The sequence below is a fragment of the Oncorhynchus nerka genome, unplaced genomic scaffold, assembly GCF_034236695.1.
Source record: "Oncorhynchus nerka isolate Pitt River unplaced genomic scaffold, Oner_Uvic_2.0 unplaced_scaffold_853, whole genome shotgun sequence".
Taxonomy (NCBI): Eukaryota; Metazoa; Chordata; class Actinopteri; order Salmoniformes; family Salmonidae; genus Oncorhynchus; species Oncorhynchus nerka.
Window position 1 is genome coordinate 161,089 of NW_027040425.1, and position 71,832 is coordinate 232,920.

Below are 71,832 nucleotides of genomic sequence, written 5' to 3' on the forward strand. Positions count from 1 at the left end.
CATGTCACTGTGGTTTCTATCTCTGTCCTCATGTCACTGTGGTTTCTATCTCTGTCTCTCTGGTCCTCTGTCCTCATGTCCCTGTGGTTTCTATATCTCTGTCTCTCTGTTCCTCTGTCCTCATGTCACTGTGGTTTCTATCTCTGTCTCTCTGGTCCTCTGTCCTCATGTCACTGTGGTTTCTATCTCTGTCTCTCTGGTCCTCTGTCCTCATGTCACTGTGGTTTCTATCTCTGTCTCTCTGGTCCTCTGTCCTCATGTCACTGTGGTTTCTATCTCTGTCTCTCTGGTCCTCTGTCCTCATGTCACTGTGGTTTCTATCTCTGTCTCTCTGGTCCTCTGTCCTCATGTCACTGTGGTTTCTATCTCTGTCTCTCTGGTCCTCTGTCCTCATGTCACTGTGGTTTCTATCTCTGTCTCTCTGGTCCTCTGTCCTCATGTCACTGTGGTTTCTATCTCTGTCTCTCTGGTCCTCTGTCCTCATGTCACTGTGGTTTCTATCTCTGTCTCTCTGGTCCTCTGTCCTCATGTCACTGTGGTTTCTATATCTCTGTCTCTCTTCCCTCCTCTGTCTCTCTGGTCCTCTGTCCTCATGTCACTGTGTCCTCTGTCCTCATGTCACTGTGGTTTCTATCTCTGTCTCTTCTATCTCTGTCTCTCTGTCCTCTCCTCATGGTCCTCTGTCCTCATGTCACTGTGGTTTCTGTCTCTCTGGTCCTCTGTCCTCATGTCACTGTGGTTTCTATCTCTGTCTCTCTGGTCCTCTGTCCTCATGTCTGTGGTTTCTACTGTGGTTTCTATGTCTCTGTCTCTCTGTCCTCTGTCCTCTGTGTCACTGTGGTTTCTATCTCTGTCTCTCTGGTCCTCTGTCCTCATGTCACTGTGGTTTCTATCTCTGTCTCTCTGTCACTGTGGTTTCTATCTCTGTCTCTCTGTCCTCTGTCCTCATGTCACTGTGGTTTCTATCTCTCTCTGGTCCTCTGTCCTCATGTCACTGTGGTTTCTATCTCTGTCTCTCTCATGTCACTGTGGTTTCCTCTGTCCTCTGTCCTCATGTCACTGTGGTTTCTATCTCTGTCTCTCTGGTCCTCTGTCCTCATGTCACTGTGGTTTCTATCTCTGTCTCTCTGGTCCTCTGTCCTCATGTCACTGTGGTTTCTATCTCTGTCTCTCTGGTCCTCTGTCCTCATCTGTCTGTCTCATGTCACTGTGGTTTCTATCTCTGTCTCTCTGGTCCTCTGTCCTCATGTCACTGTGGTTTCTATCTCTGTCTCTCTGGTCCTCTGTCCTCATGTCACTGTGGTTTCTATCTCTGTTTCTGGTCCTCTGTCCTCATGTCACTGTGGTTTCTATCTCTGTCTCTCTGGTCCTCTGTCCTCATGTCACTGTGGTTTCTATCTCTGTCTCTCTGGTCCTCTGTCCTCATGTCACTGTGGTTTCTATCTCTGTCTCTCTGGTCCTCTGTCCTCATGTCACTGTGGTTTCTATCTCTGTCTCTCTGGTCCTCTGTCCTCTGTCCTGTGGTTTCTCATGTCACTGTGGTTTCTATCTCTGTCTCTCTGGTCCTCTGTCCTCATGTCACTGTGGTTTCTATCTCTGTCTCATGTCACTGTGGTTTCTATCTCTGTCTCTCTGGTCCTCTGTCATGTCACTGTGGTTTCTATCTCTGTCTCTCTGGTCCTCTGTCCTCATGTCACTGTGGTTTCTATCTCTGTCTCTCTGGTCCTCTGTCCTCATGTCCCTGTGGTTTCTATCTCTGTCTCTCTGGTCCTCTGTCCTCATGTCACTGTGGTTTCTATCTCTGTCTCTCTGGTCCTCTGTCCTCATGTCACTGTGGTTTCTATCTCTGTCTCTCTGGTCCTCTGTCCTCATGTCACTGTGGTTTCTATCTCTGTCTCTCTGGTCCTCTGTCCTCATGTCACTGTGGTTTCTATCTCTGTCTCTCTGGTCCTCTGTCCTCATGTCACTGTGGTTTCTATCTCTGTCTCTCTGGTCCTCTGTCCTCATGTCACTGTGGTTTCTATCTCTGTCTCTCTGGTCCTCTGTCCTCATGTCACTGTGGTTTCTATCTCTGTCTCTCTGGTCCTCTGTCCTCATGTCACTGGGTTTCTATCTCTGTCTCTCTCATGTCCTCTGTCCTCATGTCCTCATGTCTGTGGTTTCTATCTCTGTCTCTCTGGTTTCCTCTGTCCTCATGTCACTGTGGTTTCTATTTCTATCTCTGTCTCTCTGGTCCTCTGTCCTCATGTCACTGTGGTTTCTATCTCTGTCCTCCTCTGTCATGTCTGTGGTTTCTCTCTGTCTCTCTGGTCCTCTGTCCTCATGTCACTGTGGTTTCTATCTCTGTCTCTCTGGTCCTCTGTCCTCATGTCACTGTGGTTTCTATCTCTGTCCTCTCTCTGGTCCTCTGTCCTCATGTCACTGTGGTTTCTATCTCTGTCTCTCTGGTCCTCTGTCCTCATGTCACTGTGGTTTCTATCTCTCTCTCTGTCTCTCATGTCCTCTGTCCTCATGTCACTGTGGTTTCTATCTCTGTCTCTCTGGTCCTCTGTCCTCATGTCACTGTGGTTTCTATCTCTGTCTCATGTCACTGTGGTTTCCTCTCTGGTCCTCTGTCCTCATGTCACTGTGGTTTCTATCTCTGTCTCTCTGGTCCTCTGTCCTCATGTCACTGTGGTTTCTATCCTCTCTGTGGTCTCTGGTCCTCTGTCCTCATGTCACTGTGGTTTCTATCTCTGTCTCTCTGGTCCTCTGTCCTCATGTCACTGTGGTTTCTATCTCTGTCTCTCTGGTCCTCTGTCCTCATGTCATCTCTGTCTCTCTGGTCCTCTGTCTCATGTCACTGGTTTCTCTCTGTCCTCATCTGTCACTGTGGTTTCTATCTCTGTCTCTCTGGTCCTCTGTCCTCATGTCACTGTGGTTTCTATCTCTGTCTCTCTGGTCCTCTGTCCTCATGTCACTGTGGTTTCTATCTCTGTCTCTCTGGTCCTCTGTCCTCATGTCACTGTGGTTTCTATCTCTGTCTCTCTGGTCCTCTGTCCTCATGTCACTGTGGTTTCTATCTCTGTCTCTCTGGTCCTCTGTCCTCATGTCACTGTGGTTTCTATCTCTGTCTCTGGTCTGGTCCTCATGTCACTGTGGTTTCTGTCTCTCTGGTCCTCTGTCCTCATGTCACTGTGGTTTCTATCTCTGTCTCTCTGGTCCTCTGTCCTCATGTCACTGTGGTTTCTATCTCTGTCTCTCTGTTTGTCCTCATGTCTGTCTATCTCTGTCTCTCTGGTCCTCTGTCCTCATGTCACTGTGGTTTCTATCTCTGTCCTCTGTCCTCATGTCTGGTTTCTATCTCTGTCTCTCTGTCACTGTCCTCATGTCACTGTTTTCTATCTCTGTCTCTCTGGTCCTCTGTCCTCATGTCACTGTGGTTTCTCTGTCTCTCTGGTCTCTCTGGTTTCCTCTGTCCTCATGTCACTGTGGTTTCTATCTCTGTCTCTCTGGTCCTCTGTCCTCATGTCACTGTGGTTTCTATCTCTGTCTCTCTGGTCCTCTGTCCTCATGTCACTGTGGTTTCTATCTCTGTCTCTCTGGTCCTCTGTCCTCTGTCATGTCACTGTGGTTTCTTTCTCATGTCACTGTCTCTCTGTCTCTCTGGTCCTCTGTCCTCATGTCACTGTGGTTTCTATCTCTGTCTCTCTGGTCCTCTGTCCTCATGTCACTTGGTTTCTATCTCTGTCTCTCTGGTCCTCTGTCCTCATGTCACTGTGGTTTCTATCTCTGTCTCTCTGGTCCTCTGTCCTCATGTCACTGTGGTTTCTATCTCTGTCTCTCTGGTCCTCTGTCCTCATGTCACTGTCCTCTGTCCTCATGTCACTGTGGTTTCTATCTCTGTCTCTCTGGTCCTCTGTCCTCATGTCACTGTGGTTTCTATCTCTGTCTCTCTGGTCCTCTGTCCTCATGTCACTGTGGTTTCTATCTCTGTCTCTCTGGTCCTCTGTCCTCATGTCACTGTGGTTTCTATCTCTGTCTCTCTGGTCCTCTGTCCTCATGTCACTGTGGTTTCTATCTCTGTCTCTCTGGTCCTCTGTCCTCATGTCACTGTGGTTTCTATCTCTGTCTGTGGTTTCTATCTCTGGTCCTCTGTCCTCATGTCACTGTGGTTTCTATCTCTGTCTCTCTGGTCCTCTGTCCTCATGTCACTGTGGTTTCTATCTCTGTCTCTCTGGTCCTCTGTCCTCATGTCACTGTGGTTTCTATCTCTGTCTCTCTGGTCCTCTGTCCTCATGTCACTGTGGTTTCTATGTCTCTGTCCTCTGTCCTCATGTCACTGTGGTTTCTATCTCTGTCTCTCTGGTCCTCTGTCCTCATGTCACTGTGGTTTCTGTCTCTCTGGTCCTCTGTCCTCATGTCACTGTGGTTTCTATCTCTGTCTCTCTGGTCCTCTGTCCTCATGTCACTGTGGTTTCTCTCTGTCTCTGTCCTCATGTCACTGTGGTTTCTATCTCTGTCTCTCTGTCACTGTCCTCTGTCCTCATGTCACTGTGGTTTCTATCTCTGTCTCTCTGGTTTCTATGTCACTCTCTGTCTCTCTGGTCCTCTGTCCTCATGTCACTGTGGTTTCTATCTCTGTCTCTCTGGGTCCTCTGTCCTCATGTCCTCTGTGGTTTCCCTGTATTTCTATCTCTGTCTCTCTGGTCTCTGTCTGTCACTGTGGTTTCCTCTGTCTCTCTGGTCCTCTGTCCTCTGTCACTGTGGTTTCTATCTCTGTCTCTCTGGTCCTCTGTCTCTCTGGTCCTCTGTCCTCATGTCACTGTGGTTTCTATCTCTGTCTCTCTGGTCCTCTGTCCTCATGTCACTGTGGTTTCTATCTCTGTCTCTCTGTCTCTCTGGTCCTCTGTCCTCATGTCACTGTGGTTTCTATCTCTGTCTCTCTGGTCCTCTGTCCTCATGTCACTGTGGTTTCTATCTCTGTCTCTCTGGTCCTCTGTCCTCATGTCACTGTGGTTTCTATCTCTGTCTCTCTGGTCCTCTGTCCTCATGTCACTGTGGTTTCTATCTCTGTCTCTCTGGTCCTCTGTCCTCATGTCACTGTGGTTTCTATCTCTGTCTCTCTGGTCTCTGTCCTCATGTCACTGTCCTCTGTCCTCATGTCACTTTGGTTTCTATCTCTGTCTCTCTGGTCCTCTGTCCTCATGTCACTGTGGTTTCTATATCTGTCTCTCTGGTCCTCTGTCCTCATGTCACTGTGGTTTCTATCTCTGGTCCTCTGTCCTCATGTCCCTGTGGTTTCTATCTCTGTCTCTCTGGTCCTCTGTCCTCATGTCCCTGTGGTTTCTATCTCTGTCTCTCTGTCTCTCTGGTCCTCTGTCCTCATGTCACTGTGGTTTCTATCTCTGTCTCTCTGGTCCTCTGTCCTCATGTCACTGTGGTTTCTATCTCTGTCCTCTGTCTGTGTCCTCTGTCCTCATGTCACTGTGGTTTCTATCTCTGTCTCTCTGGTCCTCTGTCCTCATGTCACTGTGGTTTCTATCTCTGTCTCTCTGGTCCTCTGTCCTCATGTCACTGTGGTTTCTATCTCTGTCTCTCTGGTCCTCTGTCCTCATGTCACTGTGGTTTCTATCTCTGTCTCTCTGGTCCTCTGTCCATCATGTCACTGTGGTTTCTCTCTGTCTGTCTGGTGTCCTCTGTCCTCATGTCCTGTGGTTTCTATCTCTGTCTCTCTGGTCCTCTGTCCTCATGTCTGTGGTTTCTATCTCTGTCTCTCTGGTCCTCTGTCCTCATGTCACTGTGGTTTCTATCTCTGTCTCTCTGGTCCTCTGTCCTCATGTCACTGTGGTTTCTATCTCTGTCTCTCTGGTCCTCTGTCCTCATGTCACTGTGGTTTCTATCTCTGTCTCTCTGGTCCTCTGTCCTCATGTCACTGTGGTTTCTATCTCTGTCTCTCTGGTCCTCTGTCTTCATGTCACTGTGGTTTCTATCTCTGTCTCTCTGGTCCTCTGTCTCCTGTCACTGTGGTTTCTATCTCTGTCTCTCTGGTCCTCTGTCCTCATGTCACTGTGGTTTCTATCTCTGTCTCTCTGGTCCTCTGTCCATCTCTGTCATGTCACTGTGGTTTCTACAGTCTCTCTGGTCCTCTGTCCTCATGTCCCTGTGGTTTCTATCTCTGTCTCTCTGGTCCTCTGTCCTCATGTCCATAAATAGAGAGCAGTGGTTTCTATCTCTGTCTCTGGTCCTCTGGTCCTCTGTCCTCTAAGGTTTCTATCTCTGTCATGTCACTGTGGTTTCTATCTCTGTCTCTGTTCCTCTGTCCATGTCACTGGTCCTCTGTCCTCAGTCACTGTGGTTTCTATCTCTGTCTCTGGTCTCTGGTCCTCTGTCCTCATGTCACTGTGGTTTCTATCTCTGTCTCTCTGGTCATCTCTGTCTCTCTGGTCCTCTGTCAGACAGATGTACTGTGGTTTCAGTACAGAGTCTGTCTGGTCCTCTGTCCAGACAGATGTCACTGTACAGAGGTTTCTGTAATACCCTCTGCTGGTCCTCTGTCCTCTGGATGTTTTCACTGATGGATTAACCAGACTAAACCTCACTACTGGCCTGGATTACAGAGACATTTCACTATAACAGGTTCTGTCACCTCACTATGGTCACAGCCTAGATTACAGTGGTTTCTATCTCTGTCATCTCAGCTATAACAGGGCCCACCTCACTACACAGCCTAGATTAATTACACAGACATCTCAGCTATAACAGGGCCCACCTCTGTCCTCACACACAGCCTAGATGACATCTCTGTCTCTCTGGTCCTCTGTCCTCAGTCACTGTGGTTTCTATAACAGGGCCCATGTCCTGTGGTTTCACTACACAGCCTAGTTTATTACACAGACATCTGGTCTATGTCAGGGTTTCTATCCACCTCACTACACAGCCTGGATTACAGTCAGACATCTCAGCTATAACAGGGGATCACCTCACTAGACAGCCTAGATGTCACAGAGACATCTCAGGGTTATCACAGACCTCAGACACAGCCTAGATTAATTACACAGACATCTCAGATAACAGGGCCCACACTCACTACACAGTCCTAGATTAATTACACAGACATCTCAGCTATGGTTTCTATCCACTGGGCCCACTCACTACACAGCCTAGTTTAATGGATTAGACATCTCAGCTATAAACCTCACTACACAGCCTGGATTACAGAGACATTTCAGCTATAACAGGGCCCACCTCACTACACAGCCTAGTTTAATTACACAGACATCTCAGCTATAACAGGGCCCACCTCACTACACAGCCTAGATTAATTACACAGACATCTCAGCTATAACAGGGCCCACCTCACTACACAGCCTAGATTAATTACACAGACATCTCAGCTATAACAGGGCCCACCTCAGCAGATTCTAAACAGTCTGTTAGACAGACAGACAGACAGACAGACAGACAGACAGACAGACAGACAGACAGACAGACAGACAGACAGACAGACAGACAGACAGACAGACAGACAGACAGACAGACAGAAACATAGAGAGATAGATAGATAGATAGATAGATAGATAGATAGATAGATAGATAGAGAGAGATAGATAGATAGAGAGATAGAGGGTGTGTGTGTAAAGAGGTCTGTACTTCCTGGTTTGAACATTATAATAAACAACCCACCCTTGGTTTCTTTTTTCTCACGTTTTTATTTACAGAAGGTGTGTTAGTTTGTCTGCGTTGACACATAAACCTTTATATTGATAAGTCCTGCACTTTAAAGCACATATTGATCTGACAACCATTGTGATTTCAAGACATAATATATTGACTTTAACTTGTTAAAATCTTCAGTACACACAAACACAAACACACACATACATACAAACACACACACACAAAAACACACACACCCACAAACAAACACACACACACAAACAAACACACACACACAAACACACACACACACACAAACACACAAACAAACACACACACACACACACAAACACACACACACACACAAACACACTCACACACACACACACACGTAGTTTATCCATTTCTAACAGATAGTTCCACCAGAATGATTTCACAAGCAACTATAAAGATACAATGTATAAAACTCTTACTTAAAAATACGTTAAATAAATCAAAACTTGCTCCAAAAGTAAATCCAAAAGAGAGAACCCACAAACAGGCATTGGCCACACTTATAGAATATTATTGGTAGTAGTCATATCTGTTTGCAACCGGATTTATCATTTTCTTTCGCTCCCAACGTCGTTGTTGGAAGATGAGAAAAATACACCTATTATTATTATCTCACATTTATAAATACAGAAACACACAAAGAGTCACAAGCATAGAAATAGAGTCCAGTCTTGAATAGGGAGGCCTGTTCTATGGATTGTATTTCTATGGTCCGGGGGTCTCGTTCCATTGGGAGGGAATCAAGGAAACGAGACTCGAGACAGCGGACGGCTCTTCTACACCTCAAGAAACAACTACACGGACCCAACACATTACAGCAGTAACATGACATTTACAATATAGCATCGATTATCATAAAAGATTCGTCTTCAAGACGAAGGAAGAACATTTTTTCTCAGGTGGATTTTCTTGTTTCTTTTTGTGTTTTTTTTTTTTTCAACAGGATTAGATTTGTATTATTGTGGTACTTTCGGCGTTTGTCCTTTTTGTTGTAATAAATTGTGCTGCTGGTTGGATGGAGATTTGCAGTGATGGTTTTTATGCTTCTTGTTCGTAGTCCTGGCCCTGCTCCTTGGAGAGAAGAGAGAGACACAGAGCTCAGAGAGAGGGACAGTATTTAAATAGAGAGAGAGAGAGAGAGAGAGACAGAGCTCAGAGAGAGAGAGACATTATTTAAATAGAGAGAGAGAGACAGAGCTCAGAGAGAGGGAGACAGTATTTAATAGAGAGCAGAGAGAGACAGAGCTCAGAGAGAGAGAGACATTATTTAAATATAGAGAGAGAGAGACATAGCTCAGAGAGAGGAGACAGTATTTAAATACAGAGAGAGAGAGACAGAGCTCAGAGAGAGGGAGACAGTATTTAAATACAGAGGAGAGAGAGACAGAGCTCAGAGAGGGAGACAGTATTTAATAGAGAGGATGGAGACAGAGCTCAGAGAGAGGGAGACAGTATTTAAATAGAGAGCAGAGAGAGACAGAGCTCAGAGAGGGGCGGCAGGGTAGCCTAGTGGTTAGAGCGTTGGACTAGTAAGGTTGCAAGTTCGAATCCCCGAGCTGACAAGGTACAAATCTGTCGTTCTGCCCCTGAACAGGCAAGTTAACACACTGTTCCTAGGCCGTCATTGAAAATAAGAATTTGTTCTTAACTGACTTGCCTAGTAAATTAAAAAAATTAAATTAAGAGAGAGAGACAGAGCTCAGAGAGGGAGACAGCATTTAAATAGTGAGGAGAGAGACAGAGCTCAGAGAGGGAGACTTTAAATAGAGAGGAGAGAGACAGAGCTCAGAGAGGGAGACTTTAAATAGAGAGGAGAGAGACAGAGCTCAGAGAGGGAGACTTTAAATAGAGAGGAGAGAGACAGAGCTCAGAGAGGGAGACAGTATTTAAATAGAGAGGAGAGAGACAGACACAGTTTCTGTGTCCCTATTCCCTTTACAGGGATCTATTTGGGACAGATACAGAGTTACAGAGATACAGATTCACATAAGCAGAATTATGGAAGAAACAGACATAAGTGGAGTTGTTGGATCTCATCAGAAAAGCTCTCGCCCAGAGTGATCTAACTAGACAAATCACATGAAGACAACCTGGCAATAAGGACACAATGTCCTCTTTTTAACCTGACAGGGGGAAAAGGATCATTACACTACAGTATAACGAGTACAACGTTAGAGCGACCTCAAACACAACATCTAGCAACCTCCTCAAGGTCTTCAGATCTCTTTGACCGGAGTCGGGTTTGAGTCCCGACCGACCGCGACTCCCGACCGACCGCGACTCCCGACCGACCGACCGCTGACAATATTATCAGCTTCAGTCCAGTGTCAATTACTTTGAATTTATCCACCAGAGGGCAGCACTAGCTAACGCAAACTATAAGAGCTGCTCCAAGGAAACAGACGTATTAGTAGCATCCTCTCATTAGTATACTAGTTCTAACATCTTCATGTTATTAACAGACACTGCTACTCATATAATGATGCCTTGAAGTCATTTATCTATGGAAAAGAATATGTGGTTATTGGGACGACACATGTTACATCCACATCCTCACTGTGTCTGCTGTGTTTAGATCAGGGATGGGCGACTCCAGTCCTTCGACTGCCTGATTGGTGTTACCATTTTTCTCCGTCTCTAGCAAACACAGCTGATTAATCAAGTCATATTCTAAACTGAAGATGGCGATTAGGTGATTATTGGAGTCAGGTGTGTTAGCTGGGGACCTGGGGGTAAAAACTGTGACACTAATCAGGCTCACGAGGACTGGAGTCGCCCCTCAGGCAGATCAGCTGTACAGAAAGGCTTCATGTTGTTTAACAGCAACGCAGGGAATCCTCTGACACTACCCATAATGCATTGCAACTCTGATGTCATCACCACCACACCCCGTTCAGCTAAGAAGAGTGAGAGAGAGAGAGAGGGAGGGAGAGAGAGAGAGAGAGAGAGAGAGAGAGAGAGAGACGTGGAGACGGAGGAGAAGGGGGAGGAGGCGAGAGCAATAGAGGGATGGTGGAGGTTGAGAGAGAAAGAGAGAAAGAGAGAGAAAGAGGAGAGAGAGACAAGGATGGAGATAAAGAATGAGCTGGAAAAGGGAGAAATAGAGAGAGATGAGGAAGGATGAGGAAGGATAGGGAGGATGAGGAAGGATGAGGAAGGATGAGGAAGGATGAGGAAGGATAGGGAGGAATACGGAATACATACCTCCCTCCTTCATGATATTTTACAGTGTAATATTACAGGAGTCATTTGCGTTAAACAGAAAGAAGTTTAATGGAATCAAATAGGAGGCAGGAGAACATCACAGTTAATAAACCACTGAATTGGTTCTGAACCGTTCGTTTAAGATGACTCCATTGAGATGATTTGATTTGTCATTGGTTCCCTGCTGATTCTCAGGTTCCAGATGAATTGATTCGGTACTCTGTGTTTTTTGCCCTTGAGAAATGAATCCATTCAGGACAGTTTGTTTTGCCCTTGAGAAATGCCTTCCCAAAATAACCATCTGTCTCAACCACTGAGACACACACACACACACACACACGCACACGCGCACACGCACACGCACACGCACACACACACACACACACACACACACACACACACACACACCATATTGGAGGGACTGTGCCCGCCTGTCTATCTGGCATTTGACAGAGTGTGCAAAGCTGTCATCAAGGCAAAGGGGGCTACTTTGAAGAATCTCAAATATAAAATATATTTAGATTTGTTTAACACTTTTTTGTTTACTACATGATTCCATACGTGTAGTTTCATAGTTTGTTTTCACTACTATTCTACAATGTAGAAAATAGTAAAAAATAAAGATAAACCCTGGAATGAATACTATACCTTAGGTCCAAACTTTGACTGTTACTGTATACAAAATATAAAAATATGTCTAAACCTATTGAGAGAGAGACCAAGCGCCAACTCACAGAGTTCTACTGTTTAGTTTCCCCGGTACAATAGCAACAAATGGAATAGTCCCAAAAGTGCAAAACCCTAAGACAAATCAAGTGCAAGTATTTTACACGAATTTGACCTAGTCCTAGTGTGTGTGTGTGTGTGTGTGTGTGTGTGTGTGTGTGTGTGTGTGTGTTTTGGATTCGTTGCTTGATAAAGTAGTTTATTCCATATTACCCATTACATGGAACAAAAGTTGTTTTTAAAAACTCGAAACGGTTTTGTTTGACTGTCGGAGGGAGTGAAGGCGTGCTGTGTACTCTCTACCAAATGTAGGCAACATATGTCACTAAATTAATTGGAAAATAATCTTCAACCAAATCAGAAATATCTTGGTCACAACGTTTATTACCTAAATGGTGTAGTCTGATGTGCTGTATTTAATTCAGAATTTTGGAGTAGGCTACATTTGCGGGAAAGATTAGCCTATACGAGAATCCGCACGTAGCCACTCCACGACACAAGACAACTTCATATGCGCTCATGAAATGTAGACTACAAGCGCTGCTTTTTCATCCACGCTGTTTTTTCATTACGAGAAAATATCGGCCTACCTTTCTGTAATGTCAACCATCGAAATACAACAATTCCCTTTCTATCTCTATACAATATGTTGTGAAAATGGATCATCTGGACGAATAAGTCTTCGCTATAACAGAAGCAACCAATGGCAAAGATAAGAGTTGCGCCCTTTTTCCATTTTTATGGACATACTGTCATCACATTCTCCAAACTGTTTTTTTCTCTCCGCTCTCGCTTGATAACTAAATGAGGAAACAAGTGGAGATTGGATCAGGGAAACACCGAGCCTGGAAAGGAAATGCTTTCTGAAAGTAGCGGGTACGTTACTAGAAAATGTAGCGGTAATAATATGGTAATATTTAAAGGCAGTAACGCGTTATAATACTCCATTACGCATAAAAGTAATATTATTAGTAACGATTTTCTGTTGTAACACATTACCCCTGACACTATGTGTGTGTGTATTAGAGCTCTGCTTACCCGACCCAGATATTATACATTGGGTTAGGGCTCAGATATTATACATTGGGTTAGGGCTCTGCTTACCCGACCCAGATCTTATACATTGGGTTAGGGCTCTGCTTACCCGACCCAGATCTTATACATTGGATTAGGGCTCTGCTTACCCGACCCAGATCTTATACATTGGATTAGGGCTCTGCTTACCCAACCCAGATATTATACATTGGATTAGGGCTCTGCTTACCCAACCCAGATCTTATACATTGGGTTAGGGCTCTGCTTACCCAACCCAGTTATTATACATTGGGTTAGGGCTCTGCTTACTCGACCCAGATATTATACATTGGGTTAGGGCTCTGCTTACTCAACCCAGATATTATACATTGGGTTAGGGCTCTGCTTACCTGACCCAGATATTATACATTGGGTTAGAGCTCTGCTTACCCGACCCAGATATTATACATTGGGTTAGGGCTCTGCTTACCTGACCCAGATCTTATACATTGGGTTAGGGCTCTGCTTACTCAACCCAGATATTATACATTGGGTTAGGGCTCTGCTTACCATTGGGTTAGGGCGACCCAGATATTATACATTGGGTTAGGGCTCTGCTTACCCAACCCAGATATTATACATTGGGTTATTAGGGCTCAGATATTATACATTGGGTTAGGGCTCAGATATTATACATTGGGTTAGGGCTCTGCTTACCCGACCCAAGCCCGACAGGACCCAGATATTATACATTGGGTTAGGGCTCTGCTTACCCGACCCAAGCCTCTGACAGGACCCAGATATTATACATTGGGTTAGGGCTCTGCTTACCCGACCCAAGCCCGACAGGACCCAGATATTATACATTGGGTTAGGGCTCTGCTTACCCGACCCAAGATATTATACATTGGGGACCCAGATATTATACATTGGGTTAGGGCTCTGCTTACCCGACCCCAGCCCGACAGGACCCAGATATTATACATTGGGTTAGGGCTCTGCTTACCCGACCCAGATATTATACATTGGGTTAGGGCTCTGCTTACCCGACCCAGATATTATACATTGGGTTAGGGCTCTGCTTACCCGACCCAGATATTATACATTGGGTTAGGGCTCTGCTTACCCGACCCAGATATTATACATTGGGTTAGGGCTCTGCTTACCCAACCCAGATATTATACATTGGGTTAGGGCTCAGATATTATACATTGGGTTAGGGCTCAGATATTATACATTGGGTTAGGGCTCAGATATTATACATTGGGTTAGGACTCAGATATTATACATTGGGTTAGGGCTCTGATATTATACATTGGGTTAGGGCTCAGATATTATACATTGGGTTAGGGCTCAGATATTATACATTGGGTTAGGGCTCTGATATTATACATTGGGTTAGGGCTCTGATATTATACATTGGGTTAGGGGTCAGATATTATACATTGGGTTAGGGCTCAGATATTATACATTGGGTTAGGGCTCTGCTTACCCGACCCAGATATTATACATTGGGGTAGGGCTCTGCTTACCCGACCCAGATATTATACATTGGGTTAGGGGTCAGATATTATACATTGGGTTAGGGCTCAGATATTATACATTGGGTTAGGGCTCTGCTTACCCGACCCAGATATTATACATTGGGTTAGGGCTCTGCTTACTCGACCCAGATATTATACATTGGGTTAGGGCTCTGCTTACTCAACCCAGATATTATACATTGGGTTAGGGCTCTGCTTACCTGACCCAGATATTATACATTGGGTTAGAGCTCTGCTTACCCGACCCAGATATTATACATTGGGTTAGGGCTCTGCTTACCTGACCCAGATCTTATACATTGGGTTAGGGCTCTGCTTACTCAACCCAGATATTATACATTGGGTTAGGGCTCTGCTTACCCGACCCAGATATTATACATTGGGTTAGGGCTCTGCTTACCCAACCCAGATATTATACATTGGGTTAGGGCTCAGATATTATACATTGGGTTAGGGCTCAGATATTATACATTGGGTTAGGGCTCTGCTTACCCGACCCAAGCCCGACAGGACCCAGATATTATACATTGGGTTAGGGCTCTGCTTACCCGACCCAAGCCCGACAGGACCCAGATATTATACATTGGGTTAGGGCTCTGCTTACCCGACCCAAGCCCGACAGGACCCAGATATTATACATTGGGTTAGGGCTCTGCTTACCCGACCCAAGCCCGACAGGACCCAGATATTATACATTGGGTTAGGGCTCTGCTTACCCGACCCCAGCCCGACAGGACCCAGATATTATACATTGGGTTAGGGCTCTGCTTACCCGACCCAGATATTATACATTGGGTTAGGGCTCTGCTTACCCGACCCAGATATTATACATTGGGTTAGGGCTCTGCTTACCCGACCCAGATATTATACATTGGGTTAGGGCTCTGCTTACCCGACCCAGATATTATACATTGGGTTAGGGCTCTGCTTACCCGACCCAGATATTATACATTGGGTTAGGGCTCTGCTTACCCGACCCAGATATTATACATTGGGTTAGGGCTCTGCTTACCCAACCCAGATATTATACATTGGGTTAGGGCTCTGCTTACCCAACCCAGATATTATACATTGGGTTAGGGCTCAGATATTATACATTGGGTTAGGGCTCTGATATTATACATTGGGTTAGGGGTCAGATATTATACATTGGGTTAGGGCTCAGATATTATACATTGGGTTAGGGCTCTGATATTATACATTGGGTTAGGGGTCAGATATTATACATTGGGTTAGGGGTCAGATATTATACATTGGGTTAGGGCTCTGCTTACCCGACCCAGATATTATACATTGGGTTAGGGCTCTGCTTACCCGACCCAGATATTATACATTGGGTTAGGGCTCTGCTTACCCAACCCAGATATTATACATTGGGTTAGGGCTCAGATATTATACATTGGGTTAGGGGTCAGATATTATACATTGGGTTAGGGCTCAGATATTATACATTGGGTTAGGGCTCAGATATTATACATTGGGTTAGGGCTCAGATATTATACATTGGGTTAGGGCTCAGATATTATACATTGGGTTAGGGCTCAGATATTATACATTGGGTTAGGGCTCAGATATTATACATTGGGTTAGGGCTCAGATATTATACATTGGGTTAGGGCTCTGCTTACCCGACCCAGATATTATACATTGGGTTAGGGCTCTGCTTACCCAACCCAGATATTATACATTGGGTTAGGGGTCAGATATTATACATTGGGTTAGGGCTCAGATATTATACATTGGGTTAGGGCTCTGCTTACCCGACCCAGATATTATACATTGGGTTAGGGCTCTGCTTACTCGACCCAGATATTATACATTGGGTTAGGGCTCTGCTTACCTGACCCAGATATTATACATTGGGTTAGGGCTCTGCTTACCCAACCCAGATATAATACATTGGGTTAGGGCTCTGCTTACCCAACCCATATATTATACATTGGGTTAGGGCTCTGCTTACCCAACCCATATATTATACATTGGGTTAGGGCTCAGATATTATACATTGGGTTAGGGCTCAGATATTATACATTGGGTTAGGGCTCTGATATTATACATTGGGTTAGGGCTCAGATATTATACATTGGGTTAGGGCTCAGATATTATACATTGGGTTAGGGCTCTGCTTACCCGACCCAGATATTATTATTTATTTTTTTAATTTTACCTTTATTTAACCAGGCAAGTCAGTTCAGAACAAATTCTTATTTTCAATGACGGCCAGGGGCAGAATGAGAAATTTGTACCTTGTCAGCTCGGGGGTTTGAACTTGCAACCTTCCGGTTACTAGTCCAACGCTCTAACCACTAGGCTACCCTGCCGCCCCATTGGGTTAGGGCTCTGCTTACCCGACCCAGATATTATACATTGGGTTAGGGCTCAGATATTATACATTGGGTTAGGGCTCTGCTTACCCGACCCAGATATTATACATTGGGTTAGGGCTCTGCTTACCCGACCCAGATATTATACATTGGGTTAGGGCTCAGATATTATACATTGGGTTAGGGCTCAGATATTATACATTGGGTTAGGGCTCAGATATTATACATTGGGTTAGGGCTCAGATATTATACATTGGGTTAGGGCTCAGATATTATACATTGGGTTAGGGCTCAGATATTATACATTGGGTTAGGGCTCAGATATTATACATTGGGTTAGGGCTCTGATATTATACATTGGGTTAGGGCTCAGATATTATACATTGGGTTAGGGCTCTGATATTATACATTGGGTTAGGGCTCAGATATTATACATTGGGTTAGGGCTCAGATATTATACATTGGGTTAGGGCTCAGATATTATACATTGGGTTAGGGCTCAGATATTATACATTGGGTTAGGGCTCTGATATTATACATTGGGTTAGGGCTCTGATATTATACATTGGGTTAGGGCTCTGCTTACTCGACCCAGATATTATACATTGGGTTAGGGCTCAGATATTATACATTGGGTTAGGGCTCTGATATTATACATTGGGTTAGGGCTCAGATATCACTAAATTCAACAGTAACATTTTGATGCTCTGCTGCTCAGCACAGTCAAATCGTATCTGACTAAGATCAGATCATAGCCTGGTGTCAGATGTGCTCTGCTGCTCAGCACAGTCAAATCTGACTAAGATCAGATCATAGCCTGGTGTCAGATGTGCTCTGCTGCTCAGCACAGTGAAATCTGACTAAGATCAGATCATAGCCTGGTGTCAGATGTGCTCTGCTGCTCAGCACAGTGGTATCTGACTAAGATCAGATCATAGCCTGGTGTCAGAAGTGCTCTGCTGCTCAGCACAGTGGTATCTGACTAAGATCAGATCATAGCCTGGTGTCAGAAGTGCTCTGCTGCTCAGCACAGTGGTATCTGACTAAGATCAGATCATAGCCTGGTGTCAGAAGTGCTCTGCTGCTCAGCACAGTGAAATCTGACTAAGATCAGATCATAGCCTGGTGTCAGAAGTGCTCTGCTGCTCAGCACAGTGGTATCTGACTAAGATCAGATCATAGCCTGGTGTCAGAAGTGCTCTGCTGCTCAGCATAGTGAAATCTGACTAAGATCAGATCATAGCCTGGTGTCAGAAGTGCTCTGCTGCTCAGCACAGTGAAATCTGACTAAGATCAGATCATAGCCTGGTGTCAGAAGTGCTCTGCTGCTCAGCACAGTGAAATCTGACTAAGATCAGATCATAGCCTGGTGTCAGAAGTGCTTCACAGAAAGAAGATTATTTCACAGAAAAGCATTGTGTTCCTTGATTTTGTAGAGTGATGAAATGTTTAGCTTCCAGCTCACTGCTCTCTCCTGCCTCTTCATTGAGGAGCCGTTGCTATGGATACTCACAGACTGAGAGCGCCATGAGCAGAGAGCACACAGAGCGAGCTGAGCGCAGGGAGCGAGTGGATTTACTCAAATATTTCGGGGTTTTGGGCAGGGCCGGGCCTTAAATTTGGCAGAAGTAATCACGCCTGGGTAGGGCTCGGGCTTAATATTCACGTCTCTAGTGTGCGTGTGTGTTTGTGTGTATGTGTGTGTGTGTGTCCCACTTACCTGCTGGTTCTCGTCATATGTCTCTCCCTCCTGCTGATCTCCCTGTGGCTCTCCTTCCATGGCCTCCTGCCCATACTCCTCAGGCTGTGGACACACACACACACACACACACACACACACACACACACACACACACACACACACACACACACACACACACACACACACACACAGACAGACAATTGTAAAACAAAACGAAAACACACGTCCTATTTCACCACAACACAACTTTTCATTTTACAAACAAGGAAATAAATAAATAGTAAACTGTTAGGGAGAGAAGGTCCAGTACAGGAGGCAGGAAACACAGTGTAAGTGCTTTGGACTCCTGATGATAATGGGATAATACGGACTAGAAAGGGAAGCACATCCGAGAGCTGCTAGACGAGCTAAACTACTTCTATGCTCGTTTCGAGGCAAGCAACACTGAAGCATGCATGAGAGCATCAGCTGTTCCGGACGACTGTGTGATCACACTGTCCATAGGTCGATGTGAGTAAGACCTTTACTTAGGTCAACATTCACAAGGCCTCAGGGTCCTACAGTGAGGGGGAAAAGTATTTGATCCTCTGCTGATTTTGTATGTTTGCCCACTGACAAAGAAATGATCCGTCTGTAATTTAAATGGTAGGTTTATTTGAACAGTGAGAGACAGAATAACAACAAAAAAATCCTGAAAAACGCAGGTCAAAAATTTTATAAATTGATTTGCATTTTAATGAGGGAAATAAGTAATAAGTAATAAATAATATATCATTATAATAATAATGTCATAAATGTACATTTTACATAAGAATATCAACCCCTTTGGTTTGATACTCGGCATTGAGCAAATGTGCAACCAATTTCCTTTGATCGTCCTTGAAATGTCACTACAACTTGATTGGAGTCCACCTGTGGCTAATTACATTTTTTGGGACATGATTTAGTAAGAAACACACCTGTATATATAAAGGTCCCACAGTTGACAGAGCAGGAACTATACCATGAAGTCCAAGGCACTGGCCGTAAATCTCTGAGATATAATTGTGAAGAGCCATATATCTGGGGAAGGGTGTTAAACCATTTCTAGAGTATTGAAAGTTTCCAAGAGTACAGTGATCTTCATCATTAGGAAATGGAAAGAAATATGGAACTACACATACTCTGCCAAGACCTGGCTGTCCAACCAAACCGAGCAGCCTGGCAACAAAGACCTTGGTCAGGGAGATGACCAAGAACCCACTGACCACACCAACAGAGTTCCTCGGGTGATATGGGAGAACCTGCCAGAAGGAGAACAGTCTCTACAGCACTTCACCAATCTGGGCTTTATGGGAGAGTGGCCAGATGGACTCCTGAGACAAAGATACACGACATGTCTGGAGTTTGCAAAAAGGCACCTGAAAGACTCTGAGAGCATAAGGCAAAATATTATGTGGTTTGACACAAATTGAACTCTTTGGCCTGAATGCAAAGCGCTATATCTGGAGAGAGAAAAAAACAACAGGCACAGCTCATCACCTGTCTAACACCATCCCTACCATGAAGCATGGTGATGACAGCATCATGATATGGGGATGCTTTTCAGCAGTAGGGACTGGGAGACTGGTAAGGATGGAGGGAACAATCAATAGAGCCAAATACAGGCAAAGCCTTAATGAGATCCTGCTTCAGAGAGCAAACGACCTTAGACTGGGGTGAAGATTTACTTTCCAACAGGACAATGACCCCAACCATACAGCTAAAGCAATGCTGGAAAGGCTTCAGAACAAGAGTGAGTGGCCCTGCCAAATCCTAGACTTCAATCCCATTGAAAATCTGTGGAAGGACTTGAAGATTGCTGTTCATTGCCACTCCCCATCTAATTTAACAGAGAATGAGAAAATCTGCAAGGAAGAATGGGAGAAAATCCCCAAATCCAGATGTGCAAAGCTGATACAGACATACCCAAGACGAATCAAAGCTGATCCAGACATACCCAAGACGACTCAGAGCTGATCCAGACATACCCAAGATGACTCAAAGCTGATACAGACATACCCAAGACGACTCAGAGCTGATACATTCTGCTTGGTGAATGGAAAATCCATGGCGTTGGATAGCCGTGGTGGGTGTCTTGTCCGAAAGCCATGTTTCAGAACTAGGCAGATCATATTACAGTTATGAGAGTCCCGTTGACAGCCAATCCACGATCAGAGATCATACATCTCATTATCAAGAGACTATACATCGGCCAATAGAACGGAGGGAAGAGGTGGCTTCCCCTCTTCTACTTTTTCCCCAGACCGTTTCCTGTTGGATAGCCCAAAACATTGGGTCGGAATTACACAAAGAGACCAGAACTCGGTTGAACTCGGTTGAAGTTGAATTCGGAATTGAAGTTAGTAACTGCCGATCTGATGTTCAAAAGTTCTTGTCGATCATAAAACATTATAGGGGATACATTTGCTGCAAGAAAAGATAAACGCCAAAATAGCAAAGTTGGGTCAGAGCTTGTAAGACAGCAGACATACAGTACCGCACCATTGCTAATAGATCATAGCGTTCAAGAGAAAATTGCCAAATTAATTAAAAAAAGATTATTTTTAATTCACTCCATTTGACTTAATGGACCCTAGACTCTATGGGGGTGTTAATGAACCCTAGACTCTATGGGGGTGTTAATGGACCCTAGACTCTATGGGGTCTTAATGAACCCTAGACTCTATGGGGGTGTTAATGGACCCTAGACTCTATGGGGTCTTAATGGACCCTAGACTCTATGGGGTCTTAATGAACCCTAGACTCTATGGGGGTGTTAATGGACCCTAGACTCTATGGGGTCTTAATGAACCCTAGACTCTATGGGGTCTTAATGGACCCTAGACTCTATGGGGTCTTAATGGACCCTAGACTCTATGGGGGTCTTAATGGACCCTAGACTCTATGGGGTCTTAATGAACCCTAGACTCTATGGGGTCTTAATGAACCCTAGACTCTATGGGGTCTTAATGGACCCTAGACTCTATGGGGTCTTAATGGACCCTAGACTCTATGGGGTCTTAATGGACCCTAGACTCTATGGGGTCTTAATGAACCCTAGACTCTATGGGGTCTTAATTAACCCTAGACTCTATGGGGTCTTAATGAACCCTAGACTCTATGGGGGTGTTAATGAACCCTAGACTCTATGGGGTCTTAATGAATCCTAGACTTTATGGGGGTGTTAATGAACCCTAGACTCTATGGGGGAATTCTGACCTGAGTTAATCGACCGTAAATGGAACTCAATTTTATTGCACTTTTCTCTCTGTATTCTGACCTTGAACTTGAGAATAGCATGGTGTTCATGCTGTTCAGCTGCTTTTTGTTGGGGTCGGAGATCAGATACATGAAGGTGTGTCTACAGATACGTCGTATTCAGACCATGACTTATTCCCTCATGAATAAGGTCTAACGACCCTGCTGAAACTATGAATAAGGGCTGAGGACCCTGCTGAAACTATGAATAAGGGCTGAGGACCCTGCTGAAACTATGAATAAGGGCTGAGGACCCTGCTGAAACCATGAATAAAGGCTGACGACCCTGCTGAAACCATGAATAAGAACTGACGACCCTGCTGAAACCATGAATAAGGACTGACGACCCTGCTGAAACTATGAATAAGGGCTGAGGACCCTGCTGAAACTATGAATAAGGACTGATGACCCTGCTGAAACCATGAATAAGGGCTGACGACCCTGCTGAAACCATGAATAAGGGCTGACGACCCTGCTGAAACTATGAATAAGAACTGACGACCCTGCTGAAACCATGAATAAGGACTGACGACCCTGCTGAAACTATGAATAAGGACTGACGACCCTGCTGAAACTATGAATAAGGACTGACGACCCTGCTGAAACCATGAATAAGGGATGACGACCCTGCTGAAACTATGAATAAGGACTGACGACCCTGCTGAAACTATGAATAAGGACTGACGACCCTGCTGAAACTATGAATAAGGACTGACGACCCTGCTGAAACTATGAATAAGGACTGAAACCTGCTGAAACCATGAATAAGGGATGACGACCCTGCTGAAACTATGAATAAGGACTGACGACCCTGCTGAAACCATGAATAAGGACTGACGACCCTGCTGAAACCATGAATAAGGACTGACGACCCTGCTGAAACTATGAATAAGGACTGATGACCCTGCTGAAACCATGAATAAGGTCTAACGACCCTGCTGAAACCATGAATAAGGTCTAACGACCCTGCTGAAACCATGAATAAGGACTAACGACCCTGCTGATTCCAAGTGGAACAACATCTACTTTATTTTTCCTGATAGAAATAACATCCTTCTCCATACACTGTCATTTAGAACTATTGATTAGAGCTATTGATTAGAGCTATTGATTACAGCTATTGATTACAGCTATGGATTAGATCTATTGATTAGAGCTATTGATTAAAGCTATTGATTAAAGCTATTGATTAGAGCTATTGACTAGAGATATTGATTAGAGATATTGATTAGAGATATTGATTAGAGCTATTGATTAGAGCTATTGACTAGAGATATTGATTAGAGCTATTGATTAGAGCTGGGTAAATGAGGAAGCTGTTTGGATAAGGGCATTGTAAATATAAAGGAACATCTAGAATCTCACCTTATGATAACAGCATGCTATTCACCAGCTATTGGTACTGTAATACCACAGGGGCTGGTGATAGTCTATAGTGATATAGGGGCTGGTGATAGTCTATAGTGATATAGGGGCTGGTGATAGTCTATAGTGATATAGGGGCTGGTGATGTGTGTCGTGTGTGTGTGCGTGTGTGTGTGTTTGTGTGTGTGTGTGTGTGTGTGTTTCGTGGTATGTGTGTGTTTGCATTGTGTGTGTGTGTGTGTGTGTGAGTGTGTGTGTGCCTGTGTGTGTGTGTGTGTGTGTGTGTGTGTGTGTGTGTGTGTGTGTGTTAGTCTTACGTTCATGTCAGATGGGAACTCGTCCTTCTTCCCCAGGCCGGTGGCAGCAGCGATATTCCCCATGGCTCCACCAGCAAGGTCCTTCGCTGCATCATCACACACACACGTTAACACACACACACACATTATTAACACACACATCAAACACACACACACACACACACATTATTAACACACACATCAAACACACACACACATTAATGCACATGCACATACACTGATGTTGTTGTACTCTAGTACACTAGTCTCTAAGGCGTTATATCTTTACCAGTCTAATCCTGTTTGGCTTGTGCACCAGAAGCAGGTCAAACTTGTTTTCTCATCCAGGCTAACTTGATTGAAACTTGGAAGAGACTAAGTATCTTGCTGTTGTGATGCTGTACCACCGATGTCAATGTCTGAACTAGAGACTTAACAGTACACTCACCTGAACCAACACCATCTTTGGCCTTGGTGCCTGAAAAGAGAGAAAAATAGAAAATTACTTATGTTACTACATTAAAATATCCCTCCATTATCATTCAGTGTGTCTTTACGACACAGCAATGCTACATTACCTCACCATTATCATACAGTGTCTTTACTACACAGCAATGCTACATTACCTCACCATTATCATACAGTGTCTTTACTACACAACAATGCTACATTACCCCACCATTATCAAACATCAAGTATTACTACCTTCCAATCCTACATTGCCATACATAATGATGATTATCACGCTCAATAGAGTTACCAGCATATTCCTCTTTACTAGACAGACAGTATATGCGGCATTACCATATAAACACCCTCTAATGCCTTACTAGACAGACAGTAAATGAGGCATTACCATATAAACACCCTCTAATGCCTTACTAGACAGACAGTAAATGAGGCATTACCATATAAACACCCTCTAATGCCTTACTAGACAGACAGTAAATGAGGCATTACCATATAAACACCCTCTAATGCCTTACTAGACAGACAGTAAATGAGGCATTACCGTATAAACACCCTCTAATGCCTTACTAGACAGACAGTAAATGAGGCATTACCGTATAAACACCCTCTAATGCCTTACTAGACAGACAGTAAATGAGGCATTACCATATAAACACCCTCTAATGCCTTACTAGACAGACAGTAAATGAGGCATTACCGTATAAACACCCTCTAATGCCTTACTAGACAGACAGTAAATGAGGCATTACCATATAAACAGACCTCTAATGCCTTACTAGATAGACAGTAAATGAGGCATTACCATATAAACAGACCTCTAATGCCTTACTAGACAGACAGTAAATGAGGCATTACCGTAAAACACCCTCTAATGCCTTACTAGACAGACAGTAAATGAGGCATTACCATATAAACAGACCTCTAATGCCTTACTAGATAGACAGTAAATGAGGCATTACCATATAAACAGACCTCTAATGCCTTACTAGACAGACAGTAAATGAGGCATTACCGTATAAACACCCTCTAATGCCTTACTAGACAGACAGTAAATGAGGCATTACCATATAAACAGACCTCTAATGCCTTACTAGATAGACAGTAAATGAGGCATTACCATATAAACAGACCTCTAATGCCTTACTAGACAGACAGTAAATGAGGCATTACTGTATAAACACCCTCTAATGCCTTACTAGACAGACAGTAAATAAGGCATTTCCGTATAAACAAGCCTGTAATGCCGTACTAGACAGACAGACAGACAGACAGACAGACAGACAGACAGACCAGTCAGACAGACCAGTCAGACAGACCAGTCAGTCAGAGACCAGACAGACAGGTGAGTGACGGTGCTCTAGTGACGAGGATGAGCTGAGCGAAGAGCATCCAGATCCGGAGACATCAGAGCTAGGAGCCATCAGAGCAAAGAGCCATCAGAGCTAGGAGCCATCAGAGCCAGGAGCCATCAGAGCAAAGAGCCATCAGAGCTAGGAGCCATCAGAGCAAAGAGCCATCAGAGCAAAGAGCCATTAGAGCTAGGAGCCATCAGAGCTAGGAGCCATCAGAACAAAGAGCCATCAGAGCTAGGAGCCATCAGAGCTTGGAGCCATCAGAGCTAGGAGCCATCAGAGCTTGGAGCCATATGAGCTAGGAGCCATCAGTGCAAAGAGCCATCAGAGCTAGGAGCCATCAGAGCTAGGAGCCATCAGAGCAAAGAGCCATCAGAGCTTGGAGCCATCAGAGCTAGGAGCCATCAGAGCAAAGAGCCATCAGAGCTTGGAGCAGAAAAGAGACATCAGAGCTAGGAGCCATCAGGCTTGGAGCCATCAGAGCCAGGAGCCATCAGAGCAAAGAGCCATCAGAGCTAGGAGCCATCAGAGCCAGGAGCCATCAGAGCAAAGAGCCATCAGAGCCAGGAGCCATCAGAGCAAAGAGCCATCAGAGCTAGGAGCCATCAGAGCTAGGAGCCATCAGAGCAAAGAGCCATCAGAGCTTGGAGCCATCAGAGCTAGGAGCCATCAGAGCAAAGAGCCATCAGAGCTTGGAGCCGTCAGAGCAAAGAGACATCAGAGCTAGGAGCCATCAGAGCTTGGAGCCATCAGAGCCAGGAGCCATCAGAGCAAAGAGCCATCAGAGCTAGGAGCCATCAGAGCTAGGAGCCATCAGAGCAAAGAGCCATCAGAGCTAGGAGCCATCAGAGCTTGGAGCCATCAGAGCTAGGAGCCATCAGAGCAAAGAGCCATCAGAGCTAGGAGCCATCAGAGCTAGGAGCCATCAGAGCAAAGAGCCATCAGAGCTAGGAGCCATCAGAGCAAAGAGCCATCAGAGCTAGGAGCCATCAGAGCTAGGAGCCATCAGAGCAAAGAGCCATCAGAGCTAGGAGCCATCAGAGCTTGGAGCCATCAGAGCTAGGAGCCATCAGAGCTAGGAGCCATCAGAGCTAGGAGCCATCTGGAGAAAGGTACAGTACATTCATTCTCATTCTAGAGGTAGAAAATTGAAGCCTCTGAGCAGTCTGTTTTATCCATTCCTTCCACAATACATTATTTAGATGAATAATTCACTAATGTACGTGGAACTGTTCAAGAACGGTCCATATTTCTCTGGAGGGTGTTTACTAACATGGCTGCCATGGAACTACTGCATGTGATGTCATTTAGAATGCTCTTTGATTGGTTGAAAACCACAATGACCAATCAAACTCGTTGGCTCATGCCAAATGCCACATTATTCCCTAAAACATCCTATGGGTCCTATGGGCCCTGGTCAAAAGTAGTGCACTAAATAGGGAATAGGGAGCCAACCCTGGTTAAACGTAGTGCAGCGTAGCCTAGTGGTTAGAGCGTTGGACTAGCAACCGGAAGGTTGCAAGTTCAAACCCACGAGCTGACAAGGTACAAATCTGTCGTTCTGCCCCTGAACAGGCAGTTAACCCACTGTTCCTAGGCCATCATTGAAAATAAGAATTTGTTCTTCACTGACTTGCCTAGTTATATAAAAAAATAATTAGGGAGTAGGGTGCCATTTGGGATGCAATTTTCTAGGGTTTTGACAGGCCTCATTCACTACAGGAACACCACAACCCCACCAGCTAGCTGAAGGGTTGTAAAGACCTCTAGCTCTGATCAGTCTCTCCCATCAGCCTGTCTACTGCCCTGTCATAACATCCCTTACTGTCCCCTGTCTATCTGCTGATCTGTCATAACATCCCTTACTGTCCCTGACCTCTAGCTCTGATCTGTCTAACATCCATCAGCCCCTGTCTATCTGCTGATCTGTCATAACATCCCTTACTGTCCCCCTGTCTATCTGCTGATCTGTCATAACATCCATTACTGTCCCCTGTCTATCTGCTGATCTGTCATAACATCCTGTCTATCTGCTGATCTGTTATAACATCCCTTACTGTCCCCTGTCTATCTGCTGATCTGTCATAACATCCCTTACTGTCCCCTGTCTATCTGCTGATCTGTCATCTTCCTTCCTGAAGACAAACAATGTATACGAAATGCTTCAGTCTGGTTTTAGACCCCATCATAGCACTGAGACGGCACTTGTGAAGGTGGTAAATGACATTTTAATGGCAACGGACCGAGGCTCTGCATCTGTCCTCGTGCTCCTAGACCTTAGTGCTGCTTTTGATACCATCAATCACCACATTCTTTTGGAGAGATTGGAAACCCAAATTGGTCTACACGGACATGTTCTGGCCTGGTTTAGATCTTATCTGTCGGAAAGATATCAGTTTGTCTCTGTGAATGGTTTGTCCTCTGACAAATCAACTGTAAATTTCGGTGTTCCTCAAGGTTCTGTTTTAGGACCACTATTGTTTTCACTATATATTTTACCTCTTGGGGATGTTATTCGAAAACATAATGTTAACTTTCACTGCTATGCGGATGACACACAGCTGTACATTTCAATGAAACATGGTGAAGCCCCAAAATTGCCCTCGCTAGAAGCATGTGTTTCAGACATAAGGAAGTGGATGGCTGCAAACTTTCTACTATTAAACACGGACAAAACAGAGATGCTTGTTCTAGGTCCCAAGAAACAAAGAGATCTTCTGTTGAATCTGACAATTAATCTTAATGGTTGTACAGTCGTCTCAAATAAAACTGTGAAGGACCTCGGCGTTACTCTGGACCCTGATCTCTCTTTTGAAGAACATATCAAGACCATTTCGAGGACAGCTTTTTTCAATCAACGTAACATTGCAAAAATCAGAAACTTTCTGTCCAAAAATGATGCAGAAAAATTAATCCATGCGTTTGTCACTTCTAGGTTAGACTACTGCAATGCTCTATTTTCCGGCTACCCGGATAAAGCACTAAATAAACTTCAGTTAGTGCTGAATACGGCTGCTAGAATCCTGACTAGAACCAAAAAATTTGATCATATTACTCCAGTGCTAGCCTCTCTACACTGGCTTCCTGTCAAAGCAAGGGCTGATTTCAAGGTTTTACTGCTAACCTACAAAGCATTACATGGGCTTGCTCCTACCTATCTCTCTGATTTGGTCCTGCCGTACATACCTACACGTACGCTACGGTCACAAGACGCAGGCCTCCTAATTGTCCCTAGAATTTCTAAGCAAACAGCTGGAGGCAGGGCTTTCTCCTATAGAGCTCCATTTTTATGGAACGGTCGGTCTGCCTACCCATGTCAGAGACGCAAACTCGGTCTCAACCTTTAAGTCTTTACTGAAGACTCATCTCTTCAGTGGGTCATATGATTGAGTGTAGTCTGGCCCAGGAGTGGGAAGGTGAACGGAAAGGCTCTGGAGCAACGAACCGCCCTTGCTGTCTCTGCCTGGCCGATTCCCCTCTTTCCACTGGGATTCTCTGCCTCTACCCTGTTACGGGGCTGAGTCACTGGCTTACTGGGGCTCTCTCATGCCGTCCCTGGGGGGGTGCGTCACCTGGGTGGGTTGATTCACTGTTGTGGTCGGCCTGTCTGGGTTGGCGCCCCCCTTGGGTTGTGCCGTGGCGGAGATCTTTGTGGGCTATACTGCCTTGTCTCAGGATGGTAAGTTGGTGGTTGAAGATATCCCTCTAGTGGTGTGGGGGCTGTGCTTTGGCAAAGTGGGTGGGGTTATATCCTTCCTGTTTGGCCCTGTCCGGGTGTCCTCGGATGGGGCCACAGTGTCTCCTGACCCCTCCTGTCTCAGCCTCCAGTATTTATGCTGCATTAGTTTATGTGTCGGGGCTAGGGTCAGTTTGTTATATCTGGAGTACTTCTCCTGTCCTATTCGGTGTCCTGTGTGAATCTAAGTGTGCGTTCTCTAATTCTCTCCTTCTCTCTTTCTTTCTCTCTCTCGGAGGACCTGAGCCCTAGGACCATGCCCCAGGACTACCTGACATGATGACTCCTTGCTGTCCCCAGTCCACCTGGCCATGCTGCTGCTCCAGTTTCAACTGGCCTGGGCCCTAGGACCATGTCCCAGGACTACCTGACATGATGACTCCTTGCTGTCCCCAGTCCACCTGGCCATGCTGCTGCTCCAGTTTCAACTGTTCTGCCTTACTATTATTCAACCATGCTGGTCATTTATGAACATTTGAACATCTTGGCCACGTTCTGTTATAATCTCCACCGGCACAGCCAGAAGAGGACTGGCCACCCCACATATGCTCTCTCTAATTCTCTCTTTCTTTCTCTCTCTCGGAGGACCTGAGCCCTAGGACCGTGCCCCAGGACTACCTGACATGATGACTCCTTGCTGTCCCCAGTCCACCTGACTGTGCTGCTGCTCCAGTTTCAACTGTTCTGCCTTATTATTATTCGACCATGCTGGTCATTTATGAACATTTGAACATCTTGGTCATGTTCTGTTATAATCTCTACCCGGCACAGCCAGAAGAGGACTGGCCACCCCACATAGCCTGGTTCCTCTCTAGGTTTCTTCCTAGGTTTTGGCCTTTCTAGGGAGTTTTTCCTAGCCACCGTGCTTTTACACCTGCATTGTTTGCTGTTTGGGGTTTTAGGCTGGGTTTCTGTACAGCACTTTGAGATATCAGCTGATGTACGAAGGGCTATATAAATAAATTTGATTCGATTTGATTTGATTTGTCATAACATCCCTTACTGCACCCGTCTATCTGCTGATCTGTTATAACATCCATTACTGTCCCCTGTCTATCTGCTTATCTGTCATAACATCCCTTACTGCCCCCTGTCTATCTGCTGATCTGTCATAACATCCATTACTGTCCCTGTCTATCTGCTGATCTGTCATAACATCCATTACTGTCCCTGTCTATCTGCTAATCTGTCATAACATCCCTTACTGCCCCCTGTCTATCTGCTGATCTGTCATAACATCCCTTACTGCCCCCTGTCTATCTGCTGATCTGTTATAACATCCATTACTGTCCCCTGTCTATCTGCTGATCTGTCATAACATCCTTACTGTCCCCTGTCTATCTGCTGATCTGTCATAACACCCTGTCTAACTGTTGCCCCATGAGAACATCCCTTACTGCCCCCGTCTATCTGTTGCCCCGTGAGAACATCCCTTACTGCCCCCTGTCTATCTTTTGCCCCATGAGAACATCCCTTACTGCCCCCTGTCTATCTGCTGCCCCGTGAGAACATCCCCTACTGCCCCCTGTCTATCTGTTGCCCCATGAGAACATCCCCTACTGCCCCCTGTCTATCTGCTGATCTGTCATAACATCCTGTCTATCTGTTGCCCCATGAGAACATCCCTTACTGCCCCGTCTATCTGTTGCCCCGTGAGAACATCCCTTACTGCCCCCTGTCTATCTGTTGCCCCATGAGAACATCCCTTACTGCCCCCTGTCTATCTGTTGCCCCGTGAGAACATCCCTTACTGCCCCCCGTCTATCTGTTGCCCCATGAGAACATCCCTTACTGCCCCCTGTCTATCTGTTGCCCAGTGAGAACATCCCCTACTACCCCTGTCTATCTGTTGCCCCGTGAGAACATCCCTTACTGCCCCCTGTCTATCTGTTGCCCCGTGAGAACATCCTCTACTGCCCCTGTCTATCTGTTGCCCGTGAGAACATCCTCTACTGCCCCCTGTCTATCTGTTGCCCCATGAGAACATCCCTACTGCCCCTACTACCCCTGTCTATCTGTTGCCCCATGAGAACATCCCTTACTGCCCCTTACTGCCCCCTGTCTATCTGTTGCCCCGTGAGAACATCCCTTACTGCCCCCTGTCTATCTGTTGCCCCATGAGAACATCCCTTACTGCCCCCTGTCTATCTGCTGCCCCTAAGTGAGAACATTCCCTACTGCCCCCTGTCTATCTGCTGCCCCGTGAGAACATCCCTTACTGCCCCCTGTCTATCTGCTGCCCCTGTGAGAACATTCCCTACTGCCCCCTGTCTATCTGCTGCCCCGTGAGAACATCCCTTTCTGCCCCCTGTCTATCTGCTGCCCCGTGAGAACATCCCTTACTGCCCCCTGTCTATCTGCTGCCCCGTGAGAACATCCCTTACTGCCCCCTGTCTATCTGCTGCCCCCGAGAACATCCCTTACTGCCCCTGTCTATCTGTTGCCCAGTGAGAGCATCCCCTACTGCCCCTGTCTATCTGTTGCCCCATGAGAACATCCTCTACTGCCCCCTGTCTATCTGTTGCCCCATGAGAACATCCCTTACTGCCCCTGTCTATCTGTTGCCCCATGAGAACATCCTCTAATGCCCCCTGTCTATCTGTTGCCCAGTGAGAGCATCCCTTACTGCCCCCTGTCTATCTGTTGCCCCATGAGAACATCCTCTAATGCCCCCTGTCTATCTGTTGCCCAGTGAGAGCATCCCTTACTGCCCCCTGTCTATCTGTTGCCCCATGAGAACATCCTCTACTGTCCCCTGGGTCCACTAACAGAGTTGGGATAGCCTCTTTCAAAAGAAGAGCACCTAAGTTGAACAGAGAGGGAGGGGAGAGTGAGAGATGCGTTCATTGAAGCCCTATGTTGTGTGGACTGTCACAAAGACGAAGTGTACTGTACTCCAAAGAGAAGTATTGGAAGACGATATAATGAGGTGTACTATGGTTTTCTCATTCCACTTTGCTGTAAGCTCTTGTCTTTCTGCTGGGAAAGAAAAAAACGATAATGGCCACTTATCATGAAGGTATGAAACTGAGGAGCGTTTGAATAATAGCTGAAGTAAGTGGCATTGAATAACGTAATTTTCTCCATTTCTACAACCAGATACAGCATGTTCAAATGCCTGTGCTTTTAGAGGTGGGTAGCTCTATTAGGATCTCTTCCTTCCCTCCCCCTCCCCCTCCACTCTCTTCCCCCTCTCCTCTCCTCTCCTCTCCTCTCCTCTCCTCTCCTCTCCTCTCCTCTCCTCTCCCTCTCCTCCCCTTCGCCTCCCCTCCCCTTCACCTCCCCTCTCCTCCCTCCCCCTCCACTCTCTTCCCCCTCCCCTCCCATCCCCTCCTCTTCGCCTCCCCTCTCCTCCCTCCCCTCCCCTCCCCTCCCCTCCCCCTCTGCTCTCTAGGCAGTCTGCTAAGCTGGCTGGTCCGTCTACAGCAGCAGCTGTCAAAAGTGGTCTGTCGACATATCAACTTCTCTTCTCACCCGTCCTCCACCAATCACATTCTCGCCCACCCATCCTTCATTTGGGCGATTATTAGCGAGCTGGACAACAGTCAAGAAACTGTACGAATGTATATATGTACATTAGAATTTATACAAAGTTTCAATGTGGTTTTAGTCATTTCTAAGTATATTGTTTTGGATACCGGATGTTCGACATCACTGCTAGAGATCCATCTGTATCTGGGCTCCGGATTCTGGTATCCATTATATCCATACTGCACTGTACATGTCATACTTAACGTCAGACACAGGTACTCTATACATCTGTAACATTCTCTATACATGTATACCTGTATACTCTATACATACTGCAAATAACACCTATTCTATGCACATCTATGCACATCTCTGTTAGTCAGCGTCATAGAAGGCAACATAAAGCCCTGTAATTGTCCCTCTGGTCCCCTGGAGACAGCTTCTCACTGTGTCCCTGACTCACAAGCTGTCACCATACAATACACCTAATACATTGACATAAGGCATGATGGCCTGCTGTCTTCACCCATAGCCCCCCCCCCTGCCATCTAGCTCCCCCCTCTCCTCACCTCTTGGTCCAATTCCTCACCCCTCCTCCTCTCACCCTTGGTTCAGTACCCCCCCCTCCTCCATCCTCTCTCCCCTCCTCCCTAACCCCTATCTCCCAATACCTTCCCTCTACCCCTCTCCTCTATCCTCTCACCCCTCCTCCTCTCACCCTTGGTTCAGTACCCCCCCCCTCCTCCATCCTCTCTCCCCTCCTCCCTAACCCCTATCTCCAATACCTCCCCTCTACCCCTCTCCCCTCTCCTCTATCCTCTCACCCCTCCTCCCTAACCCCTATCTCTAATACCTTCCCTCTACCTCTCTCCTCTCACTCCTCCCCTCTCCCCTCTACCCCTACCCCTCTCCTCTATCCTCTCATCTCCCCCTCTCCCTGTCCCTCCCCTCTCTACCCCTCTCCTCTATCCTCTCACCCTCCTCCCTAACCCCTATCTCCAATACCTTCCCTCTACCTCTACCTCTCTCCTCTATCCTCTCAACCCTCCCCTGTCCCCTCTACCCTAACCCTCTCCTCTACTCCCCCTGTCCCCTCTCTACCCCTAACCCCTCTCCTCTACCCCCTCCCCTGTCCCCTACCCCTAACCCTCTCCTCTACTCCCCCCTGTCCCCTCTACCCCTAACCCTCTCCTCTACCCCTCCCCTGTCCCCTCTCTACCCCTAACCCTCTCCTCTCCCCCGCCCTGTCCCCTCTACCCCTAACCCTCTCCTCTACCCCCTGTCCCCCTCTACCCCTAACCCTCTCCTCTACCCCCTCCCCTGTCCCTCTACCCCTAACCCTCTCCTCTACTCCCCTGTCCCCCCTACCCTAACCCTCTCCTCTACCCCCTCCCCTGTCCCCTCTACCCCTAACCCTCTCCTCTACCCCCTCCCCTGTCCCCTCTACCCCTAACCCTCTCCTCTACCCCCCTCCCTGTCCCCTCTACCCTAACCCTCTCCTCTATGTACAGGGTCTAATGTATATGTACAGGGCATAATGTATATGTATATAATGTATATGTACATAATGTATATGTATATAATGTATATAATGACTGCACCCCCTTGAACTTCTTTCACATTATTTTGCATTATGAAGTGGGATTGAAATAGATTTAATTATAATTCTTGGTCATTGACAAAGACAAAATAGTCTGTTTTTACAAATTAAATTAATTTGACATATATGTCCTAAAATTAGTTCAGAAGTAAAATGTGGCTTTAACAAATCACATAATAAGTTATATGGACTCACTTTGAAATATTAGGAGTCCACATGATTTTTTTGAATGATCATTTCCTCTGTCCCCCATATATACAACATCTGTACTGTCGCACGGTTGGTTAAGGGCTCATAAGTAAGCATCTCACTGTAAGGTCTACTACACTTGTTGTATTCAGCATCTCACTGTAAGGTCTACTACACTTGTTGTATTCAGCATCTCACTGTAAGGTCTACTACACCTGTTGTATTCAGCATCTCACTGAAAGGTCTACTATACCTGTTGTATTCAGCATTTCACTGTGAGGTCTACTATACCTGTTGTATTCAGCATTTCACTGTAAGGTCTACTATACCTGTTGTATTCAGCATCTCACTGTAAGGTCTACTACACCTGTTGTATTCAGCATTTCACTGTGAGGTCTACTACACCTGTTGTATTCATCATTTCACTGTAAGGTCTACTACACCTGTTGTATTCAGCATTTCACTGTAAGGTCTACTACACCTGTTATATTCAGCATCTCACTGTAAGGTCTACTACACTTGTTGTATTCAGCATCTCACTGTAAGGTCTACTACACCTGTTGTATTCAGCATTTCACTGTAAGGTCTACTACACCTGTTATATTCAGCATCTCACTGTAAGGTCTACTACACTTGTTGTATTCAGCATCTCACTGTAAGGTCTACTACACCTGTTGTATTCAGCATTTCACTGTAAGGTCTAATACACCTGTTATATTCAGCATTTCACTGTGAGGTCTACTACACCTGTTGTATTCAGCATTTCACTGAGGTCTACTACACCTGTTGTATTCAGCATTTCACTGTAAGGTCTACTACACCTGTTGTATTCAGCATTTCACTGTGAGGTCTACTACACCTGTTGTATTCAGCATTTCACTGTGAGGTCTACTACACCTGTTGTATTCAGCATTTCACTGTGAGGTCTACTACACCTGTTGTATTCAGCATTTCACTGTGAGGTCTACTACACCTGTTGTATTCAGCATCTCACTGTAAGGTCTACTACACCTGTTATATTCAGCATCTCACTGTAAGGTCTACTACACCTGTTATATTCAGCATCTCACTGTAAGGTCTACTACAGCTGTTGTATTCAGCATCTCACTGTAAGGTCTACTACACCTGTTGTATTCAGCATTTCACTGTGAGGTCTACTACAGCTGTTGTATTCAGCATCTCACTGTAAGGTCTACTACACCTGTTGTATTCAGCATTTCACTGTGAGGTCTACTACACCTGTTGTATTCAGCATTTCACTGTGAGGTCTACTACACCTGTTGTATTCAGCATTTCACTGTGAGGTCTACTACACCTGTTGTATTCAGCATTTCACTGTGAGGTCTACTACACCTGTTGTATTCAGCATTTCACTGTGAGGTCTACTACACCTGTTGTATTCAGCATTTCACTGTGAGGTCTACTACACCTGTTGTATTCAGCATTTCACTGTGAGGTCTACTACACCTGTTGTATTCAGCATTTCACTGTGAGGTCTACTACACCTGTTGTATTCAGCATTTCACTGTGAGGTCTACTACACCTGTTGTATTCAGCATTTCACTGTGAGGTCTACTACACCTGTTGTATTCAGCATTTCACTGTGAAGTCTACTACACCTGTTGTATTCAGCATTTCACTGTAAGGTCTACTAAACCTGTTGTATTCAGCATTTCACTGTAAGGTCTACTACACCTGTAGTATTCAGCATTTCACTGTAAGGTCTACTACACCTGTTGTATTCAGCATTTCACTGTGAGGTCTACTACACCTGTTGTATTCAGCATTTCACTGTAAGGTCTACTACACCTGTTGTATTCAGCATTTCACTGTAAGGTCTACTACACCTGTTGTATTCAGCATTTCACTGTAAGGTCTACTACACCTGTTGTATTCAGCATTTCACTGTGAGGTCTACTACACCTGTTGTATACTGCATTACACTGTAAGGTCTACTACACCTGTTGTATTCAGCATTTCACTGTAAGGTCTACTACACCTGTTGTATTCAGCATTTCACTGTGAGGTCTACTACACCTGTTGTATTCAGCATTTCACTGTGAGGTCTACTACACCTGTTGTATTCAGCATTTCACTGTAAGGTCTACTACACCTGTTGTATTCAGCATTTCACTGTAAGGTCTACTACACCTGTTGTATTCAGCATTTCACTGTGAGGTCTACTACACCTGTTGTATTCAGCATTTCACTGTGAGGTCTACTACACCTGTTGTATTCAGCATTTCACTGTGAGGTCTACTACACCTGTTGTATTCAGCATTTCACTGTAAGGTCTACTACACCTGTTGTATTCAGCATTTCACTGTAAGGTGTACTACACCTGTTGTATTCAGCATTTCATTGTAAGGTCTACTACACCTGTTGTATTCAGCATTTCACTGTGAGGTCTACTACACCTGTTTTATTCAGCATTTCACTGTAAGGTGTACTACACCTGTTGTATTCAGCATTTCATTGTAAGGTCTACTACACCTGTTGTATTCAGCATTTCACTGTGAGGTCTACTACACCTGTTGTATTCAGCATTTCATTGTAAGGTCTACTACACCTGTTGTATTCAGCATTTCACTGTAAGGTCTACTACACCTGTTGTATTCAGCATTTCACTGTAAGGTCTACTACACCTGTTGTATTCAGCATTTCACTGTAAGGTCTACTACACCTGTTGTATTCAGCATTTCACTGTAAGGTCTACTACACCTGTTGTAGCACATAGCCAAGACAATGCAGGAGTGGCTTTTGGAACTAATCAAGATATATTTATTAGTGTTTAATTTTTCATTCATCTTTAAAAAATATTAGCATTTTGTCTTCCATTTTGACATTACACAGTATTGTGTGTAGATTGTTGACACACAAAAACACACAAATAAAACCATTTTAATCCCACTTTGTAACACAATAACATGTGTAGACTTTCTACACTCAGAAAAGAGGGTTCCAAAAGGGTTCCTTGCAGAAGGTTCTACCAAGAACCGTTTTGGTCAGAAGAACCCTTTTGGAAGACAAGGGTTCTTTGTAAGGCAAAGGGTTCCACCTAGAACCTTTAACGTCATAAGAACCGTTTTTGGAAGAAAGGGTTCTTTGACGGTTCTTTGGAAGGCAGGAAGGATTATTCGGAAGGGTTCTACCATAGAGCCATCTATAATATTTCCCAGCATGCTCTATTGCAGCGATATGTTCAGAAATGTTTTGTTTTACTGTGATATGTGTGATTTTGCATGTACATTGAATGTTTAATTAATGTAACGCCACACATAGACAGATAACATACCGTTTTCTAAATGAATCTGTTAGTAATTGGATTTATTGCAAACGTTACTGTTTCAGTTAAAAGATAATTGAGGTAGTCTCAGTATTCGATCTTCCCTACCCTGGCAGTCATTCTGAATGCAGGTTACAGGTGACTAACAATTCCACTAATTGGATATCATAACTCTGGCTGGATTCCAATAGGTATAACAAATCACTTTGCAATCCAGCATAGTTAAAATTAAATAAAAAATGTAACCTTTATTTAACTAGACAAGTCAGTTATTTACAATGACGACCTACACCGACCAAACCCGGACGACGCTGAGCCAATTGTGAGCCGCCTTATGGGACTCCTAATCACGGCCGGTTATGATACAGGCTGGAATCAAACCAGGGTGTCTGTAGTGTAGTCTCTAGCACTGAGATGCAGTGCCTTAAACTGCTGTGCCACTCGGGAGCCCAAAATCATAACCTATAGAATTAACCCATAGTAACCTATAGAATGAGCCCATAGTAACCTATAGAATGAATCCATAGTAACCTATAGAATGAACCCATAGTAACCTACAGAATGAACCCATAGTAACCTACATAATGAACCCATAGTAACCTACATAATAAACCCATAGTAACCTACATAATAAACCCATAGTAACCTATAGAATGAACCCATAGTAACCTACAGAATGAATCCATAGTTACCTATAGAATTAATCCATAGTAACCTATAGAATGAACCCATAGTAACCTATAGACTGAATCCACAGTAGCCTATAGAATGAACCCATAGTAACCTATAGAATGAACCCATAGTAACCTATAGACTGAATCGATAGTAACCTATAGAATGAACCCATAGTAACCTATAGAATGAACCCATAGTAACCTACATAATGAATCCATAGTAACCTACATCATGAATCCATAGTAACCTACATCATGAATCCATAGTAACATACATAATGAATCCATAGTCACCTACATAATGAATCCATAGTAACCTACATAACGAATCCATAGTAACCTATAGAATGAACCCATAGTAACCTATAGAATGAACCCATATTGACCTATAGAATGAACCCATAGTAACGAACCCATAGTCACCTACATAATAAACCCATAGTAACCTATAGACTGAATCCACAGTAGCCTATAGAATGAACCCATAGTAACCTATAGAATGAACCCATAGTAACCTATAGACTGAATCGATAGTAACCTATAGAATGAACCCATAGTAACCTATAGAATGAACCCATAGTAACCTACATAATGAATCCATAGTAACCTACATCATGAATCCATAGTAACATACATAATGAATCCATAGTCACCTACATAATGAATCCATAGTAACCTACATAATGAATCCATAGTAACCTATAGAATGAACCCATAGTAACCTATAGAATGAACCCATATTGACCTATAGAATGAACCCATAGTAACGAACCCATAGTAACCTATAGAATGAACCCATAGTCACCTACATAATAAACCCATAGTAACGAACCCATAGTGACCTACATAATGAATCCATAGTAACCTACATAATGAATCCATAGTAACCTACATAATGAATCCATAGTAACCTACATAATAAACCCATAGTAACCTATAGAATGAACCCATAGTGACCTACAGAATGAATCCATAGTATCCTATAGAATGAATCCATAGTAACCTATAGAATGAACCCATAGTGACCTACATAATGAATCCATAGTAACCTATAGAATGAATCCATAGTGACCTACATAATGAACCCATAGTAACCTACAGAATGAATCCATAGTAACCTATAGAATGAAACCATAGTAACCTACATAATAAACCCATAGTAACCTACATAATGAACCCATAGTAACCTACAGAATGAATCCATAGTAACCTATAGAATGAAACCATAGTAACCTACATAATAAACCCATAGTAACCTACAGAATGAACCCATAGTAACCTACATAACGAATCCATAGTAACCTATAGAATGAATCCATAGTAACCTACATAATGAACCCATAGTAACCTACATAATGAATCCATAGTGACCTACATAATAAACCCATAGTAATGAACCCATAGTGACCTACATAATGAACCCATAGTAACCTACAGAATGAACCCATAGTAACCTACATAATGAACCCATAGTAACCTACATAATGAACCCATAGTAACCTACATAATGAATCCATAGTAACCTACAAAATGAACCCATAGTAACCTACATAATGAACCCATAGTAACCTTCATAATAAACCCATAGTAACCTATATAATGAACCCATAGTAACCTACATAATGAACCCATAGTAACCTACATAATGAACCCATAGTGACCTACATAATGAACCCATAGTAACCTACATAATGAACCCATAGTAACCTACAGAATGAATCCATAGTAACCTACATAATGAACCCATAGTAACCTACAGAATGAACCCATAGTAACTTTCAAAACGAATCCATAGTGACCTATAGAATGAATCCATAGTAACCTACATAATGAATCCATAGTAACCTACATAATGAACCCATAGTAACCTACATAATGAATCCATAGTGACCTACATAATAAACCCATAGTAATGAACCCATAGTGACCTACATAATGAACCCATAGTAACCTACAGAATGAACCCATAGTAACCTACATAATGAACCCATAGTAACCTACATAATGAACCCATAGTAACCTACAGAATGAATCCATAGTGACCTATAGAATGAATCCATAGTAACCTACATAATAAACCCATAGTAACCTATAGAATGAATCCATAGTAACCTACATAATGAACCCATAGTAACCTATAGAATGAATCCATAGTAACCTACATAATGAACCCATAGTAACCTATAGAATGAACCCATAGTAACCTACATAATAAACCCATAGTAACCTACATAATGAACCCATAGTAACCTATAGAATGAATCCATAGTAACCTACAGAATGAATCCATAGTAACCTACATAATGAACCCATAGTAACCTACATAATGAATCCATAGTAACCTACAAAATGAACCCATAGTAACCTACATAATGAACCCATAGTAACCTACATAATAAACCCATAGTAACCTACATAATGAACCCATAGTAACCTATAGAATGAATCCATAGTAACCTACAGAATGAACCCATAGTAACCTACATAATGAACCCATAGTAACCTACATAATGAATCCATAGTAACCTACAAAATGAATCCATAGTAACCTATAGAATGAATCCATAGTAACCTATAGAATGAATCCATAGTAACCTACATAATAAACCCATAGTAACCTATATAATGAACCCATAGTAACCTATAGAATGAATCCATAGTAACCTACAGAATGAATCCATAGTAACCTACAAAATGAACCCATAGTAACCTATAGAATGAATCCATAGTAACCTATAGAATGAATCCATAGTAACCTACATAATAAACCCATAGTAACCTACATAATGAATCCATAGTAACCTACATAATGAACCCATAGTAACCTACATAATAAACCCATAGTAACCTACATAATAAACCCATGGTAACCTATAGAATGAATCCATAGTAACCTACATAATAAACCCATAGTAACCTACATAATAAACACATAGTAACCTATAGAATGAATCCATAGTAACCTACATAATAAACCCATAGTAACCTACATAATAAACCCATAGTAACCTATAGAATGAATCCATAGTAACCTACATAATAAACCCATAGTAACCTACATAATAAACCCATAGTAACCTATATAATGAATCCATGGTAACCTACAGAATGAACCCATAGTAACCTATAGAATGAATCCTTAGTAGCTATAGAATGAATCCATAGTAACCTACATAATAAACCCATAGTAACCTATAGAATGAATCCATAGTAACCTACATAATAAACCCATAGTAACCTATAGAATAAACCCATAGTAACCTACATAATAAACCCATAGTAACCTATAGAATGAATCCATAGTAACCTACATAATAAACCCATAGTAACCTACATAATAAACCCATAGTAACCTATAGAATGAATCCATAGTAACCTACATAATAAACCCATAGTAACCTACATAATAAACCCATAGTAACCTATAGAATGAATCCATAGTAACCTACATAATAAACCCATAGTAACCTACATAATAAACCCATAGTAACCTATAGAATGAATCCATAGTAACCTATAGAATGACCCCATAGTAACCTTCATAATAAACCCATAGTAACCTATAGAATGAATCCATAGTAACCTTCATAATAAACCCATAGTAACCTATAGAATGAATCCATAGCAACCTATAGAATGAATCCATAGTAACCTACATAATGAACCCATAGTAACCTACATAATGAATCCATAGTAACCTATAGAATGCATCCATAGTAACCTATAGAATGAATCCATAGTAACCTACATAATTAACCCATAGTAACCTATAGAATGAATCCATAGTAACCTATAGAATGAATCCATAGTAACCTATAGAATGAATCCATAGTAACCTATAGAATGAATCCATAGTAACGTATAGAATGAATCCATAGTAACCTATAGAATGAATCCATAGTAACCTACATAATGAACCCATAGTAACCTACATAATGAATCCATAGTAACCTATAGAATGGATCCATAGTAACCTACATAATAAACCCATAGTAACCTATAGAATGAATCCATAGTAACCTATAGAATGAATCCATAGTAACCTATAGAATGAATCCATAGTAACCTATAGAATGAATCCATAGTAACGTATAGAATGAATCCATAGTAACCTATAGAATGAATCCATAGTAACCTACATAATGAACCCATAGTAACTTACATAATGAATCCATAGTAACCTATAGAATGAATCCATAGTAACCTACATAATAAACCCATAGTAACCTATAGAATGAATCCATAGTAACCTATAGAATGAATCCATAGTAACCTACATAATAAACCCATAGTAACCTATAGAATGAATCCATAGTAACCTACATAATAAACCCATAGTAACCTATAGAATGAATCCATAGCAACCTATAGAATGAATCCATAGTAACCTACATAATAAACCCATAGTAACCTATAGAATGAATCCATAGTAACCTATAGAATGAATCCATAGTAACCTATAGAATGAACCCATAGTAACCTACATAATGAATCCATAGTAACCTATAGAATGCATCCATAGTAACCTATAGAATGAATCCATAGTAACCTACATAATTAACCCATAGTAACCTATAGAATGAATCCATAGTAACCTATAGAATGAATCCATAGTAACCTATAGAATGAATCCATAGTAACCTATAGAATGAATCCATAGTAACGTATAGAATGAATCCATAGTAACCTATAGAATGAATCCATAGTAACCTACATAATGAACCCATAGTAACCTACATAATGAATCCATAGTAACCTATAGAATGGATCCATAGTAACCTACATAATAAACCCATAGTAACCTATAGAATGAATCCATAGTAACCTATAGAATGAATCCATAGTAACCTATAGAATGAATCCATAGTAACCTATAGAATGAATCCATAGTAACGTATAGAATGAATCCATAGTAACCTATAGAATGAATCCATAGTAACCTACATAATGAACCCATAGTAACTTACATAATGAATCCATAGTAACCTATAGAATGAATCCATAGTAACCTACATAATAAACCCATAGTAACCTATAGAATGAATCCATAGTAACCTATAGAATGAATCCATAGTAACCTACATAATAAACCCATAGTAACCTATAGAATGAATCCATAGTAACCTACATAATAAACCCATAGTAACCTATAGAATGAATCCATAGCAACCTATAGAATGAATCCATAGTAACCTACATAATAAACCCATAGTAACCTATAGAATGAATCCATAGTAACCTATAGAATGAATCCATAGTAACCTATAGAATGAATCCATAGTAACCTACATAATGAATCTATAGTAACCTTCATAATGAACCCATAGTAACCTATAGAATGAATCCATAGTAACCTATAGAATGAATCCATAGTAACATATAGAATGAACCCATAGTAACCTATAGAATTAATCCATAGTAACCTATAGAATGAATCCATAGTAACCTATAGAATGAACCCATAGTAACCTATAGAATGAATCCATAGTAACCTATAGAATGAATCCATAGTAACCTATAGAATGAATCCATAGTAACCTACATAATAAACCCATAGTAACCTATAGAATGAATCCAAAGTAACCTATAGAATGAACCCATAGTAACCTATAGACTGAATCGATAGTAACCTATAGAATGAATCCATAGTAACCTATAGAATGAATCCATAGCAACCTATAAAATGAATCCATAGTAACCTACATAATGAACCCATAGTAACCTATAGAATGAATCCATAGCAACCTATAGAATGAATCCATAGTAACCTATAGAATGAATCCATAGTAACCTACATAATGAACCCATAGCAACCTATAGAATGAATCCATAGCAACCTATAGAATGAATCCATAGTAACCTATAGAATAAACCCATAGTAACCTATAGAATGAATCCATAGTAACCTACATAATGAACCCATAGTAACCTATAGAATGAATCCATAGTAACCTATAGAATGAATCCATAGTAACATATAGAATGAACCCATAGTAACCTATAGAATTAATCCATAGTAACCTATAGAATGAATCCATAGTAACCTATAGAATGAACCCATAGTAACCTATAGAATGAATCCATAGTAACCTATAGAATGAATCCATAGTAACCTATAGAATGAATCCATAGTAACCTACATAATAAACCCATAGTAACCTATAGAATGAATCCATAGTAACCTATAGAATGAACCCATAGTAACCTATAGACTGAATCGATAGTAACCTATAGAATGAATCCATAGTAACCTATAGAATGAATCCATAGCAACCTATAGAATGAATCCATAGTAACCTACATAATGAACCCATAGTAACCTATAGAATGAATCCATAGCAACCTATAGAATGAATCCATAGTAACCTATAGAATGAATCCATAGTAACCTACATAATGAACCCATAGCAACCTATAGAATGAATCCATAGCAACCTATAGAATGAATCCATAGTAACCTATAGAATAAACCCATAGTAACCTATAGAATGAATCCATAGTAACCTACATAATGAACCCATAGTAACCTATAGAATGAATCCATAGTAACCTATAGAATAAACCCATAGTAACCTATAGAATGAATCCATAGTAACCTATAGAATAAACCCATAGTAACCTATAGAATGAATCCATAGTAACCTATAGAATGAATCCATAGCAACCTATAGAATGAATCCATAGTAACCTACAGAATGAATCCATAGTAACCTATAGAATGAATCCATAGTAACCTATAGAATGAATCCATAGTAACCTATAGAATGAATCCATAGTAACCTATAGAATGAACCCATAGTAACCTATAGAATGAATCCATAGTGACCTATAGAATGAATCCATAGTAACCTATAGAATGAATCCATAGTAACCTACAGAATGAATCCATAGTGACCTATAGAATGAATCCATAGTAACCTATAGAATGAATCCATAGTAACCTACATAATGAACCCATAGTAACCTATAGAATGAATCCATAGCAACCTATAGAATGAATCCATAGTAACCTATAGAATGAATCCATAGTAACCTATAGAATGAATCCATAGCACAGACAAAATGCAATGTAGGCAGTGAGGGATCAAGTATGCCTTCACTAATACACGCTTCAAAGAGAAGCCATAACATCCTATTAAAAAGGATGACAAAAAGACCCACCCCTATTCCAACCTATCAAGGAAAAGTACATTGTCTCTGGACCTATAGCGTCGCTTTACGATGCGTTCTAAATGTCAGCGCTCTCAACTCTTATTGGTCGATTTCTGCTGTACATAATAACTTGCTCCCTCGGCAGGCGCTCGTGATGTGCATGCATTAAATTGAAGCCGTGGACGTCACAGGTACCGGATTTCGGTCTAACGTTCTAAAGCTCGGGTCTTACCGATAAACATGGCGCCTTCCTTAGTCTTTTCCGCCGCCATCGCAGCTCCCTCCTTAGTCTTCTCCGCGGCCATCGCCATGCCGTCTTTAGCTTTGGACAACCCTTTCATGAACACATCCATCTCGACCCTGGTCCTGGAGCTCTGGAGAGATGCAAAGAAGCATGAATCACGTCCCATGTAGTCTCTATTGTATCGGCCTATAGTGCTATACCGTAGTAACGTGGTAGGCCTAGTACTAGTTATATGCTAACGGAAAGATACGTCTAAAGAAGAAACAAAAGTCCTGAAGCAGAGCGTTGTATATATGTATGATGAATTATTTTGTATTCGGTAGGGTCCTGGAGATCTGGAGAGGAGGGAATGGGATCCCATTACAACACTGATTGTCAGTAGTTTACCATGCGTTATTATATACAGTTATGTGGCACTAGTTACACGGTAATTAATGACTGTTTTTGACGGATTGATTGCGCTGGAGAGCCATACCCAATACAATGATAACTGTCCATGGTGCTGAAAGAGCGCCTTTTAATGACGTATTCTGAATGAGTTGTATTCGGTATTTCTCGGTTATGGACTGTAGTTGATTTATTGTCAGATGAGGAGGATGTTAGTAGCTTAACGCATGTAACTAGCTTTCACTGTTCCCCTTTTCTCTTTCGTGTTTTCTTCCTTCTAATACCATAGATGTCACTTTGTGTCTAGGTTTTCATTGGTTGCGATAACGGAAGAATGGGGATTGGAGGAAGCCTCCGGTCACCGTTCACAGTTGGCCTCGATAGCCGAACCTCTCTGCCACAGACCAGTCATTATAGTAAAGGACGTTATTTATTTTTTTCGCACCTCCTCCCTTCTCTTTCTCCAAATGTCATGAAATATCCAGAGAGAGCGAGAGAATGGGGGAAAAATGTTTATATGAAATGGTTAAATGTGCTCGCGGTCATTAATTATTACTTGTAATATTACTCTTAATGTCCGCGCGAGCCGAGGACAAGTCAGGAAGTTGAATTTGAAATAGCGCCTATGTGATCTACCTATTTAACCCAGCGCATTACATGTGATATTGCCTAGCCCTACTATTCTATGTGGGGAAGGGGAGGGAGAAAACTACGTGATGCTCATCACGGGCACCAAGAACAATATGTATTTTGTCAATAAATACGTATATATCTACAGGGTAGAATATGACATAAAACAAATATTTCTATTAATTAAAAAAATCAAATACACGATTTAATCAATCATTTCGATGCGTTAATATTATAATAATTATTAGGCTACTGTACCTTATAGAGAACGCCCATTCAGGAAATTATGTCTCGTCAATTTTCTCTTCTAATGCAACAATTGCTCTTTCGGCCTTTCATCAGATTTCCGTTTGACACTGATTTAATTCAACGTGTTGGTTATCTATAATTGACACGGATCAGTTAAATAATAAACTAAAATATTTGTAGCCTTCAATGACCCCCCCCCCCCCTCTCCTATAAAACGTACCGTTATAATGTCGATATTATTTCCATACAACCTCCTAAATGTTTTTCCTTTCTCTCGACGCCAAACACAAATATCACAACAAACATCATGAAATCCTCTTACCTTTTCTTTACAAAGATGACTTGTTTCCTCGAGGTTCTATTGCCCAGCTGATTCAAATATCGCCTAGAACGGGAGCTGCTGTCGGTAACTGATCTCTAGGTAGGTGGGCCTTCCTCGGGATTGTCTGTCCGTCGACCAATAGGAAGCGACTGAACACGTAGCCCCCTTTTTCATTGATCATTCCAACAGCACGACATCAACATCACTATCATCATCATCGTGACCATCAACAATAGTCTTTACCCCTTTAAAATAGAAAACACATTACATCATTTGTTATTATGAGTATGTGTCTGACAGACAATTAGTCAAAGTAGTATTAGCAACAGCAGTGGGAGTATCAGCAGGCCTGCCAATTATAAGGTGATTATCAATGTTCGGAAAATGTTCTCTAACTGAAAAATGTTATCTGACTGAAAAATGTTCACTAACTGAAAAATGTTATCTAACTGAAAAATGTTATCTGACTGAAAAATGTTCTCTCACTGAAAAATGTTCTCTAACTGAAAAATGTTCTCTGACTGAAAAATGTTCTCTGACTGAAAAATGTTCTCTAACTGAAAAATGTTATCTGACTGAAAAATGTTCTCTGGCTGAAAAATGTTCTCTGACTGAAAAATGGGGAACTAACAGATTATACTGTTATGTCGTTTGTTTCATTTGTTTTGCACGTGTACGGAGTGAAGATGGGCAATTATGTTATGTGACGACGTGAAACGGAGAGAGTCGATTGGTCAAGAAGAGCGGTGACTTGATGACATCAGGTGTAACGGCTTTCTTCCGTCGAAGGAGAGTCGGACCAAAATGCAGCGTGGTTAGTTCAATACATCTTTAATAAGGAAAAACACGAACAATACAAAAACAAGAAACGGAACGTGAAAACCTATACAGCCTATCTGGTGAAATACAAAACACACTGAGACAGGAACAATCACCCACAAAACACACAGTGAAACCCAGGCTACCTAAATATGGTTCCCAATCAGAGACAATGAGAATCACCTGACTCTGATTGAGAACCGCCTCAGGCAGCCATAGCCTATGCTAGACACCCCTACTCAGCCACAATCCCAATGCCTACTAAAACCCCAATATGACAACACAATAAACCCATGTCACACCCTGGCCTGACCAAATAACTAAAGAAAACACAAAATACTAAGACCAAGGCGTGACAGAACCCCCCCCCCTAAGGTGCGGACTGCCGGACGCACATCAAAACCATAGGGAGGGTCCGGGTGGGCGTCTGTCCATGGTGGCGGCTCCGGCACGGGACGTGGACCCCACTCCATAAATGTCTTAGTTCCTCCCCCTCGCGTCCTAGGATAGTCCACTCTCGCCGCCGACCATGGCCTAATAACCCTCACCAAGGACCACACAGGACTGAGGGGCAGCTCGGGACTGAGGTAGAAGCTCGGGACTGAGGGGAAGCTCGGGACTGAGGTAGAAGCTCGGGACTGAGGGGAAGCTCGGGACTGAGGGGAAGCTCGGGACTGAGGGGAAGCTCGGCACTGAGGGGAAGCTCAACACTGAGGGGAAGCTCAACACCGAGGGGAAGCTCAACACTGAGGGGAAGCTCAACACTGAGGGGAAGCTCGGCACTGAGGGGAAGCTCAACACTGAGGGGAAGCTCAACACTGAGGGGAAGCTCAACACTGAGGGGAAGCTCAGCACTGAGGGGAAGCCCAGCACTAAGGGGAAGCCCAGCACTGAGAGGAAGCTCAGCACTGAGAGGAAGCTCAGGCAGGTAGTTGGCTCCGGCAGATCCTGGCTGGCTGGCGGATCTGGAAGAGTCTGGTTGACTGGCAGATCTGGAAGAGTCTGGCTGACTGGCAGATCTGGCTGCTCTATGCAGACTGGCAGCTCTGGCTGCTCCATGCAGACTGACAGCTCTGGCTGCTCTATGCAGACTGGCAGCTCTATGCAGACTGGCAGCTCTGGCTGCTCCATGCAGACTGGCTGCTCTATGCAGACTGGCTGCTCTATGCAGACTGGCAGCTCTGGCTGCTCCATGCAGACTGGCTGCTCTATGCAGACTGGCTGCTCTATGCAGACTGTCAGCTCTGGCTGCTCCATGCAGACTGGCAGCTCTATGCAGACTGGCTGCTCTATGCAGTCTGGCAGCTCTGGCTGCTCCATGCAGACTGGCTGCTCTATGCAGACTGGCAGCTCTGGCTGCTCCATGCAGACTGGCAGCTCTATGCAGACTGGCTGCTCTATGCAGACTGGCTGCTCTATGCAGACTGGCTGCTCTATGCAGACTGGCTGCGCCATGCAGACTGGCAGCTCTATGCAGACTGGCTGCTCTATGCAGACTGGCAGCTCTGGCTGCTCCATGCAGACTGGCAGCTCTATGCAGACTGGCTGCTCTATGCAGACTGGCTGCTCTATGCAGACTGGCTGCTCTATGCAGACTGGCTGCTCCATGCAGACTGGCAGCTCTATGCAGACTGGCTGCTCTATGCAGACTGGCAGCTCTGGCTGCTCCATGCAGACTGGCAGCTCTATGCAGACTGGCTGCTCTATGCAGACTGGCTGCTCTATGCAGACTGGCTGCTCCATGCAGACTGGCAGCTCTATGCAGACTGGCTGCTCTATGCAGACTGGCAGCTCTGGCTGCTCCATGCAGACTGGCAGCTCTATGCAGACTGGCAGCTCTATGCAGACTGGCAGCTCTGGCTGCTCCATGCAGACTGGCAGCTCTATGCAGACTGGCAGCTCTATGCAGACTGGCAGCTCTATGCAGACTGGCTGCTCCATGCAGACTGGCAGCTCTGGCTGCTCCATGCAGTCTGACAGCTCTGGCTGCTCCATGTAGACTGGCAGCTCTGGCTGCTCCATGCAGACTGACAGCTCTGGCTGCTCCATGCAGTCTGACAGCTCTGGCTGCTCCATGCAGACTGGCAGCTCTGGCTGCTCCATGCAGTCTGACAGCTCTGGCTGCAGCTCTTGCTGCTCATGCAGTCTGGCAGCTCTTGCTGCTCCATGCAGACTGGCAGCTCTGGCTGCTCCATGCAGACTGGCAGCTCTGGCTGCTCCATGCAGACTGACAGCTCTGGCTGCTCCATGCAGACTGGCAGCTCAGGCTGCTCCATGCAGGCTGGCAGCTCAGGCTGCGCTGAACAGGCAGGAGACTCCAGCAGCGCTGTAGAGGAGGAAGGCTCTAGCTGCGCTGAACAGATGGGAGGCTCCGGCAGCGCAGGAGAGGAGAAAGGCTCTGGCTGCGCTAAACAGGCGGGAGACTCCAGCAGCGCTGTAGAAGAGGAAGGCTCTGGCTGCGCTGAACAGGCGGGAGGCTCCGGCAGCGCTGTAGAGGAGGAAGGCTCTGGCTGCGCTAAACAGGCGGGAGACTCCGGCAGCGCAGGAGAGGAGAAAGGCTCTGGCAGCGCTAAACAGGCGGGACGCACTGAAGGCCTGGTGCGTGGTGCTGGAACTGGTGGTACTGGTACTGGAGAGCCTGAGAGCAGAGCTGGCACAGGACGTGCAAGGCTAGGTAGGTACACAGGAGGCCTAGTGCGTGAGGCTGGCACAATTTTCACCAGCCGACTAACACGCACCTCAGGACGAGTATGGAGCGCTGACCCAGGTGCCATCAAATCCCCGACTCGCTCCGTCGGACGAATATCGTACCTAAAGCACCAAACTAGCAAGTCCCTCATTTCTCTCTCCTCCACTTTCCCCATTAACTCCTTCACAGTCTCTGTTTCGCTCACCTCCAACACCGGCTCTGGTTCTGGTCTCCTCCTTGGCTCCTCACGATAAACAGGGAGAGTTGGCTCAGGTCTGACTCCTGACTCTGCCACTCTCTCCTGAGCCTCCCCCAATACATTTTTGGGGCGGACTCTCGGGCTTCCATCCGCGTCGCCGTGCTGCCTCTTCATACCAGCGCCTTTCCGCTTTCACCACCTCCAGTTCTTCTTTGGGGCGGCGATATTCTCCAGGCTGTGTCCAGGGTCCTTTTCCGTCCAATATCTCCTCCCACGTCCAGAAGTCCTGTGATCGCTGCTCCTCACGATAAACAGGGGGAATTGGCTCAGGTCTGAACCCTGACTCTGCCACACTCTCCCTGAGCCCCCCCAAGACATTTTTGGGGCTGACTCTCAGGCTTCCTTCTGCGCCGCCGTGCTTTTCTCTTCGACTCCATTCTCATATAGCCCTCTTCGCACTGCTCCAGCGAATCCCAGGCGGGCTCCGGCACTCTCTCTGGGTCGACCGCCCACCTGTCTATTTCCTCCCAAGTCGTATACTCTATACTCTTGCTGTCCATAACGTCCTCCCATGTCCATTCCTCTTTTCGCTGCTGTTGCTGTCGCTGCCTGTCACCACGCTGCTTGGTCCAGTTGTGGTGGGTGATTCTGTAACGGCTTTCTTCTGCGCCGAAGGAGAGTCGGACCAAAATGCAGCGTGGTTAGTTCAATACATCTTTAATAAGGAAAAAACATGAACAATACAAAAACAAGAAACGGAACGTGAAAACCTATACAGCCTATCTGGTGAAATACAAACACACTGAGACAGGAACAATCACCCACAAAACACACAGTGAAACCCAGGCTACCTAAATATGGTTCCCAATCAGAGACAACGAGAATCACCTGACTCTGATTGAGAACCGCCTCAGGCAGCCATAGCCTATGCTAGACACCCCTACTCAGCCACAATCCCAATGCCTACTAAAACCCCAATACGACAACACAATAAACCCATGTCACACCCTGGCCTGACCAAATAACTAAAGAAAACACAAAATACTAAGACCAAGGTGTGACATCAGGCCATCCCGCAGAAGTGCCTTATTGATTACTGTGACATTAGGAGAAATAGAAAAGCTTTCAGGCAGTTCCCCAGGTGTGACTTTCAAACGATTGGACCCGTGAATACTGTAATGTGGTCTTCCATTAGCTGTTTCTGCCTGCTAGTTTAACTACCGCCAGAACTGCGCTGTCCATGGTTCCATACGATATATGCTACTTACTCTAGGCTCTCAGGTTGGTTCTTAAAATGCGTATTTATTGATTCGTAGGTGGTGCAGAACCGATTATTCTTTTCACGCTGCCAATGTTTCTGAAAGTTAGTACGGGATCCCAGACGGGTCGTTCACGCTGCCCATGTTTCTGAAAGTTAGTACGGGATCCCAGACGGGTCGTTCACGCTGCCCATGTTTCTGAAAGTTAGTACGGGATCCCAGACGGGTCGTTCACGCTGCCCATGTTTCTGAAGGTTAGTATGGGATCCCAGGCGGGTCGTTCACGCTGCCCATGTTTCTGAAAGTTAGTACGGGATCCCAGGCGGGTCGTTCACGGTGCTGAAATGTACAGTAGACTGTAGGCCCTATGGTTTCAGGTGGTGTTGTACAGTAGACTGTAGGCCCTATGGTTTCAGTTTGGTGTTGTACAGTAGACTGTAGGCCCTATGGTTTCAGGTGGTGTTGAATAGTAGACTGTAGGCCCTATGGTTTCAGGTGGTGTTGTACAGTAGACTGTAGGCCCTATGGTTTCAGGTGGTGTTGTACAGTAGACTGTAGGCCCTATGGTTTCAAGTGGTGTTGTACAGTAGACTGTAGGCCCTATGGTTTCAGGTGGTGTTGTACAGTAGACTGTAGGCCCTATGGTTTCAGGTGGTGTTGTACAGTAGACTGTAGGCCCTATGGTTTCAGGTGGTGTTGAACAGTAGACTGTAGGCCCTATGGTTTCAGGTGGTGTTGTACAGTAGACTGTAGGCCCTATGGTTTCAGGTGGTGTTGTACAGTAGACTGTAGGCCCTATGGTTTCAGGTGGTGTTGTACAGTAGGCTGTTGGCCCTATGGTTTCAGGTGGTGTTGTACAGTAGACTGTAGGCCCTATGGTTTCAGGTGGTGTTGTACAGTAGACTGTAGGCCCTATGGTTTCAGGTGGTGTTGTACAGTAGACTGTAGGCCCTATGGTTTCAGGTGGTGTTGTACAGTAGACTGTAGGCCCAATGTTTCAGGTGGTGTTGTACAGTAGACTGTAGGCCCTATGGTTTCAGGTGGTGTTGTACAGTAGACTGTAGGCCCTATGGTTTCAGGTGGTGTTGTACAGTAGACTGTAGGCCCTATGGTTTCAGGTGGTGTTGTACAGTAGACTGTAGGCCCTATGGTTTCAGGTGGTGTTGAACAGTAGACTGTAGGCCCTATGGTTTCAGGTGGTGTTGAACAGTAGACTGTAGGCCCTATGGTTTCAGGTGGTGTTGTACAGTAGACTGTAGGCCCTATGGTTTCAGGTGGTGTTGTACAGTAGACTGTAGGCCCTATGGTTTCAGGTGGTGTTGAACAGTAGACTGTAGGCCCTATGGTTTCAGGTGGTGTTGTACAGTAGACTGTAGGCCCTATGGTTTCAGGTGGTGTTGAACAGTAGACTGTAGGCCCTATGGTTTCAGGTGGTGTTGAACAGTAGACTGTAGGCCCTATGGTTTCAGGTGGTGTTGTACAGTAGACTGTAGGCCCTGTGGTTTCAGGTGGTGTTGAACAGTAGACTGTAGGCCCTATGGTTTCAGGTGGTGTTGTGCAGTAGACTGTAGGCCCTATGGTTTCAGGTGGTGTTGTACAGTAGACTCTAGGCCCTATGGTTTCAGGTGGTGTTGTACAGTAGACTGTAGGCCCTATGGTTTCAGGTCGTGTTGAACAGAAAACAAATCCAGGTGTCCTGAACGTTATATAAAAGACTCGCAGGTGGTACTGAACGGACAATGACAACAGGCGCTGTCCGTGGTGCTGATTTTTTAAAATAGTTAGCGTAGAAACAGGTAACTGCTCAAATAAAGGAACAACAAACATAAAGCGTCCTAATCGTGCGGTCGGTCACCACGAGCCAGAACAGCTTCAATGCACCTCGGCATAGATTCTACAAGTGTCTGGTATGATAGGATGTTAATTGCTTAATTAGGAACTGTGTGGAAACACCTGTTTTAAAAAAAAAAAAATTTTATATTCCTCATTTCCTCCAGAGTTTCCATTATTTAGGCAGTTACCTGTATAAGGATTACTATGGCTGCTATGGGAGTCAGTGTGTAACAGAAGCCAATTAAACTACCCTCCTTACAAGGGTTTTATGTGCAGCAGATAGCAATGTTCCCCTCTAAACTGTTCGCAGTAGCTCCGGGACTTCAGCTCCGGGACTTCAGCTCCGGGGGCATCAGCTCCGGGACTTCAGCTCCGGGGGCGTCCGGTCTGGGACTTCAGCTCCGGGACTTCAGCTCTGGGACTTCAGCTCCGGGACTCCAGCTCTGGGACTTCAGCTCCGGGACTTCAGCTCTGGGACTTCAGCTCCGGGACTCCAGCTCTGGGACTTCAGCTCCGGGTCTGCCCATGCACAGTACACAGAGAGTAGCATGAGATTGAACTTCATCCAACATTCTAGAGTTTTCCCTGTTTAACACTATCGAGAGTTTCCCTTTACTGAGGCAGTTGTGATCGAATCAATGCAATTTTAGCCGATTCCAACGCAACATACCGAAACAAAACTAACTATGCAAGAAATGTTGTCGTAGGCAGAACGCGTCAGAGTAAGATTATATTTTTTGCTCACGACTCAGTGCTGCAGTAAGCCTATATGCAAATAGACCATTGCCATATATGGATCTGTGCCATTTACTTTGAACTGGACTGGGTATGCAGCATGAGCGGTCGTGGGTAGATGAGCTTGTTTCGAGGTTAAAGCAAGAGCTGCATGTAGCCACGTGGGCACATTCTGTTCATATCCTTTGCTAGTTAGTGACTTATTAGCCCACTTATAGATCATTTGTAGTCAGCATTGGAGGAGTTGGTTGCTTCCTACAAGAGCACAAAATGTGTACATTTCTAGACATCTTTGAAAAGCAAGTCAGGTAAAGAGCTTTTCTTTCTGTCTTAAAGGGGCAGTGTTATATTTTTAGAGCAAGCTTGAATAAGCTAAGTAGCCAATAGGCAGAGGGGTAGCATCATTTGTCTGATTCTCTCTACTAATGGTATGGGATTAATAATGCATTTGATTTTGTGAAGTGGTTTCTTGCATCAAACAACACAACATTTTCATTCACCTCCTTGTCTGAAGGACAAGTGGATAATCAGGTTAATGTGAAGCCCTTCATGTTTTTTTTTCAAACGTTTGCATGGAATGTAGACCTACATTGAACACCACACATTGTCTGCTCCTGTAGACTGACTGATAGAACAACTATTTCCATGTTAAAGTGTTATGGGATGCATTTTCTCCATTGTTTTTGATGGTAGGTCACTCTGGTAGGCCTACATTATGATCACATAGCCACAGTAGTCTACTTGACCACTGTTAAAAAATGTAACTTAAAGCGGGTGCAGCCTCAGTGTTCACAGTAAAACTGTAACTTAAAGCAGGTACAGCCTCAGTGTTCACAGTAAAACTGTAACTTAAAGCAGGTGCAGCCTCAGTGTTCACAGTAAAACTGTAACTTAAAGCAGGTACAGCCTCAGTGTTCACAGTAAAACTGTAACTTAAAGCAGGTGCAGCCTCAGTGTTCACAGTAAAACTGTAACTTAAAGCAGGTACAGCCTCAGTGTTCACAGTAAAACTGTAACTTAAAGCAGGTGCAGCCTCAGTGTTCACAGTAAAACTGTAACTTAAAGCCGGTACAGCCTCAGTGTTCACAGTAAAACTGTAACTTAAAGCGGGTACAGCCTCAGTGTTCACAGTAAAACTGTAACTTAAAGCAGGTATAGCCTCAGTGTTCACAGTAAAACTGTAACTTAAAGCAGGTACAGCCTCAGTGTTCACAGTAAAACTGTAACTTAAAGCAGGTGCAGCCTCAGTATTCACAGTAAAACTGTAACTTAAAGCAGGTGCAGCCTCAGTGTTCACAGGAAACGCTCGCTGAAAGTTGCACAGAATTTTCACAACGTTCAAGTTTGTGGTCAGCAGATCTGAAATTTGCTCAGGGACCCAAAAATAATTAGAGGGAAAATTGGTTGTTAGTGAATGTAGCGATGAAGTGGAAATGACTTCCTTAGTCACAGCTGCCCTCTGGTGGTGAAACTGAAACATTACATGGAAAGTTGCTACACCATTCAAAGCAAACAAACCTCGGGAATAAAAATTACAATGTTATGTTTCTGTGTATTACACATGTTCTTCATGGGAAACATGTCACAATTTATCCATCTTTTCTTTATTATTTTCTGAATTGACTGGAATTGAAATAGAATTGATCCAAACCCTGGTGTTCAACAAAACATCCAAAAAGCATAACTGTGATAAATACTAAGTTGGATAGTTGTGTCATTCTCTGGTGAACCAAACCATTATTCTGACTGTATAACTCCCCTCCAGCAACCCTGGTGAACAACACCATTATTCTGACTGTATAACTCCCCTCCAGCAACCCTGGTGAACAACACCATTATTCTGACTGTATAACTCCCCCAGCAACCCTGGTGAACAACACCATTATTCTGACTGTGTAACTCCCTCCAGCAACCCTGGTGAACAACACCATTATTCTGACTGTATAACTCCCCTCCAGCAACCCTGGTGAACAACACCATTATTCTGACTGTATAACTCCCCTCCAGCAACCCTGGTGAACAACACCATTATTCTGACTGTATAACTCCCCTCCAGCAACCCTGGTGAACAACACCATTATTCTGACTGTATAACTCCCCTCCAGCAACCCTGGTGAACAACACCATTATTCTGACTGTATAACTCCCTTCCAGCACATCTCACACTTCATCCCCACGTCAGGTATTACTGTACTCCTGGTCTGAGGTTCAAATGTCACTCTATTCCCTATATAGTTTACTACTTCTGGTCATTTGGGAGACACCCCTGCTCTGCTGACTCTTCTGGGTCCCCAGGAGACCCGCCTGCTCTGCTGACTCTTCTGGGGCCCCAGGAGACCCCCCTGCTCTGCTGACTCTTCTGGGTTCCCAGGAGACCCCCCTGCTCTGCTGACTCTTCTGGGTTCCCAGGAGACCCCCCTGCTCTGCTGACTCTTCTGAGTTCCCAGGAGACCCGCCTGCTCTGCTGACTCTTCTAGGTCCCCAGGAGACCCCCCTGCTCTGCTGACTCTTCTGGGTCCCCAGGAGACCCCCCTGCTCTGCTGATTCTTCTGGGTCCCCAGGAGACCCCACTGCTCTGCTGACTCTTCTGGGTCCCCAGGAGACCCCCCTGCTCTGCTGATTCTTCTGGGTCACCAGGAGACCCACCTGCTCTGCTGATTCTTCTGAGGCCCCAGGCTATGTTTCCTGTGTCTACCTTCAAACAGGCCCTGGTATACTAGGAGGATATGTCCATATATCTAAGGTGCTAGACTACAGAGCTCAGGAGAGAGTTAAAGATATTTCACACACACACACACACACACACACACACACACACACACACACACACACACACACACACACACACACACACACACACACACACACACACACACACACACGCTCACGCACAAACACACACACACACACACGCTCACGCACAAACACACCACGTACACACACACACACACACACACACACACACACACACACACACACACACACACACACACTGTCTTGACACGGGCTGAGGCTGTCTTGACACGGGCTGAGACTGTCTTGACCACGGGCTGAGTTTGTCTTGACACGGGCTGAGGCTGTCTTGACACGGGCTGAGGCTGTCTTGACACGGGCTGAGGCTGTCTTGACACGGGCTGAGGCTGTCTTGACACGGGCTGAGGCTGTCTTGACACGGCTGTCTTGACACGGGCTGAGGCTGTCTTGACACGGGCTGAGACTGTCTTGACACGGGCTGAGACTGTCTTGACACGGGCTGAGGCTGTCTTGACACGGCTGTCTTGACACGGGCTGAGGCTGTCTTGACAAGGGCTGAGACTGTCTTGACACGGGCTGAGGCTGTCTTGATGACACGGGCTGAGACCAGAACCAGAACCGGCATGCTGCAGGGATGGGAGGAGAGAGGTTGGTATTACAGGCACAGCAGAACCAGAACCAGACATGCTGCAGGATGGGAGGAGAGAGGTGGGTATTACAGGCACAGCAGAACCAGAACCAGACATGCTGCAGGATGGGGAGGAGAGGGTGGGTATTACAGGCACAGCAGAACCAGAACCAGACATGCTGCAGGATGGGGAGGAGGAGAGAGGTGGGTATTACAGGCACAGCAGAACCAGAACCAGAACCAGACATGCTGCAGGATGGGGAGGAGAGAGGTGGGTATTACAGGCACAGCAGAACAGAACCAGAACCAGACATGCTGCAGGATGGGAGGAGAGGTGGGTATTACAGGCACAGCAGGACCAGAACCAGACATGCTGCAGGATGGGGAGGAGAGGTGGGTATTACAGGCACAGCAGAACCAGAACCAGACATGCTACAGGATGGGGAGGAGAGAGTGGGTATTACAGGCACACAGCAGAACCAGAACCAGACATGCTGCAGGATGGGGAGGAGAGAAGTGGGTATTACAGGCACAGCAGAAACAGAACCAGAACCAGACATGCTGCAGGATGGGAGGGAGAGATGGAGTATTACAGGCACAGCAGAACCAGAACCAGACATGCTGCAGGATGGGAGGAGAGGGTGGGTATTACAGGCACAGCAGAACCAGAAACAGACATGCTGCAGGATGGGGAGGAGAGAGGTGGGTATTACAGGCACAGCAGAACCAGAACCAGAACCAGACATGCTGCAGGATGGGGAGGAGAGGGTGGGTATTACAGGCACAGCAGAACCAGAACCAGACATGCTGCAGGATGGGGAGAGAGGTGGGTATTACAGGGGCACAGCAGAACCAGAACCAGACATGCTGCAGGATGGGGGAGGGGAGAGGTGGGTATTACAGGCACAGCAGAACCAGAACCAAGACATGCTGCAGGATGGGGAGGAGAGAGGTGGGTATTACAGGCACAGCAGAACCAGAACCAGACATGCTGCAGGATGGGGAGGAGAGAGGTGGGTATTACAGGCACAGCAGAACCAGAACCAGACATGCTGCAGGATGGGGAGGAGAGAGGTGGGTATTACAGGCACAACAGAACCAGAACCAGACATGCTGCAGGATGGGAGGAGAGAGGTGGGTATTACAGGCACAGCAGAACCAGAACCAGACATGCTGCAGGATGGGGAGAGAGGTGGGTATTACAGGCACAGCAGAACCAGAACCAGACATGCTGCAGGATGGGGAGGAGAGAGGTGGGTATTACAGGCACAGCAGAACCAAGAACCAGAACCAGACATGCTGCAGGATGGGGAGGAGAGAGGTGGGTATTACAGGCACAGCAGAACCAGAACCAGACATTCTGCAAGATTACAGGCACAGCAGAACCAGAACCAGACATTCTGGGAGAGGGAGTGATGGGAGGACCAGGCACCAGAACCAGACATGCTGCAGGATGGGGAGGAGAGGTGGGGTATTACAGACACAGAACAGACACAGAACCAGAACAGACATGCTGCAGGATGGGGAGGAGAGAGGTGGGTATTACAGGCACAGCAGAACCAGAACCAGACATGCTGCAGGATGGGGAGGAGAGAGGTGGGTAATACAGGCACAGCAGAACCAGAACCAGACATGCTGCAGGATGGGGAGGAGAGAGGTGGGTATTACAGGCACACAGCAGAACCAGAACCAGACATGCTGCAGGATGGGGAGGAGAGAGGTGGGTATTACAGGCACAGCAGAACCAGAACCAGACATGCTGCAGGATGGGGAGGAGAGAGGTGGGTATTACAGGCACAGCAGAACCAGAACCAGACATGCTGCAGGATGGGGAGGAGAGGGTGGAGTATTACAGGCACAGCAGGAACCAGAACCAGACATGCTGCAGGATGGGGAGGTGAGAGGTGGGTATTACAGGCACAGCAGAACCAGAACCAGAACCAGACATGCTGCAGGATGGGGAGGAGAGAGGTGGGTATTACAGACACAGCAGAACCAAAACCAGACATGCTGCAGGATGGGGAGGAGAGAGGTGGGTATTACAGGCACAGCAGAACCAGAACCAGACATGCTGCAGGATGGGGAGGAGAGGTGGGTATTACAGGCACAGCAGAACCAGAACCAGACATGCTGCAGGATGGGGAGGTGAGGAGGTGGGTATTACAGGCACAGCAGAACCAGAACCAGAACCAGACATGCTGCAGGATGGGGAGGAGAGAGAGGTGGGTATTACAGACACAGCAGAACCAGAACCAGACAGACTGCAGGATGGGGAGGAGAGGTGGGTATTACAGGCACAGCAGAACCAGAACCAGACATGCTGCAGGATGGGGGAGGAGAGAGGTGGGTATTACAGGCACAGCAGAACCAGAACCAGACATGCTGCAGGATGGGGAGGGAAGGTGGGTATTACAGGCACAGCAGAACAGAACCAGACATGCAGGATGAGAGGAAGAAGGTGGGTATTACAGGCTGTAGAACAGAACCAGACCAGACCTGCAGGATGGGGAGGAGAGAGGTGGGTATTACAGGCACAGCAGAAACCAGAACCAGACATGCTGCAGGATGGGGAGGAGAGAGGTGGGTATTACAGGCACAGCAGAACCAGTGAACCAGACATGCTGCAGGATGGGGAGGGAGAGATGGGTATTACAGGCACAGCAGAACCAGAACCAGACATGCTGCAGGATGGGGAGGAGAGAGGTGGGTATTACAGGCACAGCAGAACCAGAACCAGAACCAGACATGCTGCAGGATGGGGAGGAGAGATGGGTATTACAGGCACATAGCAGAACCAGAACCAGACATGCTGCAGGATGGGGAGGAGAGAGGTGGGTATTACAGGCACAGCAGAACCAGAACTAGAACCAGACATGCTGCAGGATGGGGAGAGAGAGGTGGGTATTACAGGCACAGCAGGACCAGAACCAGACATGCTGCAGGATGGGGAGGGAGAGGTGGGTATTAGCAGGCACAGCAGAACCAGAACCAGACATGCTGCAGGATGGGAGGAGAGAGGTGGGTATTACAGGCACAGCAGAACCAGAACCAGACATGCTGCAGGATGGGGAGGAGAGAGGTGGGTATTACAGGCACAGCAGAACCAGAACCAGAACCAGACATGCTGCAGGATGGGGAGGGGAGAGATGGGTATTACAGGGCAACAGCAGAACCAGAACCAGACATGCTGCAGTGATGGGGAGGAGAGAGGGTGGGAATCACAGGCACAGCAGAACCAGAACCAGACATGCTGCAGGATGGGGAGTGGAGAGAGGTGGGTATTATAGCAGGCACAGGCAGAACCAGAACCAGAACCAGACATGCTGCAGGATGGGGAGGGAGAGAGGTGGAGTATTACAGGCGCAGCAGAACCAGAACCAGACATGCTGCAGGATGGGGAGGAGAGAGGGTGGGTATTATGCACAGCAGGAACCAGAACCAGACATGTGACAGGATGGGGAGGAGAGAGAGGTGGGTATTACAGGCACAGCAGCAGAACCAGAACCAGACATGCTGCAGGATGGGGAGGAGAGAGGTGGATATGTACAGGCACAGCAGAACCAGAACCAGAACCAGACATGCTGCAGGATGAGGAGGAGAGGTGGGGGCATTACAGGCACAGCAGAACCAGAACCAGACATGCTGCAGGATGGGGAAGGAGAGGTGGGTATTACAGGCACAGCAGAACCAGAACCAGACATGCTGCAGGATGGGGAGGAGAGTGGGTATTACAGGCACAGCAGAACCAGAACCAGACATGCTGCAGGATGGGGAGGAGAGAGGTGGGTATTACAGGCACAGCAGAACCAGAACCAAGAACCAGACATGCTGCAGGATGGGGAGGAGAGGTGGAGCATGTACAGGCAACAGCAGAACCAGAACCAGACATGCTGCAGGATGGGGAGGAGAGAGGGTGGTATTACAGGCACAGCAGAACCAGAACCAGAACCAGACATGCTGCAGGATGGGGGAGGAGAGAGGTGGTATTACAGGCACAGCAGAACCAGAACCAGACATGCTGCAGGATGGGGAGAGGTGGGGTATTACAGTGCGACAGCAGAACTGGAACCAGAACCAGACATGCTGCAGTGATGGGGAGGGAGAGAGGGGGGCATATAGGCACAGCAGAACCAGAACCAGAACCAGACATGCTGCAGGATGGGGAGGGGAGAGGTGGGTATTACAGGCACAGCAGAACCAGAACCAGAACCAGACATGCTGCAGGATGGGGAGGGGAGAGAGGTGGGTATTACAGGCACAGCAGAATCCAGAACCAGACATGCTGCAGGATGGGGAGGAGAGAGGTGGGTATTACAGGCACAGCAGAACCAGAACCAGAACCAGACATGCTGCAGGATGGGAGGAGAGAGGTGGGTATACGGCACTAGAACCAGAAACCAGACATGTTGCAGGATGGGGAGGGGAGGATTACAGGCACAGCAGAAACCAGAACCAGACATGCTGCAGGATGGGGAGGAGAGAGGTGGGTATCAGCAGGCACAGCAGAACCAGAACCAGACATGCTGCAGGATGGGGAGGAGAGAGGTGGGTATTACAGGCACAGTAGAACCAGAACCAGACATGCTGCAGGATGGGGAGAGGGAGAGGTGGGTTACAGGCAGCAGCAGAACCAGAACCAGACATGCTGCAGGATGGGGAGGAGAGAGGTGGGTATTACAGGCACAGCAGAACCAGAACCAGAACCAGACATGCTGCAGGATGGGGAGGAGAGAGGTGGGTATTACAGGCACAGCAGAACCAGAACCAGACATGCTGCAGGATGGGGAGGAGAGAGGGGGGTATTACAGGACAGCAGAACCAGACACATTGCAGGATGGGGAGGAGAGAGGGGGTACAGGCACAGCAGAACCAGAACCAGACATGCTGCAGGATGGGGAGGAGAGAGGTGGGTATTACAGGCACAGCAGAACCAGAACCAGACATGCTGCAGGATGGGAGAGGAGAGAGGTGGGTATTACAGGCACAGCAGAGAACCAGAACCAGACATGCTGCAGGATGGGGAGGAGAGGTGGGTATTACAGGCACAGCAGAACCAGAACCAGACATGCTGCAGGATGGGGGAGGGAGAGGTGGGTATTACAGGCACAGCAGAACCAGAACCAGAACCAGACATGCTACAGGATGGGGAGGAGAGAGGTGGGTATTACAGGCACAGCAGAACCAGAACCAGAACCAGACATGCTGCAGGATGGGGAGGAGAGAGATGGGTATTACAGGCTACAGCAGAACCAGAACCAGACATGCTGCAGGATGGGGAGGAGAGAGGTGGGGTATTACAGGCACAGCAGAACCAGAACCAGACATGCTGCAGGATGGGAGGAGAGAGTGGGGTACACAGGCACACAGCAGAACCAGAACTCAGAACTCAGACATGCTGCAGTAGGATGGGGAGGGAGAGAGGTGGTATTACAGGCACAGCAGAGACCAGAACCAGACATGCTGCAGGATGGGGAGGAGAGAGGTGGAGTGATTACAGGCACAGCAGAGCCAGAAAACTATGACATGCTGCAGGATGGGGAGGAGAGAGGTGGGTATTACAGGCAAGCAGAACCAGAACCAGAACCAGACATGCTGCAGGATGGGAGGAGAGAGGTGGGTATTACAGGCACAGCAGAACCAGAACCAGAACCATGACATGCTGCATGGGGATGGGAGGAGAGGGTGGTATTACAGGCACAGCAGAACCAGAACCAGAACCAGACATGCTGCAGGATGGGGAGGAGAGAGGTGTGGGTATTAAGGTGCAGCAGGAGCAGAACCAGAACCAGACATGCTGCAGGATGGGAGGAGAGAGATGGTATTACAGGCACAAGCGAACCAGAACCAGACATGCTGCAGGATGGGAGAGGAGAGGTGGGTATTACAGGCACAGCAGAACCAGAACCAGAGCATGCTGCAGGATGGGGAGGAGAGAGGTGTGGTATTACAGGCACAGCAGGAACCAGAACCAGAACCAGCATGCTGCAGGATGGGGAGGAGAGAGGTGGGCTGTTACAGGCACAGACAGAACCAGAACCAGACATGCTGCAGGATGGGAGGAGAGAGGTGGGTATTACAGGCACAGCAGAACAGAACCAGAACCAGACATGCTGCAGGATGGGGAGGGAGAGGTGGGTATTACAGGCACGACCAGAACCAGAACCAGACATGCTGCAGGATGGGGAGGAGAGAGGTGGGTATTACAGGCACAGCAGAACCAGAACAGAACCAGACATGCTGCAGGATGGGGGAGGAGAGAGGTGGGTATTACAGGCACAGCAGAACCAGAACCAGAACCAGACATGCTGCAGGATGGGGAGGAGAGAGGTGGGTGTTACAGGCACAGCAGAACCAGAACCAGAACCAGACATGCTGCAGGATGGGGAGGAGAGGTGGGTATTACAGGCACAGCAGAACCAGAACCAGAACCAGACATGCTGCAGGATGGGAGGGGAGAGATGGGTATTACAGGCAACAGCAGAACCAGAACCAGACATGCTGCAGGATGGGGAGGAGAGAGGTGGGTATTACAGGCACAGCAGAACCAGAGAACCAGACATGCTGCAGGATGGGGAGGGGAGAGGTGGGTATTACAGGCACAATCGGAACCAGAACCAGACATGCTGCAGGATGGGGAGGGAGAGAGATGGGTATTACAGGCACAGCAGAACCAGAACCAGACATGCATGCATGGGGAGGAGAGAGGTGGTATTACAGGCACAGCAGAACCAGAACCAGACATGCAGGATGGGGAGGAGAGGTGGGTATTACAGGCACAGCAGAACCAGAACCAGACATGCTGCAGGATGGGGAGGAGAGAGGTGGGTATTACAGGCACAGCAGAACCAGAACCAGAACCAGACATGCTGCAGGATGGGAGGGAGAGAGGTGGGCATATACAGGCACAGCAGAACCAAAACCAGACATGCTGCAGGATGGGGAGGAGAGAGGTGGGTATTACAGGCACAGCAGAACTGGAACCAGAACCAGAGACATGCTGCAGGATGGGGAGGGGAGGTGGTGTATTACAGGCACAGCAGAACTGGAACCGGAGCATGCTGCAGGATGGGGAGAGAGAGGTGGGTATTACAGTACAGCAGAACGCAGAACCAGACATGCTGCAGGATGGGGAGAGAGGTGGGCATTACAGGCACAGCAGAACCAGAACTAGGTGACATGCTGCAGGATGGGAGAGAGAGGGGTATTGCAGAAGCAGAGTGGGTAACCAGAACCATGCCGCAGGATGGGGAGGAGGGTGTACAGGCACAAGGACCAGAACCAGAACCAGACATGCTGAGCAGGATGGGGAGGAGAGGAGTGGGTATTACAGGCACAGCAGAGCCAGAACCAGACATGCTGCAGGATGGGAGGAGAGAGGTGGGTATTACAGGCACAGCAGAACCAGAACCAGAACCAGACATGCTGCAGGATGGGGAGGAGAGAGGTTGGTATTACAGGCACAGCAGAACCCAGAACCAGACATGCTGCAGGATGGGGAGGAGAGAGTGGGTATTACAGGCACAGCAGAACCAGAACCAGACATGCTGCAGGATGGGGAGGAGAGAGGTGGGTATTACAGGCACAGCAGGAACCAGAACCAGACATACTGCAGGATGGGGAGGAGAGAGGTGGAGTATACAGGCACACGCAGAACCAGAACCAGAACCAGACATGCTAGCAGGATGGGGAGGAGAGAGGTGGGTATTACAGGCACAGCAGAACCAGAACCAGACATGCTGCAGGATGGGGAGGAGAAAGGTTGGTATTACAGGCACAGCAGAACCAGAACCAGAACCAGACATGCTGCAGGATGGGGAGGAGAGAGGTGGGTATTACAGGCACAGCAGAACCAGAACCAGACATGCTGCAGGATGGGGAGGGGGAGAGAGTGGGGTACTACAGGCACAGCAGAACCAGAACTAGACATACTGCAGGATGGGGAGGAGAGAGGTGGGTATTACAGGCACAGCAGAACCAGAACCAGACATATTGCAGGATGGGGAGGAGAGAGGTGGGTATTAGAGGCACAGGCAGAACCAGAACCAGAACCAGACATGCTGCAGGATGGGAGGAGAGAGGTGGGTATTACAGGCACAGCAGAACCCAGAACCAGACATGCTGCAGGATGGGGAGGGAGAGAGGTGGGTGGATTACAGGTACAGCAGAACCAGAACCAGAACCAGACATGCTGCAGGATGGGAGGGGAGATGGGTATATACAGGCACAGCAGAACCAGAACCAGAACCAGACATGCTGCAGGGATGGGGAGGAGGCAGGTGGGGTATTACAGGCACAGCAGAACCAGAACCAGACATCTGCTGCAGGATGGGGAGGAGAGAGGTGGGTATTACAGGCACAGCAGAACCAGAACCAGACATGCTGCAGGATGGGGAGGAGAGAGGTGGTATTACAGGCACAGCAGAACCAGAACCAGACATGCTGCAGGATGGGGAGGAGAGAGAGGTGGGTATTGCAGGCACAGCAGAACCAGAACCAGACATGCTACAGGATGGGGAGGAGAGGAGGGGTATTACAGGCACAGCAGAACCAGAACCAGAACCAGACATGCTACAGGATGGGGAGGAGAGGCAGGTATTACAGGGCACATAGAACCAGAACCAGACATGCTGCAGGATGGGGAGAGAAAGGTTGAGTATTACATGAAAAGACAGAACCAGAACCAGAACCAGACATGCTGCAGGATGGGGAGGAGAGAGGTGTGGTATACAGGCACAGCAGAACCAGAACCAGACATGCTGCAGGATGGGGAGGAGAGGGTGGTACAGGCAAGGAGAGCAGAACCAGGAACTATACACTAGCAGGATGGGGAGGAGAGAGGTGGGTATGTACAGGCACAGCAGAACCAGAACCAGACATACTGGCAGGATGGAGGAGAGAGGTGGGGAATTGCTAGTACACAGCAGAACCAGAACCAGACATGCTGCAGGATGGGGAGGAGAGAGGTGGGTATTACAGGCACAGCAGAACCAGAACCAGACATGCTGCAGGATGGGGAGAGAGGATGGTATTACAGGTACAGCAGAACCGAGCCAAACCGACATGCCAGGATGGAGAGGAGTGGGATAAGAGGCACAGCAGACCAGAACCGACATGCCAGAATGGGGAGGAGAGGGTGGGTATTACAGGCACAGCAGAACCAGAACCAGACATGCTGCAGGATGGGGAGAGAGAGAGGTGGAGCATACAGGCACAGCAGAACCAAACTAGACATGCTGCAGGATGGGAGGGAGAGAGGTGGGTATTACTAGGCACAGCAGAACCAGAACCAGACATGCTGCAGGATGGGGAGGATAGAGGTGGCATTACAGGCACAGCAGAACCAGAACCAGAACCAGACATGCTGCAGGATGGGGAGGGGAGAGATGGGTATTACAGGCACAGCAGAACCAGAACCAGACATGCTGCAGGATGGGGAGAGAGAGAGGTGGGTATTACAGGCACAGCAGAACCAGAACCAGACATGCTGCAGGATGGGGAGGAGAGAGGGGGTATTACAGGCACAGCAGAACCAGAACCAGACATGCTGCAGGATGCGGAGGAGAGAGGTGGGTATTACCAGGACAGCAGCAGAACCAGAACCAGACATGCTGCAGGATGGGGAGGAGAGAGAGGGTGGGTATTACAGGCACAGCAGAACCAGAACCAGAACCAGACATGCTGCAGGATGGGGAGGGAGAGAGGTGGGTATTACAGGCACAGTACAGAACCAGAACCAGACATGCTGCAGGATGGGGGAGGAGAGAGTGGATATTACATGGACAGCAGAACCAGAGAGAACCAGAACCAGACATGCTGCAGGATGGGAGGGAGATGGGTATTACAGGCACAGCAGAACCAGGAACCAGACATGCTGCAGGATGGGGAGGAGAGAGGTGGGTATTACAGGCACAGCAGAACCAGAACCAGAACCAGACATGCTGCAGGATGGGAGGGAGAGATGGCGATTACAGGCACAGCAGAACCAGAAACCAGGACATGCTGCAGGATGGGGAGGGAGAGAGGTGGGTATTACAGGCACAGCAGAACCAGAACCAGAACCAGACATGCTGCAGGATGGGGAGGAGAGAGTGTGGGTATTACAGGCTACAGGCAGAGACCAGAACCAGACATGCTGCAGGATGGGGAGGGAGAGGTGGTATTACAGGCACAGCAGAACCAGAACCAGACATGCTGCAGGATGGGGAGGAGAGAGGTGGGTATTACAGGCACAGCAGAACCAGAACCAGACATGCTGCAGGATGGGGAGGAGAGGTGGGTACTGCAGGCATAGCAGAAACAGAACCAGAACCAGACATGCTGCAGGATGGGAGGAGAGAGGTGGGTATTACAGGCACAGCAGAAACCAGAACCAGAACAGCATGCTGCAGGATGGGAGGAGGAGAGGTGGGTATTAGCAGGCACAGCAGAACCAGAACCAGACATGCTGCAGGATGGGGAGGGGAGAGGGTGGGTATTACAGTGCACAGCAGAACCAGAACCAGACATGCTGCAGGATGGGAGGGGAGAGGTGGGTATTACAGGCACAGCAGAACCAGGAGCCAGAACCAGACATGCTGCAGGATGGGGAGGAGAGAGGTGGGTATTACAGGCACAGCAGAACCAGAACCAGACATGCTGCAGGATGGGGAGGAGAGAGGTGGGGTATTACAGGCAATCAGCAGAACCAGAACCAGACATGCTGCAGGATGGGGAGGAGAGAGGTAGTATACAGGCACAGCAGAACCAGAACCAGAACCAGACATGCTGGCAGGATGGGGAGGAGAGAGTGTTGAGTATTACAGGCACATAGTAGACCAGAACTAGACATGCTGCAGTGATGTGGAGGAGAGGTGGGTATTACAGGCACAGCAGAACCAGAACCAGACATGCTGCAGGATGGGAGGAGAGAGGTGGGTATTACAGGCACAGCAGAACCAGAACCAGAACCAGACATGCTGCAGGATGGGGAGGAGAGGTGGTATTACAGGCACAGAGCAGAACCAGAACCAGACATGCTGCAGGATGGGAGGAGAGAGGGGAGCATTACAGGCACAGCAGAACCAGAACCAGAACCAGACATGCTGCAGGGATGGGGAGGAGAGAGGTGGGTATTACAGGCACAGCAGAACCAGAACCAGACATGCTGCAGGATGGGGAGGAGAGAGGTGGGTATTACAGGCACAGCAGAACCAGAACCAGAACCAGAGCATGCTGCAGGATGGGGAGGGAGAGAGGTGGGTATTACAGGCACAGCAGAACCAGAACCAGAACCAGACATGCTGCAGGATGGGGAGGAGAGAGGTGGGTATTACAGGCACAGCAGAACCAGAACCAGACATGCTGCCAGGATGGGGAGGAGAGGGTGGGTATTACAGGCACAGCAGAACCAGAACCAGAACCAGACATGCTGCAGGATGGGGAGGGAGAGGGGTGGGCATTCAGGCACAGCAGAACCAGAACCAGAACTAGACATGCTGCAGGATGGGGAGTGAGAGGTGGTAATTACAGGCACAGCAGAACCAGAACCAGACATGCTGCAGGATGGGAGGAGGGGAGAGAGGTGGGTATTATAGGATAGCAGAACCAGAACTACAGACATGCTGGATGGGAGGAGAGAGGAGTATCACAGGCTGTAGAACCAGAACCAGAACCAGGACATGCTGCAGGATGGGGGAGGAGAGAGGTTGGTATTACAGGCACAGCAGAACCAGAACCAGACATGCTGCAGGATGGGGAGGGAGAGGTGGGGCATTACAGGCACAGCAGAACTAGAACCAGAACCAGACATGCTGCAGGATGGGGAGGGAGAGAGGTGGGTATTACAGGCACAGCAGAACCAGAACCAGAGCATGCTGCAGGATGGGGAGAGGTGGGTATTACAGGCACAGCAGAACCAGAACCAGAACCAGACATGCTGCAGGATGGGGAGGGAGAGGTGGGGTATTACAGGCACAGCAGAACCAGAACCAGAACCAGACATGCTGCAGGATGGGAGGGAGAGGTGGGGTATTACAGGCACAGCAGAACCAGAACTGGAACCAGACATGCAGCAGGATGGGGAGGGGAGAGGTGGGTATTACAGGCTACGGCAGAACGCAGAACCAGAACCAGACATGCTACAGGATGGGGAGGAGAGAGGTGGGTATTACAGGCACAGCAGAACCAGAACCAGAACCAGACATGCTGCAGGATGGGGAGGGAGAGAGGGTGGGTATTACAGGCACAGCAGAACCAGAACCAGAACCAGACATGCTGCAGGATGGGGAGGGGAGATGGGTATTACAGGCACAGCAGAACCAGAACCAGACATGCTGCAGGATGGGGAGGAGAGGTGGGTATTACAGGCACAGCAGAACCAGAACCAGAACCAGACATGCTGCAGGATGAGAGGAGGAGAGAGGTGGGTATTACAGGCTACAGTAGAACCAGAACCAGACATGCTGCAGGATGGGGGAGGGGAGAGGTGGGTATTACAGGCACAGCAGAACCAGAACCAGACATGCTTCAGGATGGGGAGAGAGAGGTGGGTATTACAGGCACAGCAGAACCAGAACCAGAACCAGACATGCTGCAGGATGGGGAGGAAAGAGGTGGGTATTACAGGCACAGCAGAACTGCAGGAACCAGAACCAGACATGCTACAGGATGGGGAGGAGAGAGGTGGGTGATTACAGGCACAGCAGAACCAGAACCAGAACCAGACATGCTGCAGGATGGGGAGGGGAGAGGTGGGCATTACAGGCACAGCAGAACCAGAACCAGACATGCTGCAGGATGGGGAGGAGAGAGGTGGTATTACAGGCACAGCAGAACCAGAACCAGACATGCTGCAGGATGGGAGAGGAGAGAGGTGGGTATTACAGGCACAGCAGAACCAGAACCAGACATGCTGCAGGATGGGGAGGAGAGAGGTGGGTATTACAGGCACAGCAGAACCAGAACCAGACATGCTGCAGGATGGGGAGGGGGAGGTAGGTGGCTACAGGCACAGCCAGAACCGAGAACCAGACATGCTGCAGGATGGAGGAGGAGAGGGTGGGTATTACAGGCACAGCAGAACCAGAACCAGAACCAGACATTCTGCAGGATGGGGAGGAGAGATGGGTACTACAGGCACAGCAGAACCAGAACCAGAACCAGACATGCTGCAGGATGGGAGGGAGAGAGGTGGGTATTATAGGCACAAGCAGAACCAGAACCAGACATTCTGCAGGATGGGGAGGAGAGAGGTGGAGTATTACAGGCACAGCAGAACCAGAACCAGACATGCTGCAGGATGAGGAGCAGAGAGTGGGTATTACAGGCACAGTAGAACCAGACATTCTGCGGATGGGGAGGAGAGGTGGGTATTACAGGCACAAGCAGAACCAGACATTCTGCAGGATGGGGAGGAGAGAGGTGGAGTATTACAGGCATTCAGCAGAACCAGAACCTGCACATGTTGCAGGATGGGGAGAGGAGAGGTGGGTATTACAGGCACAGCAGAACCAGACATGCTGCAGGATGGGGAGAGGAGAGGTGGGTATTACAGGCACAGCAGAACTCAGAACCAGAACCAGACATGCTGCAGGATGGGGAGGAGAGAGGGGTATTACAGGCACAGCAGAACCAGAACCAGAACCAGACATGCTGCAGGATGGGAGGAGAGAGGGGGTTGGTGTTACAGGCACAGCAGAACCAGAACCTGAACCAGACATGCTGCAGGATGGGGAGGAGAGAGGTGGGTATTGCTGAGGCACAGCAGAACCAGAACCAGACATGCTGCAGGATGGGGAGGGAGAGAGGTGGGTATTACAGGCACAGCAGAATCAGAACCAGAACCAGACATGCTGCAGGGATGGGGAGGGAGAGAGGTGGGTATTACAGGGGCACAGCAGAACCAGAACTAGACATGCTGCAGGATGAGAGGAGGAGGAGAGGGTATTACAGGCACAGCAGAACCAGAGGTGGGTATTCACAGCAGAACCAGAACCAGAACCAGACATGCTGCAGGATGGGGAGGAGAGA

General features: G+C 46.5%; 1 protein-coding gene across 2 annotated transcripts; it reads right to left on the reverse strand.

The window, feature by feature from the left end:
- Nucleotides 1–8,604: 8,604 nt before the first annotated feature.
- Nucleotides 8,605–47,018, reverse strand: sncb (synuclein, beta). 2 transcript variants are annotated; one of them, XM_065016819.1, is made up of 6 exons: nucleotides 46,910–47,018; nucleotides 45,310–45,451; nucleotides 23,595–23,624; nucleotides 23,168–23,253; nucleotides 18,225–18,308; nucleotides 8,605–8,757 (listed from the first exon to the last, which is right to left on the reverse strand). In XM_065016819.1, the coding sequence occupies exons 2-6, from the start codon at nucleotides 45,428–45,430 to the stop codon at nucleotides 8,731–8,733; spliced, it is 348 nt and encodes a 115-aa protein (XP_064872891.1). In that variant the 5' UTR covers nucleotides 45,431–45,451; nucleotides 46,910–47,018; the 3' UTR covers nucleotides 8,605–8,730. The 2 variants fall into 2 exon arrangements, with proteins under 2 accessions (XP_064872891.1, XP_064872890.1); XM_065016818.1 differs by having other exon boundaries at nucleotides 8,605–8,763.
- Nucleotides 47,019–71,832: the final 24,814 nt, after the last annotated feature.

Coding starts and splice junctions, on each gene's coding strand:
- sncb (XM_065016818.1), bottom strand. CDS start 45,430: ATGGATGTGTTCATGAAAGGGTTGTCCAAAGCTAAAGACGGCATGGCG. Junction 23,254..23,594: donor CAAAGATGGTGTTGGTTCAG/GTGAGTGTACTG, acceptor GTGATGATGCAG/CGAAGGACCTTGCTGGTGGA. Junction 18,309..23,167: donor AGTTCCCATCTGACATGAAC/GTAAGACTAACA, acceptor GTGTGTCCACAG/CCTGAGGAGTATGGGCAGGA.